The 72,089-nt window shown below is 38.3% G+C and overlaps 2 protein-coding genes across 3 annotated transcripts; one reads left to right on the plus strand and one right to left on the minus strand.

The window, feature by feature from the left end:
- Positions 1–14,090: 14,090 nt before the first annotated feature.
- Positions 14,091–39,616, plus strand: CLNK (cytokine dependent hematopoietic cell linker). The gene is made up of 15 exons (XM_053940971.1): positions 14,091–14,162; positions 16,622–16,784; positions 18,547–18,623; positions 18,924–18,969; positions 21,144–21,172; positions 21,516–21,535; positions 22,977–23,105; positions 25,998–26,025; positions 28,837–28,855; positions 29,888–29,951; positions 31,082–31,122; positions 33,005–33,138; positions 33,477–33,554; positions 33,686–33,841; positions 39,133–39,616. The coding sequence occupies exons 1-15, from the start codon at positions 14,091–14,093 to the stop codon at positions 39,259–39,261; spliced, it is 1,185 nt and encodes a 394-aa protein (XP_053796946.1). The 3' UTR covers positions 39,262–39,616.
- A 757-nt stretch (positions 39,617–40,373) lies between these two features.
- ZNF518B (zinc finger protein 518B) lies at positions 40,374–53,950 on the minus strand. Of its 2 annotated transcripts, none has more exons than XM_053940969.1 (2): positions 53,770–53,950; positions 40,374–46,400 (listed from the first exon to the last, which is right to left on the minus strand). In XM_053940969.1, the coding sequence occupies exon 2, from the start codon at positions 46,196–46,198 to the stop codon at positions 42,977–42,979; it is 3,222 nt and encodes a 1,073-aa protein (XP_053796944.1). In that variant the 5' UTR covers positions 46,199–46,400; positions 53,770–53,950; the 3' UTR covers positions 40,374–42,976. The 2 variants fall into 2 exon arrangements, with proteins under 2 accessions (XP_053796944.1, XP_053796945.1); XM_053940970.1 differs by lacking the exon at positions 53,770–53,950 and adding an exon at positions 53,377–53,457.
- Positions 53,951–72,089: the final 18,139 nt, after the last annotated feature.

The following is a 72,089-nucleotide window of genomic DNA, read 5'->3' on the forward strand; positions in this document are numbered from 1 at the left end:
GCAAACCATCAACATAATGGAAATAAGGAGGGAGTTTTGATGCAGGCACTTAACTCTAAGTCAAATGTCTGCTGAAACAGTACATTTGCCTGGGGCTATGGGGCAGATTGCCAGACTCTGGCCTCTGTTATGTGCTAGGAAGAGCAACACATGTAATGACAGCACCCTTGAGGTTCTCTGGCACCCATCCGCTGGGGCACGAGATCGTCTGCCTGACTTCTTGTTTGCTCCCAGGTGTTGCTTATCCACGGAAGAGGGAGATAATAAACTCCTCTGACTACTGAGGCTGGGATTCCTAGGTATTCTCTAGGTGAGTGGAAGTAGTGGAAAACTAGAAGGCTTTAACTTCCATTTTCACATGAAGCAGTCCCCAAAATGCATGGCAGGATTTCAAGGACTAGTGAGAGATTTAAGAAGTTAAATATTTTTCCCTCTGACTTCCCCAGGTGAATAGGGATTTGCACCCTTCATTACAAGATGTAGGGACAGAGATCAGTGATATATTCTGCTGTACAAACTTCAGGAGTAAAAATAACTTGGTAGGTACCAACACAGAAAAAGTCTGAAAACTTAACTGCTTATGAAAGGGAAAAAAACAGAAAATAATTTAATATATATATATGAACATTCAGAAAGATACATACTGTAGGTAGAATTATCTTTAGATGGCATGTTTTCAAATTTTATGTCTTCTGAGAGTTTTTTGTTACAAGGATCTTCATGAAAATTAAAAGACATTTGTTGTCCATTCACACCTTTTCTCTTCATTCCAGAAGAAATCCTCTATGATTTAGATGTGAAATATCTCAAGGGTTTGCACAGAAACCAGAGAATGCAAAAATTAGTGTAGTCATAGTGATGCAACACTAAACCTCTACAAAGTGTTAATATCATCCCAGGAACAAATTCAGATGAAGCATTTTAATTCAGTGACTTCCATTTCTATGATCACAAACCACCAGTTCTTCAAAAGCACCTTTTTTACTGTTATTATGTTACTATAAACCACTTTACATGCATAAAGAATTCCCTCAGTCATGTCCACTCAGTTTAGTATTTACGTGCTTGGACTAGAAAATGTGAAAACCCTGTCCACATGATAGATTTGATTCTTTTGTAGTCTTACTCATCTTCTCATAGAATACATGATTTTTGGTGAGTTTAGCAAAACTTACTGAGGAGAATTTTTATTCATTCTTAATAAGCACTTCTATTTCAATCCACTGTTTACCTAATCTCTTTGCTCTATACTGTGCCATGACAGAGCTGTTATTTTAGATAAGAAAGTGCTTGGCATAAGCAAGCAGAGTAGTATGAACAGTAATTACAGGTAGCCAGGCATCCCAGCAGCATTCTTCCAAGTGCCAAATATCTGTGGTTACCTTTCAGGTACCCACAGCCCCTGTCTTGCCTGACAACATCACTTCAGCCAGTCAGTCACTGCCTGACAACTTACCAGTAGTTCAGACTGTTGCAATAAAGCAGATGGGGCTCAGTTTCTTCTTGCAGAAAAATCCCCTTTATTCACAAAGCTCTTATTTATAGGAAATATCAGAAAGCACTGTTAGACCTAACTGGCTAACAATACACTGACACTCAGTTCATTGGCTGGTAAATGGCCAGGGTGTATGTCTGTCAAATCTCTCTATATTTGGTTAATTTACATATTTTGTTCACTGATTCCCATGGAATAGATTTCTTGTTTATTACAAGTGCAAATGGTTTTCTTACCAGAACAGCTTGTTGTATTAACTGCTTTCATTTTTATGATTTTTCACATGGGATGTTAGCTAGCTGCACTTAGAAGAAGTAACAGGCCAACTGGTAATTTAGCAGAGCAAGGCCTGATTTTACAAGACCTTTCTTTTATAATGTCTCTATTTGTATGCAACATCAGACTATAGGAACCTGAGTAAATTTGGGTTGTCCTGTGGTCCAGGAGTTTAACTGGATCATTCTTGTAAGTCCCTTCCAATATATTGTGGATTCTTTAAAAGCAGGTTGGCCTCAAATGTATGGACTTGAGGTGAGAGATGCTATGCTTAAGCAAGCATATATTACTAATTAAGAAATGATACTGCCTTGTGCAACACATACCATTAGGGAAACACACAGGAAGGGTAATACAAGGGGGGGGCAGGATCACTGTTCTTACACTTTATTCAGAGGCAAAGTTTTCATGACACACCTTCCCAAGAAATGTTTGCCATGTGGTTCAGATTATATTGCAGCATTTGGCTTGAAATGACCCATATTACTCTGTTGCTGTGTGAATATGTTTTATCTGATTCAGTGCAAGTTGTGGGAAGAAAACCATGCCAAACACTGAATCTTTTCCTGGCATTTCTTTGCAAGGCTTGGTGTCATAGACAACAACAAAGACCAAATATCAGTTTCAGAAGAGCAATGGCTTAAAAGGAGAAGTCTCTGTCAGTATTTGAATTGAGACTGAATGAAATATTTTCCCCTCCTGAAAGATTGCAAGCTTTGGGCTTGAAATATACCTTAGTAGAGTGTTAACCTTTACTTCAGCCACAGTGGCTTACCATTTGTTCTCTTTTTCTCTCATCCAGTGCAAAGTCACCTGGCTATGATTCATTACAACATTTCCACATGAGATGATGCTGTAATACAAAAAAAAAAGTGTATTCTGTGTATCCTAGTTGTCAGCCTGAAGTAACCAGTACTGGAGAAGTGGCATTCATAACATTCACCAGGGACTTGATTCCCTGATAAAGCTAGTCTCAATATCTTCTACAATTTTGTATGTGGAACTAGAGTACTGCAGCCAGTTCTGGAGTGCCCAGCACAGGAAGGACATTGAGCTGCTGGAGCGAGCCCAGGGGAGGCCACCCAGATGATCAGAGGGATGGAGCACCTCTCCCATAAAGAAAGGCTGAGAGGACTGGGATTGTTCAGCCTGGAGAAGAGAAGGCTTTGGGGTAGCCTAATTGCAGCTGTCCAGTACCTGATGGGAGCCTACAAGGAAAGTGGAGAGAGACTCCTTTACAAGGGCATGAGGGGAAATGGCTTCAAACTGAAGAGAGCAGGCTTAGATTCAATATTAGGAAGAAATTTTTTAGTGTGAGTGTAGTGAGGCACTGAAATACATTAAGTATTTGTGGATGCCCAGTCCTGGAAGTGTTCAAGGTCAGGTTGGACGGGTCCTGGGCATCTGGTCTAGGGGAAGCTGCCCCCGCCCACAGCAGGTTGGCTGGAACTAGATAATCTTTAAGGTCCCTTCCAATCCAAGTGATTCCATGATTATAAGATTCTTGCAAGGAGTTGTCACTTTGCAGCTTGTTACTGCAGTTTGGTACTACAGTGTCTTGTTTCTGTTTGACATTTCTAAAATCTGAATTTAACCAGTACAATAATTAATTGCTGTTCAAAATGCTTGTGTTTCTGTGGGGTCATCTGAACTGATAGCATGTGGATTGGTTTCTGTATTTACACATAGAATTTTACAGGTTGCTAGGGAAACCGAGAGCACTCTTTTAGGAAGCAGAGAATCCAAATTAATTGTGCCAATCATAAATTCTAATTCGTTTTGCAAGTGGTCAGTTACATAATTTTGCTAACATAATAGACCCTTTAATATTTATTATTACATTCCTAGCATTTACTTTAGGTAAAAAGAACAGAACACATATCCTCCAACGTGGCACACTTGGAGGACTATAGTAGTCTAAGTGTGGTAATCAGAAGAGCATCTGTTTTATGGAGTATTTATTGTAAGTCACAATAGTGAGTACAATGTTGCCATGGATGATCTTATTACTGATTCATAAAGCTGACCTTTAAAAATTAAAAGAACAAAAAAGCTCCATTTTAGGGCAGTAGTTGGGATTATATAAAAGTGGATAAAAGTGGTCATGCTTTTGCCTTGGACCTGGATGATATTTATATGCCAGTGTCAAAACTGTGATCCTGAACCCCTTGTGATCAGCTGAAAGGTCAAATGGCTCTTCTCTCCTTTCCTGAAATTCCTACCTGCTGCTGTGTCTGCAGCAGGCTACCCTTGGCTGGGAAAAGATAGAAAGCAAGTAAGGAAACTAGTGGGTTGAGATAGACACAGTTTAGTAAGTGAAGGAAAGAAAAAGAAAAAAAAAACTGAAACAAAACAAGTGGTGTGAAGGCAATCACTGAGAAGTGGCTATTTTCCTAAAAGAAAAAAACCCTCAGTTGGGGTTTTTGGGGGAGGGTGTTTTTTTTTTCTTTCTTTCTTTCTTTCTTTCTTTCTTTCTTTCTTTCTTTCTTTCTTTCTTTCTTTCTTTCTTTCTTTCTTTCTTTCTTTCTTTCTTTCTTTCTTTCTTTCTTTCTTTCTTTCTTTCTTTCTCTCTTTCTCTCTTTCTCTCTTTCTCTCTTTCTCTCTTTCTCTCTTTCTCTCTTTCTCTCTTTCTCTCTTTCTCTCTTTCTCTCTTTCTCTCTTTCTCTCTTTCCTTCCTTCTTTCCTTCTTTCCTTCTTTCCTTCTTTCTTTCCTTCTTTCTTTCCTTCTTTCTTTCCTTCTTTCTTTCCTTCTTTCTTTCCTTCTTTCCTTCTTTCCTTCTTTCTTTCTTTCCTTCTTTCCTTCTTTCTTTCCTTCTTTCCTTCTTTTTCTTTCTTTCTTTCTTTCTTTCTTTCTTTCTTTCTTTCTTTTCTTTCTTTCTTTCTTTCTTTCTTTCTTTCTTTCTTTCTTTCTTTCTTTCTTTGTGTTTTTTTTGTTTGTTTTTTTTTTTTTTTTTCTCAGCACATGCTGTGCAGTGTGGGATATCCCTGGGGTTAGCTGGGGTCAGCTGTGCCAGCTTTGTCCACTTCCAGCCTCTGCCCAACTACAGCCTTCTCACTAGGAGGGCAGAACAGGAAAAAGAGAAAACCTTGGTGCTGTGCAAGCACTCCTAACAGCCAAAATACAGTCTGTTGTCAACACAGACCCACAGTACAGCACCCAAAGACTGCTCTCAGCACAATTAACTCCATCCCAGCCAGAGCCTTTACAGCAAAAATATCTGACATACCTAGGGAGGTAACTGTGCCTCTCCAAAACTCTCATATTGTCCTTCTGTGTGTAGTTACAGAGTTCAGGAACAGGAATATTTGGGCTCACCTTTTGGGAGATCCAAGCCCTCTTTGTGGATGGCATCCACAGGGTACAGGGTATTCTTGTGAGAAGCCTTCATCACCTGCCCAGACACCATGGAGAAAACCTCCCCTCCTTCTTCAGCACATAAGCAAACTGTAAGGGAAGATCCAAGGGGTGCAGGTGCCCAGCTGGGGCACAGGAGCCCACACTGGGTTCCTGCAACTCTTTTCTTTTCAATGGAGAACAATTATCTAAGCAAGACAGTTATGGTCACAGTACAAAGTACAAAGCTACGTACCTTCTCTGAATATTAGATTATTTCATACAAAAGATGGTGGATAGCTATCCCTCACTTTTCACCAGAGGAAAGTGTCCTCCCAATGCTCCCAGCTGTGTCCTGCAAGCACTGGCTGCACCTCCTCTGCAGCCTGAGCAGCCACCAAGACTCATTTCAAGCCGCTGCTCTCTGCTAACTCAAGGCAACTCCCTGATCAGCAAGCTCAAAATTTCAGACCCTCCTTTGAGGTGTCTAAACTCACAGGCACCAGACAAAGAAATTCAGTCCAAGATCTGAAAAAGATCTAATGCCCTCTTGAGCAGCATCTCAGGCCAGGCAGGATATACCAGGCATCCAAAACAGAAAGGCACATGTGTGTTCAGCCAACTCTGAAATCCAAGCTTATTTTCAAGAGTGACCTTGCCCAATCAAGCCAGGCTCATCATCTCTCTTGCTTGCAGGTATCATTTTCAAAAGTGAACTCTCTTCTATGCACTTCCTTAACTCTTGTTAGATTTAAACTATTTCAAAGTTACTTCTTCCCTCCTGACTGCAGTTTTGCTTAATCTGGTCCACAGCAGAGGTGGCTAAACCTCCTCCCAACCCACACCCTGCTATTAAATAAAAGCCTCTAGAGGCATAGAAGCGACCAGAAGACAAAATGAACAGTACAATGCACTTTCAAACAACCATGTAATTGAAGGACCTTGTGATTGCCAAGTGCCCCAAAGTCCAATCACACTGACATGTGTGGTGCACATACCACCTTTGGTAGCTGTTTCTGGAAACAGGATGGTTTCTGAATGAGAGCATCCCTTAATAGGCACCCTGGCAACAATTTATTTAGAAAATAGCTTTGATTGATATAATCAGAGTGCTAAATCGTATGATTCTTTTGTTGTATTAAGTAGCCCATAAAATATAATATTAACCTGATTCAATAGTAGTAATTGAAATGCAAATATGAAATACAATTAAGGTTTTCTCTCTCCACCTGAGAGGTGCCTGTTTTTCAAACTGGGGACTGACCCTCTTTAGATGTCTACAGTCATGGAGCACAGAGATGCATGCTCCATGTTTTATCCTTTCCTTCTAGAAAAACTCCTTTTACCTTCAGCTTGTTGTTTTATCTCCATTTTTCAGTTGCATCCACCTATTTTCCTTTGTTTTATGCATCCTTTGGACAGGGACTAATTTTACAATTGTGACTCATCTGTCACAGGAGGATTGTTCTATGATAGGAGCTCTCAAATATATCTGCAAAACCAAATAAATATGCAAATAACTGTAAAAATAAGTAACAATAAAACCAAATAACCAAAATTATGTTTAAACAATTCTGGATATTTTGGGCCAGATTAGGCAATTTACAGTCTGTCATGAAGAAGGATTTGACATGAATACAGCAGAGCCTTTGCAATGTAGCAACTGATTGAACAAAACATCAGGAAATATTTCAGTGTTACATGCAAAGTATTGCAGTCAGAGGAGAGCTAGTAAATATGATCACTACTTTTCTTCTTGTTTCACTGTTGAAACAGAAGAAAAGAGAGACAAACAAAATAAGAGGAAATGGACTTTTGTCTCTTTTAATCATCTGTTCTTAGCTAACTTTTATCCCTACCAAGTAAAATTTACTCTGGTAACAATCCCCTTAAATGTTGCAAAATAAACTTTCAAATGGAGTGTCTTAAAATTTACCTAATAATTTCACAGTTCTTGGAAATTTTAAGATCTTTGAGACAGACACCTTCATACAACCAATTAATCATAAATTAATCATAACATTGCAACAGAACAATCAAGATTTCAGTTGACTTTAATGTAAATGTAATTTCTATTTCTGTAGGTACTCCATTACAATTGGTCTGCATTTAAATATGAGTCAATCATCACCTAAAATGAAGTCTATCCTCACTTTTTCTCCCCAGTATATCTTCTGGCCTTATATAATGTAACTTGAATCTTGAGAGGAATGGGTATTGCTGCTCTGTCTGTGCCACTAGTCTGCACTATCATAAACACACAATTTAGGATTTTGTATCTGGTCAGTCTGGTATGAGTATCATAAATGGAAAAACTTACAGAACACACCCAGCTAAATGAAATTCTACATTTTGTTTAAGTAAAAAGAGGTGAAAGTGTCCTAAATTGCATTAAAAGAAACCCCACATTTTTGCAGGAGGAAACAATGTTGCTGTAGTGTTGACCAGAGAATGAGGAAAATTCTGTGAAGAAAAGATGCTTTGGCCACATAATTAGACATGGGGATTTAAAAAAAAAAAAGCATACCAATATTTTAAAGCAAAAATAGTTTTGTAATGTGTATGTAGTTCTGATGGACTCACAGAGATGCCAGTAAAACCTCGGTGCTGCATCTCACATGGAGACAAAAACTACCAAAGAGACTAAAGTAGTTCCCTGCTGCAGGCAAAGGACAACCTGCAGAAGGTCATGTTGGGAAATTTGCCATAGGAAGGGGCAGGGAGGAATGAAGTAAATTCAAACACACAAAAATTATGTTCACTGTATGTATAATACTCATGCAACAGCCCTTTGCATTTGTAATACAGACTGCCTTGGGGGAGCTGGAGGAAGAGTTTTGCAAGGCATGAAACTGTTCTTTTAAAAGACAAAAAATTATACATGAATGATAAAGAGCATTGAGATGACAGAAATCAGTTACCTGTTCATATTCCACATGCTCCAGAGACATATCACTGCAGTACAGATTTAACCACTTATCCAAAATCCTCTATAGCTATAGCAACTACTCAAGCATGCCTCTCCTGCTAAATCCACAGCTGAAAATAAACAAATCTTGTCTTTCTTCTAAAAGTTGCATCTTTGCATTTATGGCCTTTAGTATTTCCATAATAAACTGTCTAACATGACAGAAAAATTCATTAGCAATGTGTACATTTAAATATTGATTTAAATGTGTATGTGTGGGTGTTTTTTGTTTGGTTGTTTGTTTGATTTTGGTTGTTTCAAATCGATTTTAGAGCATGTTTGTAAAGAAAAACTGAAACCTGGTTTGACAACACTGAGTATAAGATCTATGAATTTTAATGAGTTTGGGTAAGTCCAAAAGGACATGACCACCTTTTCATTGATGTCGGAGTCCAGGACATCCCTCTGGCTGCCCTGGCTGTCTTGAGACCCTGGCAGGGGGCTGGGAGACCCTGGCATGAAGTCAAAAACACTTGTGACTTCGATTTTAGCCTTTGGAAAACTGTCAATTTTATATGAGGAATTACAAGTCACAAGGGTTTTAGTCGTGTGATATTTGAATTGGCACAGGGTGAAAAATAGAATTTTGGGATTTTTAAGATAAGGGGTTCAGGGGACAAGATGGAGGAATTTGGGCGTGTCCTAGCCTTCTTCTTCTTTGCCTTGTCCTCCATGTCTTGCTGCGATGGTGGCACTTTTCTATTGGTTTAAAGTAGAGATTCACTGTCTAACATAGGTGATGGGAATTGGTGAAGAAATTGTAAACATACACACATAGTTTTGAGTATATAATGTGGGAGCCGCCCAGGACTCAAGGCCAGACTGCTATGGCTTCTGTACTAGGCAGACCACGGCAGGTCAGAGAAAGAACATATATATAAGAAGAAATAAACAACCTTGAAAGCACAATTGGAAGCATTCCAGACCTCTTCACTGGCTGCTTCGGGCTAGGGAAGCAAAGACTCTTTACGATCTCTCTTGGGGTCACCCTGACCTATAGGAACCCCAAGAGAAATCTGCAATTTGTAGGAATTATTTGTGAGATAATCCTGACTCTTTTTGCTGAAAACACTAAAACATCCAGTAGTCAAAAGGTAAAATTAGAAATCATCTCAGTTTTCATTTCAATGATTTATAAATCAGTGTTATTTCACCTGAGTAAAATAAGGAGTTCTGTTTCTAAGAGAGGCCCAAGGGTAATCAGAAGTAGAGAGGCCAAGAGAAGTGAGTTCTGTTGTTTTGGTATCTACACCACTGGTGTTTAGCAACTATTTTACCAGCAATAGAGATCTTGGATAAGTGCCCCTGGGTTTTAATTCCTATTCAGTTGAATGCAAAAAGTACCCTATTCTAATGTAACCAAAACAGTGGACGCAGGAATTCAGTTTCCAGCTTTTCATTCCCTCGGCAGGAAATCATTGTTCTTTTTTCCAAATAGCTGAAAACAAAACAAAAAAAAAATCAGGAAAATATTCAGAGAATAAAAATGTTTGAGGTAGAGAAGAAGGTAATAATTTACATATGTGCATTGAAAAATTTTGAAACTTAGTTTTGGAGCTCTGCTGGCACTTGCATTTCTTCCCCACTTATTGTTGCTCTCTAACAGTAAACTTTGTTCAATTCTGTCAGAGCCAACAGAAAAACAGTAGAATATCATCCAGCAGATTCAAACAGTAGGAAAACAGCTTTGCCAAAAAATAAGTAAGTAAATAAATTGCTTTTTAAATCACTGATAAGTAATATAAATAAAAGTTTTGTTATTGATGTGTCCATGCTATTATCACACACTCTACTCTAGTACACTCCTGTGTGGTTTGCAGCTTGCTCACTGAACAGGAAAGCATTCAGCTTCACCCTGTGCTCAAAAGCTGCTGCTAATCTAAATTATTTTGTAATTGTAAGAGTGGTCTAGTTGAAACTCTGAGATTTGTGGTGGTATTTCCCAAACTTTAGGCAATTCCAAGGGTGGATACTTAGATATAGATAAAATGAGTATGCATTAACACAGTCTTAATGTGATCCCTGGCCAAATCTTCATTGCAAAATAGCTTTTGATGTTGCTTCTGAATACTAAGTACTGCTACTGCAATGATCCATGAATGTTGCTGGACAGGCTGATACAGAGCTACAGTCCAGTGGGTAAAGAGGGTCATGGTGAGAGAACCAACACCAGAGTAAGGTTTATGTGGTTCTTCTACACCCAATATATCTCATATATTCTCCATGGCAGAGGAATAGCAGGATGGAAGAATACCACATCAGGTCTAGGGAAAGTGTTATATTTATTTGGCAGAATGGGAAGGGAGCCATGTGGAGTAGCACAGCTGCATGTGGAAAGAGAGTTTTAGATCCTATCTCTCTAAGGAAATTCATCCCTCCAATAATACACTGAATATGTAAAGCATCAATAAGGCTGTTACAATATTTATGTCTAAAATGAATGTTTGCAAAATGAGTAGAGCTCTCTGCAACAAACTTGGAGCTGTAAGTGAACAAAAATGTAAGGTTTGACCCAAGACTGTTGAATTTCCAAATCTGCAAAGTCATTTCTCAAATGCACTTATTATCCTTGCAACTTTCACTCATTAATTTAAACTGGACTCTTTGAGAAGTTTCACAGAACAAGGGAAATTTCTAAAAATTAATTAAGTGGATTTTTTCTTTTTTTCTGTATTTAGATCTTGCCCAAACATACATGAAGTAATGAATCCAAATATACATCTGAAAGGTAAAATTCTTTCACTGCTGAAAAAGGAAGTACTGTAGCATGTCTATGTAGCCTACTTCTTATTCAGAGCCAGTAAAAGTCTGTGACAGATCTGAATATTTTAATATCATAAAAATTAAAATGAATTAGTAAAAAAATTAAAAGTAATGGATACCCACTAAGGGGATACCCACTAAGGCAGACAACAAAAAGGTATTTATTTCCACTGTGCCCCAAAAAATGTTTGACTTCATGATGGTATACACTGCAAAAAGCCAGGAATAAGTTATTCTCTTGATGCAAACTGAAAACATTAGCTTGGCTGATGACTTTTAGAAAGCAACTGAGGGAACTTTCTTTTTCCCTCTGCTGCTACCTTTGAAGGTCTCTCCTCTTTTTGCTGTTTACTGTTCCAAAACAACAAGGCAATGACTTAGGATCTCTAAATCTGTTTCCATGACAGATTATAGTCAGTAGCAAGCATGTGTTTAAACTACATTAATTTCAAAAGAAAATCACTGCATTTACTTAAATTCCTTGTAAACAACACTGCAGTTCAGAACTGTAGCTGAGCTGAGACATTTAATATAAAGCATATACAATTATCTAACTAAAAAGTGGCACAACTAGCCAGATAAATTTATTTGATGTACCATATGTTTATAGCGTTATGTGAAGTTTGCTTAAATGCATTCAATATGCATATAATATAGAAGACTTAGATTTAGGGCTGGAAAAAGCAGTTCTGGGAAAAACAAAACCCAGCAAATCTATCATCTAACTGCAAATCTTTTATTGTTGTGGCCTTTTATTATTGTTGGCCTTAGCCCAAATTCCCACCATAACTGGTATTTATTCACATGCCTTTTTCATGTTTCTGAAGTGAAGCCTGTCTAATCTTTTACTTGGTACTCTAATTAAAACTATATTATTCAGGAAGCTTGTTTGTCTAGCCCCTCTATATGCTTTAGGAAGATGCCTCTATACCTGAACAGGACAAGGCTTTGCATCATAATTTTGGGCAAGACAGTAAAAATGTGACTCTGAAAATGTCTACAGAGCTCTTCCTTGCAGCATTTCCAGCTTCAGGCTTTTTTCTACTGAAGTGGTTAGGACACACACTTACAGGATCACAGGGTTTATTAAATCACAACCCACGATTCTTTATCACTTTCTGCCACTGGCTGAAACACAACAGTGACTAAAAAAATCACTGTGCATTCATAGATTCAGTAAAGCCAATGGGAACAGATTTACCTTCTGTTTTCCCAATTATAGGGCTATGTTTCTGATGTTGGATTTTTGTGTACAAATTCCTAACCTTCACCCTTTTAAGCAAAACTTTTTTAGGTCACCATGAAAAGTCAAAGTTGCCACAAAATGTACACACTGTTTTATTCCATCGCAAATTAAAGAGAAGATAATTTTTTCCATTTTGTCCTTTAACATCAGGCATTCTCTGTCAACTGGCAGAAACACACCCACATGTATGCCACAGAAATATAACACTATTAATATAAGTGATAGTCTCTATTTATCAATTTCACAGGCAATGCAGCAAAGCAATGAAAAATTTTCAGACTGAATAAAACATGATGAGTCCCTATAGCTTGAGGAGACTCTAGCCTGTGCCAGTTTTAAATCTTTAGCTTGCAGTGAAAAAAATTATGCCAGAGGGTCCAGCTGATTGCAGCTACCATCTTCATTATGAAAATTATATTCTTAAATAACAGGAAGAGTGGTTACTCACTGGTTTGCACTCTTCAGCTAGCACAGAGCAAATATTTGGGCTGTTATCTTACTTAGAGGGCAGACCCACGGAAAAGCAGCGCCAGTGCTGCTCCCTTCACTGGTCCAGTGCAAAGGAGACCTAAGAAGAAAGAAGGCAGATGGAGTTCATCCCAACTGCAGCGAGTCATGCATAACAGAAGAGATGATAAACTGACCTGCACATCAAATTGTAAACTGATATTGGATAGCAATACATCACCCCAAAGGCTTGTGTCAAACAGTCCCTTTTTAGCATTAAGCCATGAAATGCATGGGCAGTAGCATTGATGTTTACCACTGTTACTAATTTTTTATTGCTGAGGATAAATCAACCACACTCTTTTTATGAACAAAAGCACAAAATCTACTAATTAAGACACTGCCTTTTTTATTATTATCTTGGTTCCACCTTTAACTGGGCTTACTTCTGATTAGCACCAGTATAACTAAATAGAAAATCAGATAAGTAGCTTGCATGAATGTATCTCTTTCCCTGTCACTCAGGAATGATCCTCCAAGCAGAGATTAAAGTACTACATATATTGAATAAATGAACATTCAATGCCATCTGCTGGGGTATACGAAAATATGCAATACCAGGCTCACAGGACAAGAGCATCAAATGCACAGAGGGTGTTTAGGCAGAAACTTGCTTCTTCCAAACACAGCTGTAAGGGAGTGTTGTAGGATGCTTGCTGTTCTTAATACCATTCAGCCACGGGGTAGAACCCCTGGAAAAGAAGTAGTTCTGGTTTTAACTCTTCTCTTAGCATAAAAGTATTTCAGTGCTCAATTATCCTTTTTTTTCTAAGCATTACATCATGTGATAATTATTTGTTATTGGTTGGTCTTGATAGAAGGACTTTCATGCTCTACTTTTGAAATCAGGCCATTACGTAGCCAGAGATGCAAGATTTGTGAGGTTATAGGCAGCCTAAGAAAGGATTGAAACAGTCCAGAATGAGAGCACATACTGGGCAAGGTCATACCATGGCTGTTTTGTATTAAAGAGTCACTGGGTTAAACGTGTAAATCAGGTTAAGTGCAGAAGTTAGGAGTCTCTGTTCACCAGCTCTTTGGCCCTGCAGCTCATGCTCTCCTGGCTGTACCATGGCACAGCTCATGGGCAGACAAACACCACCAAGAACAGTTTATAGCCTGATAGCTGGAGTGTTCTCAGATTTGGGATTTTCTTCTGTTACGGAGAGAACAAAACACAGAGGGATTTCCAGACCAGGAGTCCCACAGATCTCAAAGTTCTGCACCAAGAAGCAAAACTCAGGAGAGCAAGAGGAGCTCAAGCACATCCTTCTTTGGGTGTTTTTGGTGGGCGGGCTTAGACACGCTCATGATTGTGAATCCCACTTCCACACAGCTACTTCCTCATGCATTGTGTAGATCCACAAACTCCTGGGTGGACCTGCTTCATGTCCTTTTTTCCATATCTCTAAAGTACTGTAAATAAATACTCTCAAATCTGCAGTTGGCAGACTTTTATTCCTTTATATAAGTTACTAGCTACTGTAAAATTTACAACAGAATGGGACCTGCTGACAGCTTTTCTCCATTTCATACAGAAAAGAGAACTATTCCTGCTAACACCTATCATTCTGTAAGTACCACATGTTGTTCCTAAAATTTTACCTTTTTTTCACTTCCTGATGTATGTTAATATCATCTCAGCTATAATACTAACAAAAAAAATGCAATCATCACTGGTTTTTAATGCAAAATAAGGCATAAGAATTGTGAAATATAGATGAGAATGTTTACTTTTTTTCTAGTGGGATCTAGACTGGAGAAGTGACTCACTCGCCAATTCTCCATTTATGGGCTGAATCTAAAATACACCTTTATCATAAGATCAGGTAAAAATAACAGGAGTCAAGCTAAACAAGGATATAAGTCATAAACCTCAAGATTAAATATGTAAGCAATACAAATGAAAGCTGAAAAGCAAACAACACATTTCAATGTCTTTCCATTTGTATTTGAAATATGGGTTTGAGTTTCAGTTCAGGCATGTAAGAAAAGAGTGTAAATACCTTTTAAATCACAAAAAGATGAAAATAAAGCATGGGTCTATGTTTTTATAAGCAAGTTGGACAAATGAAGGATGACTTAAGAAATTTGATGCAATCAGCACTTTGACAGCTTCATATTTCACAGAATGATTAATAACAATCAGATCCTATATGGGATTAATACCAAATAGAAGGCAAAAACAGCACAGAGTAGAATGGGGAAGGAATGGTCGGGAAATAATTTACTTATGCTAAGACTCTTAAAGAATTATTTAAGAAATTTCTGGGATATTAATTTATTCTCTTTGGGAATTCTCCAGAGTCCTGAGTTTCTAAAATTATGGAAAAGAACAGTGGTAACCACAATTTCTTCCAAGAAAGAAAGCAAATCCTGAGGACTTATTTGGTACCTGGAGAGATTATTAAACAAAGATTATTACAAACATCTTTTGGAAATAATAAGTTTGATTATGTAAAGAATTGTTAATGTGACACAAAGAGCATCTCATCAATTCCTCAAACTAAAAGTAATTTCCTTTTCAGCAGAAATATGACTACAATAATGAGAAAGAAAACCGTAAATATGTTATATATTGCTTTTTATTAGGCCTCTGGTATTTCCCAGAAGACAGTCTCACAAATACATGCCTGGTCTAGATGAAAATTATTTCATCTAGGTGAAAGTGCTTGCACAACTGATTGACAAAACAGCCACTCTCAGCCTAGCTGACAATATTGCTATTAAACTGGAAAGAATGGTGCAGAGAAGAGCCTGAAAACCCAGGTACCCTGCAGGGTCTGTCTAGGGTGTGGTGATTTTATGTACTGTCATGAGGACAAACCTCACCCTGCAATGTACTGTAAAGAACATCTCTTGGAGGTCTGCCTCATGTTGTAACAAAGAGCTGTACAACCTGGAGTGTGCTCACAGGAAAGTAACACTGGGGATATGAGATTCAAAGTCTTTTAAGTTGCTTGACAATCCAGGAAAGATTTAATGAAGCATATTTATTTCTTAGAAAAATATATATATATATAATTATAGGCATTAGCATAATAAAGTTTGAAATAAAGTGGATAGTGTGGATAGTTATCAATTTATTTAGTGTCCTTGGACAGTAAAACAAATTGGATTAAATTTTAGCACTCAAGAGAAAAAGCATGAACTGAAAGGGCAGTTAACTGGTAAAAGAAGATATGTCAGGAAGCTATTGGTTCCCCATTAGTAATGAGAATAAAACAAATATCAGGGAATAAATTTGAGAATAAAATAAATTTAAGAATAGACAAAACATCACAGAAGACCCAAGTGCATGGATGCACCTACACTGTTGGTAACAAAATATGACTTCTAGAGGCATGGGGTATGCTCAGTCGAGTTTGCTCAGCAGCAATATTGGCTCTGTGCTGAAGGAAGCCAGCAGTTATGTTTCAGTGAGTAAATAGTGAAGATGAAGGCTGGAGCAGCACTCTAGAACACAACCTTGAACAAACCTATACAAGCGTAAAGACACATCCAGAGACATCCTGAGTCACTCTCAGCACCGTATTTCCATGGATTCCACTGTTCAATGCATACTCACTATCACAGTCACTTGGACTGCACATTTGTTAGCACAAATTCCCTGAAACACCGTATGTTTTTATTTTGAAGCGTGACATTTGTGATGAGCTAGTTAATATATTCTTGCAAGTGACATATGTAAACAGTCAGTACAATACAAATACCACATGGATAATATTATAATAAAAGATACAGTTTCAAATGTAATGATCATAAATTAAACACTCACATTATTTTTCCAGAGCAGAGAGGCAAAATTCAGAGAGACATTTAAGCTGTCTCCCAAATGGCTATTTCATGAACCTAAATTAAAAATTTAGGCACTCAAACCACTTCCTCAACTACTTTCCAACCCTTCAGTTTTCATCAGAAAATTTCCCATGCACCAAAATGTTTGGTTATGGCAATCATATATTTCCATGCTGAAATCAATCTTGAGCTTAAATTTATTTGTATTATCTGTATATCTCCTCTTCTATCCAGAGCGAATACTTGACCATGAAGGGCAAGAGTGATGTACAGTTTTCCTCCGAGCTATCTGAGGAGGAAGACAATATGTACGAGACTGTAAGTTCTTCAGTGCTGGAGGCCATGCATTCTTTGAGAATCCTGCCTGCCAAACCTCTACAAGAATCTGAATATGCAGGTAATGAACAAAACCTAGAGTTATAGAGGAACAGTACAGACTTGGAGTTTTCTGTCCAGATATATATATTTTTTTAATTAAATGGTTCAACTGGAAAATAACATGGGTAGGCAGAAACATGACAAGAGCTTTTTCTGCTTCTTCATATTCAACAATTACCCTGATTTTCATTAGATTATGCTAAATTAATAATTACACACTGATTTTTCATTTTAATATTACCTTCATGGGATAAATTCTGTTATCCCATTCCCCATGGAATATGTAAAAAGCTGGCTGATCAAACCCACAGGCATTTCAGGAAATCTCGCTGCTATTTAAGCCTAGAATTCTTTAAGATGGAAAATGTACTAAAGAACACCCTAAACTTTCCTCCAGACGATAATGTAGTATTCTTTCTAAAGGAGTTCTCTGATGCTTTAAAAAGCAGTAATAAGCAATTATTTTAAGTGTATTTCTCAAACATTCTTAACTTTGTAAGGTAGCTGCATAATCATTTTTGGTTTATTAAAGCTATTCTAAGTCACATTTAATGCCTAAACATACAGAGCCAATTAATATCCTATTTATGGAAGTGAAATGTCATCCTAGCTGTGCATTGCTCCAATCCAATATAAACACTCCAGAGGTTTTAAATAGTTAAAAAAATGGAGGGGAGTCCTAGATAGCAAAGACTGGAAACCATAAACCCGATAGCTTGCTTCAGTTCACATCAAAGTCAGCAAAGACATTTTCTACTCATTTTTTGTGGGAGATTGTTTGATGTCTAAACAAATAGATGGCTTTTAAAGTGAGTTAATTCATCAGTGTGTGAAAGGATCACAATCAGTCTGAACAAGCAGATATTCTACATTATGTTCCAAGACTAATTTGTCCATTTTATTTGGAAACCTGAAGTGAATTCCAAGTACAGTTTTTATCTTGGTTAGTAGTAAAAACTTTCATTTAGCAGTCAGCATCTTTTGCTGTTTGTGTAAGATTGTCCTGAATTAGCCAAAAGACATAGTTTTAGTTTTGTGATTTAAGGTAAAACACATTAAACAAAAAGCTGGTTTTTGCCTGTGTATTATGCCCAGTAACTACAACGTGGCAAGATACAAGAGTGAAGAAAGGACTGAAAATGTATTTCAAAAGGGTAAAATTCAATGCTAACATTTTTTCCATCTTTTCTAGATAAATATCAGTGCCCTCGAGATGTAAAATTAATGACTGAAAAACACATGTTAGCATACAACCTGAGCATTTCTTTTTGATGGTCAGGGATGCAGTTTTTATTAAAAGCTAAAGTAAAAATTAAAATACTACCTAGAGAATAGAACCCCTACAACCCTCACAAAACCAGAACAACATGACGTCATTGCCAAGAGCAAAGGTTCAAATGAAAAACAAATTCAGTAATCTAACCACAGTTAAGGTCAAATGTCTGCCTTAACTGTTTACCAGCTTATGAATGCTTTTATTTATAACCACAGTGGGGACATTAACCATCAAGCTCTTACCAGGGTCATGCTTATATTCTCAATACAGCTGCTAAAATGGTTGTTAAGTTCTGGGAAAAAAAAAAAAAAAAAAAAAAAAAAAACAAACAAACAAACAAAAAAAAACCAAACAAAAAAAAAAACAAACAAACACAAAAAATTAAAATGCTATATAAATGATGAGACCTGACCTGAAAAACACATTTTGAACATTAAAACCCCCTCCTTCTGCACACATTATATTACTGAATTACTCAAGCTTGATTTTTCTTCCTCTTTTGCAGACACACGTTGCTTAAGGCCTTCAGGTACCACTTCCCCAACGAGCGAGAACCCATGTCAGCCCCTTCAATACTCAGCCGTAAGTGAAGATACTAATCCTTATTCATAAACAGATTTCCCCTTTTCTGTAATATGCCCCAAAGTGCAGTCTATTTAAAGTCTTAGCCACATCACATTCATCTGCACCAGGCAGCCCAAGTTCCTGTGAGCCGTTCCTGTTTCACTTTGCACAGATGCCCTCGCCTCTTGCTTTCACTCCTTGGCTGCTGGGCTTCTGCTAAGACTTAGAGGCATCCCAGCCAGGAGCAGCACCCTTTCTACTGGCCATAACTTCAAGAATGATGGCTAACATCACATCTTTCTTTTGGTTTATTAACAGATTCACACATTTGATCCGGCGTTGAGAACAGTGCCAAATATAAGAGGTATAATTTTTTTAAAAATCTACCCATTTCTGCCAACAGAAATAGTAATTTCTACTTCCATATTTATCTTTTGTACATAGGCAGAGATTACACATAATAGAATATACACAGTTTCCAGAACAGCAGCTGCTTTCCAAAACAATCATCCTGCAAATTTTGCAATACTCTTTCAACTATCTAACACTGAAGTAATTATTTACAGAAGGAGATATATTTTATCTCAGGAGTTCCCTGCTCCTACTGTGGGGGGAGGAAAAAAAGCCCTTCAGTTTAAAAATCAGATTTTCTTTTTTGCTGTATTGTAAGGACATAGGGGCAGGGAGAAGCCGGTGTCTCCTGAACTTTTTCACCAAAAGGCTGCAAGATCCCCATTGTGCTTTACTTCTAATAACATAATTATTTTTCACTCCCTATCCTTCTCAGGCTTTTCCCATGAATATATTGTAAAACATAATCTAATAACTATTTTAACTAGTAATACCAACTTTAGCAATTCCCACTAGGGATTTACATCCTAGGGTGACCATTTACAAAGGCTTTTAGACAATGTTCTGACCTACTCAGAATATGCTAATGGTGTGGTACATCACCTAGCATACCTTTTTCTCTGCTGCTTTAAGCCTAAATTTGCTTCAAAACCCTTTAATTTTGAGTCAAAAATGTACCTTTAATTTTTGTTCCATTTCTTGTGGTGAAATCAGAGACAGGCAATCTTATTCTTCAAGAACCTAATGCAACGTCCAAATATAAAATCCTCTGATTGACAGAGGATTCACTCAATTGTAGGATTGTTTTAAAAGTAGTTTTCTATACACTTTTTTATATTTCATTTACTTTGGATGTAACAGTACCTCATGAAGTCAGCTGCTGAAGGATTAAATATCTAATTATCTTTGAAAAGAAATGGTATTTTTTATCTTACCATTTTCAAATCTTTGAACCACAAGGTAATATGGTCAAAAAAACTGCAATTGCCAAGCCAAGAAAATGTGACCCTTTTGTTTGCTGTAACAGCTGATTTTTAGAAAATATTATAATTTGATCAGCCAGAAAAATAACTCAAAGAATTCCATGTAAAACAGCATTTGCTTTTTTTCCCCCTTATTTCACACTGTAATGCAAAATGTAGAGAGAAGTAATTCCTACAGATGATGAGAAAGTAAGCACTATATATGTTGAAAATGAAAGGTTAGATCGATTCTTGTGAGCAAATCCCCATGTAGCCCAGAAAAAACCTGAATTGAGATAAATTCAAGTAAGCCAGCTTCAAAATCTGCAGAAATCAGTAGGCAAGGAGAGTTTGCCAGTTTATTTAAAGCTTTGAATTCCACCAGGATTTAGTAGGTTGGATTTACATATCTCCACGTCATGTGTGCTGATGTTAAGATGAACCAAGGCCAGTACAGGAAGGTAAATCAAATTCTGGTGTTTGAAAATGCAACTGATAGTCATTTTTAGTATTTCTTGAATGAATAGTGCTTGTAGAGAGCACTATTATTTTTACATAATAGCTACACTGTTTTTAAATATTTCCTAAAATTTTTCTCATGCCCAGTGCTATTAAGTGGCCTTGCCACAAGATGGCATAAATAGCATAGAAGATTTTTTTCAGCAGTATTTTCTAGACATGTTAAACATATAAGTTGCCATTATTTTATTCAGAGCAATTTGTTATGATTTATTTGAAGGAGAACTTGAGATATGTTGCATGTCCTTTGCATTAGTTAGGATTTCAGCATGTAGAACTTAGGAAAATAATTTCAACATAGCAAAAATAAAGATTCTTTTTAGTAGTAAGATATTAATTTAAATAATCAGTCATATTTTGGTATGTTTGAAAAAAATAGAATTTATTTCATTGGTTTCCAGTATTTTAATAAATTTCTATACAAAAATAAGACCAGACAAAAAAATGCATCCCTAACTCAATAAGCATATAGATACGTATATAAAGTCTCTGATAAATATTTAAATTTATAATACGTGAATAAATATCACTCTCAAATGTTTCATTCTGAAATCAAGAGCAGAGTTCTATAGGTAGAGCCAGGAGAGGGCAAGGAATGGGGTTGGACTGCCCATAATAATAACAACAACAACAGAATAAAGCTGTAACTTCATTTGTGAATTATATGGGTAGCTCTCTACTAAGAATTATTTGTAATTATTCTTAGGAGGAAGAATGAAAGTACATGGGTACCAGGTAAGCAGAATCTTTCATAAATTAAAATTTTTACTGGTTATTTTGCCATTTAATAGATTTTTAAAAGCAGGCTGCCATTTTGCTAGCACTAGCTAAAGGAAAAGAGAACTCCTAGCTGCACTCCTACATTACCTCACTCACTAGCATTCACATGAGGATGTCTTTTATTCCTCAGTGATTTTAAAATGCCATGTTATAGAATGACGTTTTGTGCTGTAGAGCACATAAACCCTTTGACTCTTGACACAGGCATGTCTACTTAATCTAAATTCTTCACATTTCTCTCTAGTTAACTCAGGGAGGGGGAAAGCTTACAGAGATTTTTGTTTCCTCTCTTTTCCAGGAGCCTACACCTCCCCCACGGTAAGATCACATCAGAGATCACTTACCTGTGCTCCCCGGGGAACCCAGTGCTAATGAATGCTCACATCCATCTGTGCTGCTCATGGTAATGAGGTGACTGGAAGTGAGCCAGCATCCTTTTGCTGCTGCCTCTCTTTGGACTTAGCAGGTTCTGATATGGAATTAGGGAGAACAAAACACGAGCTCTAAGCATTCGTAGCAGGAACTCAGGCCTGCATCTTCAAAACCAACTTGGCTGTGCCTGCAGACAAGTCAAAAGCCTAGAAATATCGAATCTGGTTCAACCCAGATATAAATTGCTGGGGGAAAAAAATATTCCATCAATTCTATTGGTGCCTTAGGCTCTGTTCACTGTGATAATATTGACTTCATTCTCACGTAAATCAATTTGCCAGTGCTTTTTGATACACATTTAAATCATGTATGGAAATCAACTGGAATATTTCCACTTACTCCCACAGAAGATAGACCAAGCTCTATTCCACAAATATATTTTTGTATGATATGCCCACAAATAAAAAAATTAATCACTTCTTGATTTGTCAAACTCAAATTGCTATAATTTAAAAAATCCTTTCAAAAGGTCATCTAGGAATGGCAAGTTTATTTCTCCATGCCTACACTGACTGCTCTAAAAGATAAAAAGAATTTTGAAATATGATTAACATTACATATTTAGATTTGACTCTAAAAAATATGAAATAGCATAAAAGGGCAGTAAAACTTCAAAAATTCAAAACCAGGAATAAGTGCAGGAATAAGAACATTCTCAATCCACTATTCTGCAAAATTTCAAAAATTTGTTTCTGTTTGTATTATAGTGGCCAGAATGGCTCTTAATTCTCTCACTTGACTTAAATTGGGTATATATTGTGCAAACACACAAGGCTCCCACCACTGAAAGCAGTTCTGCCAGGCACCGTGGATGCACCTCCAGTTTTGTCCAGCCAACCTCTCCATGGAGCTGGAGCTGGGCTGTGACTGCCTGGTCTCAGAGCACAGACAGGGTGTGCCCACATCCCTCAGAAAACACCAGGCCCATGTTACCTGTGAGTTTCCTGGGATAAAGAACATTTTCCTCTGTGTCTGAAACTGGATTGTGTTCACTGGACCATATATACAGCCATACCCACCTGGAAATATCCACACTGCAGAGCTGTACTGGTGTGCAGTGTGCCACTGGTGAGGCACACAAAATCAGTATTTAGTAGCACAAAACACAGTGCAGCAATGTCTTGCAAATGTAGAATATTATCCAACATTACCGTTCCTGTTGAAGGGCCCTGAAGAGTTCCTGGATCTGAGCTTGGCTTAGCACAAATACATTGAAATACTCTCAGAAAATTGTGGTCTCTTACTTCTAGAACTTGCACTTAAAACACAGTCCCTGCACCTCCTTTATTCCCTAATAGCTCTTCAAGGTCTCTTTTGACTTCTCTAGGCCTCTGAAGATGCTGCCAAAGCAGTATCAGCCCCTTCCTGCAGAGCCAAGAATAAGCAGCCAGGTCTTTCACAAGAGGAACATGCTCAGTCGAGATCCCACATTTCCAATATCAGCAAATGTCACAAGGTACAGTGCATTCCTCATCTTTGTTTCCTGAGAATCAAAACACTCTGTCTGCTCAAACCACAAAATTTTACCTCTGTCACACCTCTGCTTTTGCTTAAGAAAGTTATTCTTTAGACAGCTGTGAATAATTGAGAGAAGTGGTATTTAGTGTAATGTAACACTAGCATTTAAAAAAAAAATAACTGACAAAATAATGGTAAAGGAGTAGAAAAGCAGACAGAACTTTCATGACTTTCATGAACATTTTGTTTAATATTTTTTTTCCTTAATAATATTTAGAGGTCTTGCAACCACTTTTAAGTACAAAAAAATGCTATTTACTTATCACAGTTAGTGAATCAAATGATGGGGAAACACACTGACTGCACCAGAGATACAGAAACTCACTCCACATCCCAAAGACATTACATTCAGCAAAAGAAATGACTCATCTGTAGGCAGAAATCTGGCTTCAGCCCATGAGACCAATGAATCCAAGCTACAAATCACTTCTTGCCCTTTTCATTTTGCACTCCTCAGCCACACAACACCCGTGGTCATTCAGCATTCTGACATGGCAGTGAGGATGAGCCACCTGAAGCCCACGTGTGCCCAGCTGGATGACCCAGCACATGCTTATGCCAGGTAAGGAGTCTGGTTGCTTTTTCCACACAACACATACCTGGCCAGATGAGCACTCTGCTCACTGCCACATCAGCAGATGTGCATGTCTGCCTGCTGTGTGACCAAAATGCACATTCATAACGGGGGACAGTGCTGGACACATTCTGGGAACAGGAATCCAGGGGCCATGGGGTATAATGCTCAAATGACTCTTGACAAAAACCTATAGCAGCCAGAAGCTGTGTCAATCTTGTGCATCCTTCCTTAAATTATTTCAATTTCAGCTCATCAGGATGGAATTTTGCTTCATTTTACAGAGGTCACTTCAAATCCTTTGGGGGGAAAATAAGCTTACAAATCAAGCAAATAATCTTTGGCTTAAAGTATATATTTGTTGAGTGAACTCTAATTATGGGTTATTGGCATGGTGTTTTTTTCCTGAATGATGCTTAAATTTTTTCATGGCTTAGGTTCCAAAATATGTTGGATGCTAAGACATTTTATTAATATGAAGTAGTTTCATATTCAGATGCAAGACCTGACATAGAGTTACAAAGTTCCAATTCCCATGACTGATCACCTCCCTTGGTAAGGCAGCACAGAGTAAAAGCTTTGTGAGAAATGTTATAATCCACATTGCCAGCTGATATTAGTATGCAGAGCACTTGGATTTAAAAGGTCCTATTATAAAGCCAAATTCTGTCATATAAATACATGTCATGTCTATTGTACTAGGGGGTTTTATCACATAAGTAAAACAGAAGTGGAACAGAATAAGACAACACAATATCTGGGGGAGGCATTGACAAATTTCTCACAAGCGCTTCACTCAAAATATTTCTCACCCATCTTCAGTCCAGTTACAGTTTTGTAAGAAGAAAACATATGAGCTGCAGAGGGAAGGAGTATGGCACCACAGCTTATAGTCCTCTGCTAGACTGTAAGCAAAGCTGTCCAACCATAGATGTGATTTAGGAGTGCAAGTCTTGTTTTCCAACAAAATTTGGAAGACTTATAAAATTTAACACATCATTATTTATACAATCTAAAAAATAGCTTTATAAAAAAATAGGCAAGTGCAGGGTCCTGGAATGTGTATTAGAAGCTCTGATGTGATTGAAACTTTTATATGCCTGTGGTAAACGAGGGCCATGTCCCTTGAAGGTGGAGGCCAGCCCTGCAAGCACATCTTTAATGTCATGGAACTTTACCACACACCCAGTGTCCTGAATATGGCTTTCACACATTAAGTAATGGCCCTGGGGACCAAGCTAACAAATTGAAGAAACTAACACAAAAACAACTATCCAAACCAAAACAGTTCCTCTCCTTTCTCCTAGCCTTCTTGAATAATACAGATAATTTTCAAATTTCTTGCCTCAGACCTCCATGCTGATGGATGTTTTCAACACAGACATGAGGACAAGAGCCCTTGACACTGTTGAAAAATAGGTCCCAGGGTTTCCTATATGAGATCTTCCTTTTGTCTTCTGACTGATTTAGCAAAATATCTCACTGTCATATTTTTTTCAGTCCAGGAGATAGGCTAAACAGAGATTAAATCTCAGAGCCTTCCAAAAACTACAAGATGCTTATTCACAGCTTATGTTGCTAAATAGCTTGTAAAATCTGGTACCCTGTCTCTTTTATTAGGAGATACACACTGCTAAAAAGTGTAAGCTTTCATCACAATCAAAACATCTAATAAAAGATGCCAGACTCAATACCTCGTCCACTTTTTTGGAAGGAGAATATTTCCTTCCCAGGAAAGGATGATATTCCTATTGATCAGTCATATCAAAAGGCAGAAAAATACCTTAACACCTACTTAATGAGGGCCAGGAGGAACATTCTCCACTCATCTTTCCCTGTTTTGCACTTCCTTTCCTCTACACATTCCATTTCAGCTCTGTGAGTGTTTCATTTTTTTAATTCTTCAGTCTTCAAGGAACTTACTTCCATTTATAGCTGATTCTGAAATGTGTAATGAGGCCTTTTGGCATGAAATGAAAAGTGCTGAAGTTGATACTCCTCTTTTTCCCCCTCCTCCCAGTATAAATCCTTAACACAGTTGTATTTTACCATAATGAATTCAGTAGACGCTATTTTTTTAAGGAAGTCCTAGATACTTCTCCAGAAAATAATTCATGTAAAAAATAACCAGCCTCTGAACTCCTCTAGCAGTAGCAAAATCCTTCCCTTGTCAAGATGTAATCAGTGATGATGTACTCAAAGTGATTTTTATTTTATCATAATTAAATGTTTTGCATATTATTCTTTCTTTTCCAGACAGTCATCTGTTAAGGAATCAAATAAAGTAAGTATTCATCTTTGTATGTATTAGGACCATAAAAGCCACATTCCACAGCTACACAGTATGTAATAGTATTTTTGCCTATTAGGTTAAAAAAACCCTGTAAGTCATATTAGCTTTGTGCCATAAAAGCATCCATCTTTAATGTGTGTTGCAATTTCAATACTGCTACTTCCTGAAGGGGTCAGTTTCTGAATTTATTTGCAGAAATAAAAACATAGGTACAGTGCAAAGCTACCTGTCCAACTATGCACATAAAGCATCTCTCGTAACTGCCTGATGTGGATGCCTGTGAAGAGGGAGCAGCAGGAGACACTCTCCTTCAGATAGAGATTCCACATACATTTTACAAGCAGAAAACTGAAATTATAAAGTCAACAGAGTGTAATAGCATTAATATAATATAAATACTTCAAATATAAGATGACCCATTTCAATATGAAACAAAAATGGACAAATTTTAAATCCAGTTTTAACTGCTATTCCCCAGCTCCCTTTTGCCTCTCCTTCCCCATTCACTTTCTACTCAGACCAATGAAATAAAGCAGAGGAAACGGTTTTACCAATAAGGGAGTTCAGTTATGACAAGTGCTTTCCTATAAAACTTATTAAGAGATACAGTCCCTACAATCATGCAGTGATAAAGGATGTTTGTAAAATTTGGAAAGAGGTTATCATTTATAGCATTTTGTGCTTCTTACTGAATGTTTTAGTTCCTGCACTAATGTGTTCCTACTGAATTGGTTTTAATGTTTTTTTTTCTCATTAAAGGGAACAGAAGAAAGGAATCTATAGTAGTTAATCCCAACCATTTCCTTCCACAGCAGGTTGAAGCACAAATCTACAGATTTGTCTAACTTTTAAATCCATTGCGTTTTCCTTCACAGTTCTGACTGGGAGGCTGCCCCAAACCTCACTCCTCTTGGTTAGAAGCTTTAGTTTGAAAGATGATGACAAAAACATGGTTTGATAGCAATATTGTAATCAACACTTACTGCTTAAAAAAAATGATATATTGGCAAGAAAGATAATATTTAAGAAAAAAAAAAAAAAAGCTTTCTCTTGTCCTGGATACTGACTCATTACAAACCAAATGTGAAAACGCTCCCAAGAAAAATAAATATCTTACAGCTGTAATTAATATTTCTGGCTGGATACCGTACAGCTGCACAAATACCTCAGTTCTTAACAGACTCCTAGTTTGGCTACATCCTAAGGAGAAATATTGTGTGTCTCGTGACATGGAAAAGATAAAATTTAATTTTGATCACTTCCCTTTCCTATAGATATGAAGGCCTAAACAGTTTCAGTGTGACCTGGAGAAGACAAAGTTGCCTTGTCAGGGTTTCAAATACCAAAGAGCAGGTCAATAGGTTTGAGAGAAGGACTGCCCTTCACCAGAAGCCAGACAGGAAAGGGTACTGAGGAGCCTCTTGAAATTGGAAAGGATAAAGGCAAAATGCTACCTAAGAATGAACTAAGCCCTCTGCTCAGCTCAGAAGGACCTGGGGACCAAAGGCTGAACATGAGCCACTGGTGTATCCATGACAGCCATGAAGGCCAAGAGCATATCAAGCTGTGTCAACAGAAGCATTGCCAAGAGAACAAGGGAACTATTCCCTTTTACTCATCACTCATTAGACAACACCTGGAGTACTGCTCAAGGCTGAAGCTGACAGAGCAGAGAGGGTCAGCACAGGGTCAGCAGGACATGCAGTACCTGCCCTGTGAAATGAGTCTGGTGGGACTGGGCTCCCTTTGCCTGGAGACGGGACAGCCCTGGGGGAGCCCAGCAGCTGCCAGTCAGTGTCTGAGAGATGTTTGTCAAAAAGGCAGAGAGCATGGTGCTTTACAGAGTGCACAGTGGTAGTACCAAAGGCAACAATCTTGAAATTATGAAGGTTTCAATCATAAATAGGGAAGAAAAATTAATTATGAGGGTATTGAAAGAGCTTTCCCAGATAGGCTGTGAAATCTGCACTCTGGGAGCTTGGCAAGACCCAGCTGGTTAAAGCTCTGAGAACCCAGGTCTCATCTCCCAGTTCTCCATGCTTTAAGCAGGAGCAAAGTCTAGGACCTGCCCAGGTCTTGTCCAGCCTGAATAAGACTTGAAATTACTAAGTAATAGGTAAACATTATTGGGGAAGTAACTTATAAGGAAGGTTCAAAATGCAATATCTACCAAAAAAAACACCCTATTTTTATCTTTAATATTTATGTATTATAGTCTTAGGTGCATCAAACTAACAAACAAAATAATTTATATTCCCATCATTTTGATCTGTGAATCAAAATAATAAAGAAATAAAGTGAAAGTTTAGGAGCTGAACTCCAATATTTAGAAAGCTGCCATTCTTATTTTTAACATAATATGCTGGATTAAGACTCTCCACACAGTGATTTTGAATGAAATATCTGCCATGACAGTAAAATAATTGTACTGTCAGTTAAGGAGCCTGAAAAGAAGTGACTGATTTTAATCTTTGTGTCTCTCCAGTCAACCATAATCAATCTCAATTTAATACAAGATCAGGGAAGGAAAACCATATTGTAAGTTAAATTGATCATTAACAATCATCATGAAATGGTGATCTTCGCAGTAAACCACGTTCACTTTCACCCCTAAAAAGTTCAATTCTCATTTTTGCTAGCAGACTGAGATCAGTATTCATTATTTGTTTTTGACAAAGTGATCAGGTATTAATGATTGAATGTCTACAAATTATTTTAAACTGGTGGACAGTTGGGCCTGTTGGGGTAAATTCAAGTTACAAATCCAAAGAAAAATATTAACTATGTTATCATTTTATATAGGCACCTGGAAGAGAACAAGGTCAGTATTCAATAATATGATAATAACTTCTTGTCTTTGCTTTATATTCCAAAACTAAAGTGTTCTATCATTAAAATTCTAACTGAAACAAGAGATATCCCCCAGGTATACATCTGCTGAGAATGGAGAGTTAGAGAGACCTCAACAGTTGCTGATGATCAGCAGAATAAAGGAAACTTAACTTGGCCTTAGCTACAGCTATTTGGGAAGCCAGGGTAACACATTTGTCCTAAGCAAATGTCTGAAAGTTTTGGGGAAAGTAAGAGTGTTGGTGCCTAAAAAAAACAAGAGAAGGATATCCAAAAGAGATCTGCACAGAGTACATCATCCTTCTGTCAATCTTGCTGCTCTACCACTATTCGAGGGTGAGAATTTAGAAATAAAGTTTTTTAAAAGCTTTAGGCTTTCAAAGCTAAAAAAAAAAATTAAAAATTGAAACCTCCAATGTCCTAAAAACATGTCAATTCTTTAGATGTACATACAGCTTTGAAAAAATGGCTTAAACCACTCACTGAGTCCAGGTGCACAAAGGTCCATGACAACGTTACTCCGAAATACTTTGAAGATAGGTACAAGTTACACGGCTTTCATGCTGTTTACACTTTGTGTTAATAAGTTCATAGTTTCCTCTGGCTTTTCCTTTTGTGGATTAAGGCACCATTTCCTGATTTTCAGCAAGAAATAGAATCGACTGCATTAATAAATTCAATGTCTATCCTGTCCTATAAAAAGGATTTATGAATTCTCCATATACTTCTAGTGCAACATTCTACATTATTTACTATTATGTGAAGCCATATTTGGCATCAGCAAACCCTGTAACATCCCCCATGTAACATTCAGTACTAGTCCAAATGTTTCCCACTGAAATCATTACCTGACTCATTCAAGCCAGACTGATTACAGCCCTTTAAGGTTTCTATTGAACTGCCTCACCCTCATGTATGAACTTACTTAATTTACTTCACAGTAGTTCCTAGATGCTGTCATACAAAAGAGGAAATACTAAGTTCTTATCCTTTTTACTAACAGTTACAAGTTTGAGGAAGAAACCTGAAGTACCTTTTCAAGCACAACAGCATCCTCCTGAAGCCAGGTAGGAAGAGAAGAATTTCAGGAGTTTGTACTGGATGCTTCAAGGACTAAACATTCTGCCCTAGAAAATTGTACTTCACTATGCAATAACAGGAAAATGCTACCACTTCCTGATGCCATGCAGTGATATGTTTTGCCCTGATGTATGACATGAACATCTTTGGGAATTGCTTTCAAGCTATTGTAATTGCACAGCCAATTTTTATCTTTAAAAGCATGCTCCTGTATTACATTTCTGCCGCTATTTCTGTGATAGGGTATTAAATATATTGTATAAAGAAGTTCTGCTATCTCCAGCCTCAGCATTTCCTCTCCCCCTCATTTTCTATTTTTATTTACAAAGGATACACACCTGGCTTTCCAAAGGCCCATTATTCTTCCACAGAGATCTTCCATAGTTAGACCTACATTGTTTTTCTGACCTATACAAATCGTTCCTTTCTAAATGTTTGTAATCTCTTTTCTACTGAAATATGCAAAAAAAACCCAAAAATATAAGAGACAGCACAGGAAGTATGTGAATGATTTAACATCCGTCCTAGACAAATACAGAATCTCTCATGTAGCATTGTTTACAATAACGGCATTTCTCTGGGATAATATTATTGTGTGGAGTAAATATGGCCATATTTGTGACCCCTAGTATTCTCTTTCTTCTTATGCTTCTGTTATGTCAAGTTATTTGGTCAATATTCCTCCCACTATAACACAACAAAATACTAACTGGCCAGCCACTAAGCAGCGGTCTTGAAAATCAGAAAAGGCAGGGAAGAACTGCTCCCTGGATCTTCCTATAGCGGCACTGGGAACATCAGCTGAAATTAGCAGTGAACAAAAGCAAACTGTGCTTCACTACACATGCACTTAAAATATGGAACTCTTATGGAGAGTAAAAATACCCAAAACTCAATGCAACTTGAAAAAGTGGCTTGTGAAAATAAGGGAAATTTGTCAAGAGACACTAAATACACAATTACCACCCAAAACCTGAGAAGGCCCAAAGCTGCCATCAGTAGGAGAAAGGGATACTCTGGGGAAACAGAGCTATGCATTGCTCTCTAATTTGACTCTTACACTGCCACTAAAAGAAATATTTTTCTGACATTACTTCTATTCATTGCTTTTTCCTAGCCCTCAGTGTACACGGAGATCTAAAAACATTTGTAGATCAGGTAAGAACTAAAGATTGCTTTGAAAGCCAAACTTAACATGGAAAAATAAGAGTAAGAAACAGCCTTTAGGCTCTCTGGGACAGCAGAGTATCCTTTTTCCTCTGTCAATTCCTTGCCCTCCTGAAGCAACAGGGAGAGAACAAATAAGTAGCGTTTCCCCTGCTACCCTATAATTGCCTTTGAAGTCTATATTTGGCTTAGAAATATTGTAAGAACAAATATTAATGTTATTAAACCTTATTTCTTGACAAGGTGTTGTTAGCTCCGTCTCAGCCAGATTTGGTACATAAGCATTGCAAGAGAATTTTAATTTTACCCTTCTTGTCCCACACCTTAAGACACACCAGAAAAAAAAAATCTGCAAAAAATATACAGCACTATGGTCCTAGCAGTGGGGTCTCTTCAAAAAAAAATCTGAGGATGGCAGCCACTAAAAATGCAATGCAAACAAAAATGGTACAATCATGATCCAATAAGCTGAACAGTAAGAATATTTCACATTTTGACAAGTCAAAGTGATTGCAGAAACAAAAGGCTGATGTCTGGTGCCAGGCCTTTGAACAGTGATTTCAATACTGAACAGACTGACTGCCTGCTGAAGATCATGGCTCTTTGTCTACTGCTATCAGTGGATCTTGTTTTAAAAACAAAAGTAATGCAGTTATAAATCAGAACACTGTACAAATATGAATGGAACAGTGAAAGGCCATGAAAACCGCTTCCCCTCTGTAAAAGAAAGTCTTCCTAGTAAAATTTAATATTGTCAAATGCTACACTGGCATAACAGTAATAAACTGATAAAGCATGAACAGATAAAGCACAATGAAATACCACCTGACAAACAGCACTGTCTCTGGTGACAGTAACCAGAAGGAAAAGAGGGAGGCCATTGAAAAACACATTTTTCTCATTTACTTTCAAAATGGAAACTGGATCATTTCTCCCACCAGCATTGCATGAAAAACACAAAACTGTTTTCTGTTACACAGCAGAATATGGTGGGGTTTATGTTCAATTAACAATTTTTCCCCATGTCACATACCTGAAAATTTACATTGGAAGGAAGCCCTTGCTTTTCTCAGGCTGTTTCTGCATCCTCAGTCAGCCTAAGCCTCCTGTATTACATGACTTCTTGTGTTCCTGACCCAACCCCTGCATTTCCTTAGCTCCACAGAGACCTGGGCAGCTGAGTCTAGCCAGTAGAGACAGCAAATCACATTTGCTTTGGGAGAGATTTCAGCTCCACCAGGCCCCTGCACAGCAGCACTGCAAGGAGCAGGCACACACAGCCAAAGACCAACGCCTCCTCCTTAACGCAAGAGCAACCTTACCCCTTGGTCCTGAATTTGTTAAATGAAACAAGTCACAGAGAAAACTGAAATTCATCAGCATGGCAGAACTTCTGAATCATCTGAGGTTTCAACAGCTTGGTAGAAAAAATGCTAGCTGGCAATGGAATAATGAGGGGCTTTAATATGATCCAATATAACAGTAACTGGGATCCAACACAAATAAAAGGGATTCAAAAGGTGAAAGTAGAACAGAATGAACCATTATCCTTGTCCCATATTTAGTATTTTATTTAGCATTTGCTGTTTTATTAATAGTTTATTATTTTGCTGTGTGCACAATAGCCTGTCAGATTGAAGTCAAAATCAATCAGGAATCTTATGTGTTAAATCTCTGGGGACATGAATCTGAAATCATTGATGCTGCATTAGCACAAGACCACTCTTCACAGAAAGCTCTAAATTTTTAAGGTTAATATCACAATACCCTAAATTAAAAGTACTATTCTCAAAATTACTAAGTAAAACATAGTATAAAATTAAATTACAGCTTTTAAGAATGCAACCTTTTCCTTCTGAATTTACTTTTACAGGTTCCACATTAAGTGAAGATCATTTGACAGTGAAGAAGCCACCACCTCCTACATCATATGCAACATGCAAAAATAAATCAAAACATTTGCTTGTAGAACAGGAAATGCAATCTCTTCCCAAACCCACTGAAAAGGTAAAGACCAGCTTTGCAACAAAAAAATTACAGGTTTTTGGGGAACTGGATTAACAGTATATGGCACCATCCCTGACCCCCCCCCATGAAAGCTGTGGGTGTTCAGCACCATTGAGAAAGTCCAATGTGAGCTCTTGAAACCATGGATAAGAATTTAAATGTCTAATTTGATTAACAATTCCTATCTGGATTTCTCCATATAGATGCATTACCATTGTATACTGTGCTGCATGTGCTTTAAATGCAGATTAGATACAATCTGATACAATTAGATACAATTTTTCTTCTGCCAGTTTTTGTTAATTTCTACACACTGATTATGCTATCTTAAAATTAAGGATTTAAACAAATGTGAGTGGTATGTTGGAGAATATGATCGTCATAAAGCAGAGAAGATACTGTTACAGAAAAACACTGTAAGTACCATTTATCTCAAAACATGGGAGGTAAACTCTTGGGGGAAAACTTCTGTAAACTGTCCACAATGGCTTACAAGTTTTGTTGTGAACTAACCACACCATCCATAATTTAAATCTGTATCATTCAGGATGAGACATTCTTGGTTAGAGATTGTTCAAAGAAATCAAAGGCTGAACCATACGTTTTGGTTGTTTATTATGGAAGAAGAGTATACAACATTAAAGTACGATTCCTGGAAGAAAGCCAACAATATGCCTTGGGAACAGGGCTCAGAGGAGAGTGTGTAAGTAAAATGCCATCTGCTGTTACAGCCTATAGCTTTTATGTTACACTTCACAAGTTTTTAATACTAAATACTAGTTACAAACTCTCCCACATAAGAAACTTGCTGTTTCATAAAAGTTTCTTTTACAATACCTTCATTTTAAGTGTCTCAAATTTCAAGCAGCTTCAACATAACTTAATACCAAATTTGCATACCATGGTCAAATTCAGATTTTGATCAATTAAAAAAATCTCCTAAGTACTTACAATACTTCTATCTACTGAAAGTAACACCTGCAAAGTAAAAAGGAAAGAGAAGTTCTACCTTTTCTGGTATATCTATTATTTTAGCATATTTTTAAACTTGTGATAATTTAAGCAGGTGTTTTCAAATATATACAGCTCCGCATATCTGACAGCAGGACTTGGTGCTATGAAACAATAGGAAAACAGTTGTCATGGATATTCAGAAGCAATTAAATCATGTGGGTCCCTAGCAATCAGTCTTTCAGATATGGTAAATTTCAATTAGAAAATCCCTTTAGACGAGCAATGCTTCTTTACATAATTAAATTCAATTATAGTCATGATAAGAGTCTAATTCTTATTCTACATATATGGTTAAATAAACACTGTATCTGCAAGTTTTCTTGTGTTTAACACAAGGAAAAAAAACATTAACATGAAAGTCAACTCTATAAAAATGTGATACTTGCAAAACAAAACAAACAAAAAACCAAAACTAAAACAAAAGAACCAACAAAAAAAATTTTAAAAAGACAAACACAACAAGAATGCTCAGCTGCAGAGCAAAAAAGCAAAGCAACAACTTCCTATGGGTTATTAGCTATGGAAATCACTGACACAAATCCAACTCATCTGAAGCAGCAAAAACTCTGTAGCTGAATCTTCAATTATATCCTTTTCATGCATGTCAATACTTTTCAGAACTTACCTTTTGTATAGATAGACTTTAAAAAGCCTGAAATCACAAATGACCCAAGCTGATTTAAGGCATTTGATAGGTCCAAAATTTATATTACAGTTTTTATTAGAAAATATGGGATAGGATTCATGAGCTTTCAAAAGAGGAACAAGGTTTACTGGCAAGTTGTTCTTCAGGGATATTTGTTTAATGATAAAGGGGGGGAAAAACCTTCATTATGCAAGCACAGTGAAACAGTTTGGAAGCTGAATGGTTGCAAAAATCAAGAACTGTACTGCATCATCCTGGTGCTGCTGTAGTGACCATCAGTATTCTATAAAGCACTGGCTGCATTTCTGAACTGAAACTCCCAGATGATTTCCTGGAATTTTAGTGTGACTTAGGAGAAAGCAAGTTTAGTTTAGTTTAGTTTTCCACGGTTCTGACATTGTTTAGTCTTCCTGTAATGGCTCTAATACAAACAGGCTCAGAACAGAAACAATGACAGAAATAAGGCACGCTACAGCATAATGTAGTATATGTGTATTCTCACTAGAGAATAAAGACATAGAACTAAATTTTCATTAGTTTCATTCATTTCATTCACTTTAACAATTAAGGTAACTGGAAAATTACTTGAACAGTACATCAACAATTTTTACTGAACTAAAAGGAAGGAGAACACAATCCCTCCCGTCTCAGGAAATACCAAAATATGTGACTGTTGTTTGTTCCAACTTCTGAACAGACAGTACATATCTTAAACAGTGGGTCTGGACTGATTAGTCAAATTGCAAAGTACAACTCCAAAATAAGGATTCCAAGCATCTAGTTAACAACACACAGTGCATCCAAGACGTGGCTCTACCAGGCCAAATGTGTAATCATAACTGCCTAACTTATGCCTTCTTCTTTGAGGATTCCTTCTCTTTAACTCAAATCTTCCCCTGGATCAAGCACAACAGAAAAAAAATCGTAATTGCTTTGCTGGTCAACTAAGTGTTGTGCCAGGGAATCACAAACGTGGCAAAGTTCCACTCCTATGTATTATTCTCAGCAGTAGACACGAAAATAGAACCAGGAACAAAGCACATAAGCAGTAATGAACAATCAGTGGCACCAACATTGCTCAGAAGAGCTTCTTCCATCTCAGGCAATCTCATAGGGTTCCCCAAAAGGGCTCTTTCTTGAAAACTCTCACCTCAATTTTTGCAGCGCATCTAAGGTTTTTTTCCCAAAGAGAGTGAAAACACTTTGTAAGGCTGTGAATTACAGAAAACTGCTGCCTGTAATTTTTAGTACCTGTTAAAAAGCTTTCCAGAGCACTCTGCTTTGCCCCTCTGCAGGGATACCATTTGTTACACCACATTTTGCAGTGCAGCCAGACCTAGCTGTTCTATCTAGATTAGCTGAGTATTCCCTCTTCACCAGCCAATGAGAAAGAAAACTAAACACCAACAAACATGTGCAGACCTATTACATTTTTCCACAGTTGGTGATTTTATTCAGAGGTTTGGTCTTAATAGATTTTCTGCAGTGTGTTTTCACTTTTAAATTAGTCTGTTTTCATCCATTAAAAACACGTTTTTTTTCCTCACACATAAATAATAATAATTATTCAAAGTTTTCCCTATCTTATTGCAACTTTCAATTTTTACTATACAGCCTACAAGTTGTTAACATATTGTATCTATCACCAACATTTTAAATTAACAGTTATTTTTTAAAATGTATTTCATTTAACTCTCGTGAGTGCTTTTATCATTAGTTCCCATAAGGAGGGAAAAAAGGGGTTGATCATCAGATTTTTATGGTAAAAGTAGCTGAAGTTCCATGAAGCTAAATTAGTATCAAACTCTAATATAATAAATAGAAGGGTAAAAAAATCACTTACTCTCTTAGGGGAGCTACATCTTTTGCTAGCTATTTAGCCACAGATGTTCACACCTACGTACATCTTTAATATGCTATATTGAGCTTTCTAAAGGCCAAATTACATAAAGCTATAAAGAGCAGATCCCCAAAATGATGTATACATGGAATTTAGGAATTTACATTCGAAACAGAGCACCCTTTACTTGGCTGTTGCCTTCCTCTACTCCAGACAATTTCACTATTAAAGATCCAGAGATCCCTGTAACACTGGCTTTTTTCATCTGCGTAGTTCTTTTGGAAATGATGAAATACAAACCTTGCTCACATTTAAAGCTGATCATGACATGAAATTTACATATTTTTCTTATCTCCTTTTCAAAACTAGATCTGCCACACACAAAATACATGGTTTTAGCATGTCTGTAGCATCAGTCTCAATTCCCAATGCAGTTAAAAATGCATCAAAATGAAAGGCAGATGTAGGCTTCTCTTCCGCTTGGTGCCTGCTTTACGAAGAAGTTTAGAGCAGAGCCTGACGTGTATCTCTGGATCTCTCTGTTCCATCCACAAACACTTTCTCCATCCTCACCACTGCATTTGCAGATACCTTTTTCAAACTGTTAAGTCATAGCAGTCACAACATTTCACTCAATTCATTTCTATGTGAGCCAAAAGTATTAGCTGCACCCACCTTCAGCAGCCACCAAACTGGCCTGGCCCATCCAAGCAGATTAGAGAGCACTTCCACATTGCTTCCCACTGACAGTGTTATGTCAACAGTTACTGCCAGGAAAAGAGGCACAACAAACAGCCAGCACCTTCAACTGAGAGAGGTTTACAAGATAAGCATCTTGTCCACAGCTCAGTGATGAAAGGTCTCACTGAGGACGTGCAACATATCCCAGAGTTTCACCACCTTCCCAACACAATTCAGAGTACACCTTTCAGGAGCAATCCTTGACTCCCTATTTCCACCTCCCCAGAACAGGCTGTAGACCTGCAGATAGGAAATTCCTACGACAGCAGAGATGGGCTGAGTCTCTTCAACAGTGAAAGGAAACAAATCAAATACTGAATTTTCTTCATCTTTATGTCTTTAGGTGTCTTTACACCTAACAAAACGTGGAGTTCCATTAAAAGAGCTGGGGACATAAAATTCTGAGACATTTTTTACCCATTACTAAACAACTAGAAATATGAACAATGTGGCATTAACCTACCTAAGCCTAATTAAATTTCCAAAGCAGATGAACAATCACAGTAGACTTTTTGACTTCCCAACCAGAAAAAAAACATTCCAAAACAGGAAAAGAACTGGTGCTGGAAGAGTTAATTTAGAATAAAAAAAGGATTACTTTCATAAGGCATGAAATACAGACCACAGTTTTGCCTCAGTTTTCAGTAGCAACAGTGACTTTGAACATAAGCAAAGAGGAAACAGCAAAGTAAAACAAATGCATATGAGTAAAAATTATCATAAGAAAACTTGAATTACCATACTGGCTTTGAGATCAAAACATTTTCCTCTTAATACAGCAACAGTTTCACCAAATCACATCCTTGATCAGATTCTGTTATAAACTTGGTGTGAATCAGGTGGGGGTGAGAGACAGTACCACGAGACACCACCAAGTGTAGAATGAAGAGCCATGCTTACAGGAAATGTTATATAAGTAGGTGGTAAGTATTAGTGTCAAAGTAAGGTTGCATTACTGTGTGCAGTTCTGGTGGTTTAATACCAATGAGTACAAAAACTAGCTCAAGAGGAAAACACTGATATGATGTTTGTGGTGTGATGAGAGCTTGGAAGGTACACACAAGGAAGAGAACCACTTAAACTGAAGGACTGCTAATCATTGGAAGGGGATTCTTCCACTCGGGCAGATGAGAATTAACACCTTGTGTAGCTTTCTCTTGCTGTTTGATCAGGTCAGCAACCTTGAACCAGACCTTTATCACTTTAGGAGTTGCCTGGAGAATGTCAGTTTTTTGGGTGTGAGAGAACAAGATGCTTCTTGTTCCATACTTCAAAGGGATTCTATAGCAACTGTCTCAATAATCTGAATGGGAAAACAAAGCATATATTTCATAAGGTACACTGAAACTTGCAGTGTAAAATATCATGTACTGCTAATTAAGTGTAACTTGTGGCAGGAAAAAAACTAGTAACAATTTATAGTTGCTTCATCATTTCAATATCTATCATCACATCTGGCATCACAACCTTTTATAGGTGATACTTCATTTTCAGGGTTTAGACATGCTCCCTTTTTGCCCTAAGGAGCTAGTTGCTTTGTCCTACACATGACAGAGACACAAAAAAGAAATGTAAGGATCAAAATATGGTGCTTTTCATTTTAGAATTGTTTTCATTCTAATCATAATTCCATGGAAAATGTTACCTATTTTTAATATTGTCATTTGCAAGTCTTTTAATGTTATAGATTAAATTATAGATTAGTTATAGCAATTTCACTTTCAGTCACTGATTACTATCTTTTTCCCCCCAGAAATTTAATTCAGTGGAAGAGATCATTGACTTCTACAAATCCGTTCCCATAACGCTCATTGATGGAAAGGATCAGTCAGGAAACCAGAGAGAACAATGCTACCTCACACATCCATTCAAATCATGCTGACGTTTTCTGCCTTATTGTCACTGATTCATCCGTACAGATATAAATAGAACACTTACTGAAATGTCTCAAAAGTCAGATTTGCCTTTTGAGCAAGGAGTTCCCCATAATATAATGAAGCATTACAGATCTACTCCATTTTTTGACTGTTGCATTTTCACTTTGAGGATACAAGTAAAGAATACGTCAACATATTAATTCACAGGAAGGTGTTGAGACCAACTCCTGACACCTTGACAATGACTGACCAATTTGCTTATCTTGCACCCTATCTTCTAACTTCAGATGAAAATGAAACTTGCCTTTGCTTACTTAAATGTCACTGAAACTCCGCTAAGTAGCAAAACCTAATAAAGTATACCACAGTCATTAAATAAATAATCTTGCTTTTAAAAATACGCATGAAAGAGTGTGTGTCAGAGTTCTCACTGTCTAACAATTTCATGTGGTGTGCATATGTTTGCTCAACAACAAGCTGTGCTCAGCTGCCACTGAAGTTAGTGTCAGTTCATGCTTATAGGCACTGGAGATTTTAAAACTAGCTGTAATTATGTAAATTCTATTATTCAATGAGCATTTACTCTTCAGCTTAAGTAGCAGATACTTGTATGCCATACCTGAGCCTTCAAACACTTACATAGAAGGACCATTATGCAAACAGTCACTTTGAATTCATACCATATGCAAATGTAGAGATAAAAATCTTAAGTAGAAAGAGTAAATGTACTTCAAAACCAGCAAGAAAACATGCTCCAATGTGTATGAGCAAAGAACATGAGAATGTGATTATTTTTCCAGAAAAAAAATACAGAAATATTTATTTATACAGTTTGAGTTTTGGAAGCCTAGCTAAATTCTGTATGTATGTGAAGGCAAACTACAATTCCATATGTACATGAAGGGATTTTTCTGCACAGCATCGATAATCTTCCTAAACACACTCAGAAGTTTGACTAGGTTATTGTAATACACCTTTTTTGGTATATTGTAGGTTATAGGTTATTGTAATACACCTTTTTTGGTATATTACAATAACCTAGTTACTTTAGAACCTTAGTTACTTTATCCTTATAGAATAGGAACAAGAAGAACAAAACCACTCAAGCCCAAAACCACAACATTCCAACCCAATTTATGACGTACTATGTAGTGGTACAAACTATCTCTAAAAAAATTTAGCAGTTGGTTGTTATTTTCTTTCAACCTTTTTATTTCTCAATGCTGAGTCAGAAGGGAAGAAAACATCCAATGTAAATTATTTCTCTCAAACTGATGACACTGTTAAACCTGAAGGAAATTATTCTGACATAATTTTATCTGATAAAAGTAACAAAACAGAAGCTGCTAAAAGAGTTTAGCAGAGTTCATAACAAAAAGTATGACATAATCTGCTTTAAGAATTTCATAACTGCAATACAATTTAACTTACAAAAGGTTTTCATGTTGAAACAAAAAAAATCTAAATTAAAAACCATAAAAACCCCAAGGCTTAACAATTTAGATAACAGATTATGGCAGTGACGTACAGAGCTTTGCAGATGTTTACTGAAGTAAACTTGCTTACAGAAGACAAGCATTACTAGTATACTTAAACCACCCAGAATCCACAAAGCTGAGCAGCAACACTTTCTCCATTCCCCCCAGTACAGCTTTCGTGAGCAATGTTCTGATTTTGCCAGTGACAACTCTTACAAAGCAAATTCAAAACTATTTATTTGGTAGCTTCTACAGAAACAAAATTAATTCAACCAGCAACCTGGATTGAAGGAGTTAAAACAAAGGAGGAATGCTAACCATGGGGATTTTTGTGTTAACCATTTCAGTATTCTTTTTTTATCTTATGCTGTAATTTTAAAATGGAGACTATTTTAATCATTGAAAATGCAAATAGCACTGTTAGGTTTGGCATCAAAGCATATGAAGTGGGGGAAAAAAACCCTCTACTGTACCCATCTAAAAAAATATAATTCCATTTGAATACAAAATGAGAACTGTCATTTCCTTATTATTGACAAAACAGGAAAAACAAAGTTTGTTCTGTGGAATAGTTTAGTCTGATACAAATGATACAAAAATTTTCCATGTGTACACGATGAAAAGATCTGACTTAAAGCACCAGCTATTGGAAGGATTTTAACACTGTATTGCAAAATTATGGGAAAGCAGTAAGTGGTTTTGAAAGTAAACCTCAGTCAGATGTAGTTTTAAAATATTTACATTCTAATGTAGATATGATAAATATTTTATCAAAACAATGTATAATCTGCTGGAGTATATAAAAAAATATTTCCAGCTAAACTGTTTACAAAAATGCACCATCAGTTAAAAGAGTTAGGGACTACCAGTTTACCAGAGAAGTCCCAGTTCAAACATAGAACACACATCCAGCATTAGAGTCAGTATTGATTTTCATACTTCTAAAATTGTAACACATTATTTTAATTTTAAGTATGTGCTTCAATATACTTCATTCTATATGATTCTAAAATTATGTAAAATTGACAAGATGAAGAGAAACATCCACATTACAGAAACAGTAACTTCAGTGTCATCCATACCTCTTTTTTACTAAAAAGCTGTAATTTGGCCCTGATTTAAAGAAGTGTTTAAGCAACTGAGCAATGTTTACACTGCACTGAAGTCAGTACGTATCAGACATAATCTGTAACTAGGCACATGCTTGTATGAATTTGAGGCCTACAAAAAATAAATTGTAACAACATCTAAATTCTTAAGTATGATGAAAGATTGCACTGAAAATCTAGTTCAACACTGTCAATGTAAAATCTGTGCAATGTGGCTTTTCAGTTTGAAAAGTCTTCAACAAGCTTCCTAGTAAATAAGCTCATCAACTAGAGTTCTGACCAAATACCGAGTCTGTAAATGTTTCTATCACACACAAGGTGGTACAGTTTATGTTTGGCTAATACTATTTTAAAACAGCCTTAAGGTCATATAGAGAAGTGCTTTTCACTATCAGCCCAAGCCTGAAAGTATCTCTGGCTTGATGGCACAGAATCCTGACATTGTTCTGCTCCCTCGTATCTACACAATACAGTCTAGGTAGAGACTCAGTACTAAACAAAATTAATTTTTTTACTGCTATCTGACCTAGCAGGAGTAACTGATTCCATAGATTTTTCATTTACACCCTTGTACCTCCTCTGAAGTTAGCAGAAGTGTTTTCATTTCACTGAAACACAGCACTTGCATTTAAATTTTACTTTTTATGCGTAGCGCTTAATTTGCCACTAAAACCTATGACATACACTTGCTGTCCATGGAGGACCAAAGGTGCATTTCCATACAGATGTGCTCGATCTCTGAAACACCAGGCTGTAACAAAGCAAACTAAATCCTGTTAAATTTACAAAGATCTCATCATCTAAGATTTTAATCCATACAGACCTAGCACTAACCACATACAGCACAGTATCCTAAGGTAACTAGAAAGATGTTTGCATAGCAAATCTTCTTCAGATTTTTCCTATGGAGCAGATGAAGCTGACCTCCAATACAAATTTCAATCACAAGAGTGCAAAATGGTGCTTAATCCTCACTATCAGCTTCTCTAGCTCTCTGTACCTCTACCCTCTTCTTCACTTTACTAACAGCAGAGGACTTTTGGCAAAATAAAGCAGTTATTTCCATCCTCCATTCCAAGCAAGTTAGTGTCACTCATTAAAAGCAAGAGGGGAAACCTCCCCTAGGCTCTCACTTAACGTTTTTTTGCTTGAAGAGAAAGAACATCCCAACCCTTGGTTGCCTCTATTAAGTGTCTCTGTCCATGGCTAATCCATTCTTCTTGGTCCATATATACTCTCCCACAAAACCAACACTTAAACAGACATCGAAGTGCTTCAGCTGGTGACGTTTCCACCACTTGGTAGTTGTTTTTGTGGGTCTTTTTTAGCTTCATTTTTAGCATACTCTGCTTTTTTGCTTGGTTTCCTGTCTCAGCATTTTGAAGAGTAAGACGCTTTCGATAACGTTTGACACCAAGACAACTACTTGTCCTTTCTGACAGAACCACTTTCAGGACTTGACCTTTATACTTGTTGATAGTCTTCATGACATTAATTATCTCTGGTGAATCAACATCAGGATGGTTTAGTACCACAACTGGCTGATTACGACGAGGGCATTTTATCAACTGATTTGTTTTCAGAGGAAGAAGTCGAAGACGTCTTGCTGTCAACAGGTATGACATATCAGAACTTGAAGTGGTTTCCGACTGAGCTCTTGTTTTCCTCTTAGGAAGTTCTCTGAAGCTTGTTTGTTTTGCCTTATTTTTGGGACTTTTTGAATAAGGCTTGCTTTGCTTGCTCACATCACTGCTTTTCTGAAATGGTACACCAGTTTGCTTGCTGTTATTTTTAGTACTTGCCTCTCGCTTTGGTCTTTGCCTGAGTGATATAGTTTGGGACTCGGCACTTGGTTCGCTCTGATTAGGCAAACATGGGAAATTACTGCTGAGTGTCTCAGAAACACTGACAGGGACTGGGCGAGGCAGAAACATTTCATTGTGATGCACAGGAGCTGATGTTTCACTCCTGTTTTCTATTCCATAAGAGCTTTGACTGTTAGTAGCATTCAGCACTCTCAGCATTGTCCCTTTGGGGATAAACACTGGGGTAGCAACGTGGGAATTTTTAGTTACCCTGTTTTTAGAAGTTCTTGCAAATGTAAAGAGCTGATCTTCACTGTGTTCTTCACTACTAATCACACTTCTTCCACCATGTGCTTCAGACAAATTTGCAGCTTGTTCCACTTCAGTGGCACAAACAGCTCCCTCACAGCTTGCTGAACTTTCCTGAGGCAAGAGCAACTTTTTACTAGAAGCCTGACACCTCAAGGGCATGGATTTCATGTTAGGTTCAGCAGCAGACATGAGTTGAGCAATCTTTCTACACAGCAATGTTGCTGATTTCTTCCTGCGTGTTGTGTCATCCCATCTGACATCCTCTGGAACATTTTCAGTCCCAGAGCTAAGAGAAAATACAGATGAAATAACAGGTCCTTCAAAAGGACTGCCTTTATTTTCCATCTTCTGTAGTTCAAGTGATTTCAGAAGATGATTACTCTTTTGGCTTATGGTTTCAGTTCTCTTTACTCTGCTCAAGCCAAAAGTTATATCCTCAAAAGCTGGAGTTTTAGTAACACGAAAGTTTTTTCCTGCTTCAGAAGATGTAATAGATTTTTCATCAAAACCCTTTCCAGCTAAATGTGCTTCGGTAGAGCTGACTGGTAGACTCCTACGTTCTTTGTCAACCCTCTTCACAGACAATGTATCCTTTTCTTTATGGACAGCAGAAAAATTTTTGCCCTCCTGAGCAGCTTCTACTGAAACATTCTTGGAATTTTTACCTTCGGAAACGGAAGCGTATTTTGGACGGTATGTATCTTCACCTTCTTCTTTACAATACAGATCACTATGCAAGCTATTTTTTCCATCTACTTTCCCCCTTGAGGATTTAAAATCACTTTTTTTTTCAGCACTGTTCATCACCAGAGATGGAGAACAAAGTTCTATAACACCTGAACGGACATCACTACCTTTCACCAAATGAAAGCATAATTTTGATGTATCTTCCCTCTGTATAGATACAGAGCTATAGCCTGAGAGCTGAGAATCTGAACAAAAACATTCAGAATTCTTGTCATACGCACTATCCAAATTAAGCTGGTTACTAACAGTGGATAATTTGTTTACATTCACTTCCATAGCTAGTAACTCATTTTGACACACAGATGTTTTATTTACTTCTGCAGATTGTTCTATACCTTGATTCTCAAGTTCCTCTTCTGCAGAGTTCACAGGTTTGTAAGTTGCTTCTTTCATAGGAATTAGTTTAAGAACCAGCTGTTGTGCTCCATTCACTATTTTAAGCTCTACTATCTGAGCTAAACAGTTGGCAGGAACTACAAGTTCAGATGGTGCAATTACTGTTAAAGGCATCCCAGGTTGTAAAGGCTCTGTTTTTGGAGAATAAACCTCAACCTCCACACTTTGATTCTCACATACACTCATTTCAGATGGCTCCAATATTGTCTTATCCTGGACTGATGACATGTTTATGCTACATTCTACATTTTGAGACAAGCAGACTGTTTTAGTTGCCTTACTTGGAATCTCACAAACCATATTTGATGACAAATTTGAAAGTTCATTTTGGAAAGAAATTTTATTGTATTTCTGCTTTTTATATAAAGTGCTTTGACTCTGCTTCTTTTGCTTGTGGTTCATGAGAGTATTTGACAGCTGTTTTCTGGGTGTTTCATGCACTCTTCTCGTATGTTTAACTATATAGTCATGTCTAACAGCACCATATTCACAGTACTCACACTGATATGGAAAGGTTCCAGTGTGTTTCACCAAATGTCTCTGGAATTCTCCTTTGGTGTAGGATACATAACTACAGTGGGAACAAAGAAACTTAATTTCTTCATGTTGCCCTACATGCTTTTTATACTGTAGAGGATCCTTTGTTGAAAATCTGCATTTATCACAGTAGTATTTGCCTGGCAGAAAATTTTTTACTTTAAACATTTTCTGGGTTTTACTTGAAGTTTTTCTTTCACGCTTTTCATAGTCTGCAGCATTGGCACCCTCAGGAACAAAATCAAAAGCTGGTGGTTTAATATGACTGCACTTCTTGCAGATGAAATTTTTGTCTTCAGTCCACCCAAGCTTCTTATGCTTCTCTATATCTTGCATTGAAATTTTCTGAACATTTCTGCACTTTATACAGCTTATCAGTGACAACTTATTGTTCTCAGCCTCAGTTCCTTGGTAACAGCAGTTTTGATCATCTGCCCCTTTTGACAGATTTGTTTTATCATCAGATTGCTTTGGGGATGTAGTTAAAGAATTATTTTTATCATTAATTTGGCCAGGGTACAATCTTGGTAAAATTTCCCTCATTTTTTTCAACTGCATTTCAGATGAAGCAACTCTGCACCATTTTGATTAAACACAACAGCAACAGACAGAATGTTTTCTTGGTATCAGTCCTGTGTATGTTTCTTGTCAATCAATCATTCAGGCTACCAATCTGCAGAATATAAACTTTGGAAGAAATGATGTTCAAGCAACTGCATCCATATTATATTCCATGTTCTTAGTTGATCAGCTTGCAGCACTACAGAATAAAAGCAGAACATGAAGTCAATTAAGATTCAATGATCAACGAAATACAATGAACTAATAACTGAACTATTAGTGGACTACAGCTGAATAACAGAGTGCAAGTCTACTGTTAATATACCATTGATTGTATTCTGTATATACAACCAATAAGTCTAAAACATACCAAATGAAATAATCCTTTAACATTTGCTCTCATTCAAAACATTCCCATATTTGTATAATTACCTGCTATGCATCAAAACCTGAAGAGTTTATGGTATTTCTCCCATGTCATGAAAAATTTTGCACTTAAGAAGCATATTCATAAGCCAAACAAGATACCTGATAACAGAACTGAGCAGCAGAGTATGATTTCAGTTCATATATAGCCCTCAACTAAGGACAAGATATCATGAAACATGCAAGTTCCATTCAACATAAATAGCAGGGAAACAGAATGTGACTACAATGGTTACTAGAAACACAGAACTATTAGTTTGTTTTTAAATAAAATAATTTTTAAGTTAGCATGGATATTTCTGATATACAGAAGGAAGTTCTTTTCTAATCAGTGCCGATGTTTCAGATCCAAACAGTCTTGAACACTAATTCATAACAAAATGTGATTTATGCTTCACATGTTCTCAAAGTAATGAAGTCAAAACAATCTGTGGCTGCAAAATTAATTAATTTTTCTTCTATTAATATTACAGTATAATCACTTCTATATATGTGGACAAGCATATAAATATTCACTTCATCCTAATAAAACAGAATGTCAATCAAGGAAAATAAACAATGCAACATAAGCCATAGGGAGATCAGTAATATCACTGTAAAACATCAAATTAACACATGCAATATGTTTGGCCCACAGGTTCTAGCACTCTGTCTCTCTACTATATTTGACAGGAAGAAGATCTCAGCCTTTAAGCTTTTGGCAAGGCAATGAGACCACTATTATGTGGAAAATAAACAATCAAATTAGGCTTTTGAGGCATACATGAAGTCCAATCAACACCTTTCTTATTCTAACATCATTAGTTGTAGACATACCGTTGCACACACTTGCAATCACAACAGACTCAATTGCGTGAGGTTACTTCTGCTTCCCAATACACCTTACAAAAGGCTTCTGTTTCTGAAGTCCAGATCCTCACCAAGTCTACCTACAGAGATCAGGGTCTGATTTGGACTCCAAAACCACAGTGCTGAGTTCACTTAAGCAGCTTCCCATAACAATAATCATATGGTAATTGAGAAATTAAACTATGGTACTGGAAAGACATTGAGTGAGTCCAGAGAAGGGCAACAGAGCTGGTGAAAGGTCTAGAGAGTAAATCTTACAAGGAGTGGTTGAGGGAGCTGGGGGTGTTGAAAAGGAGGCTCAGGGGAGACCTTATTGCTCTCTGTAACTACCTGGAAGGGGGCTGTAGCCAGGTGAGTGTCAGCCTCTTCTCCCAGGTAACAAGTGACAGGAAGAGAGGAAATTGCCTCAAGTTGCACCAGAGCATGTTTAGATTGAATATTAAGAAAAAATTTTCATTGAAAGGGTTGTCAATAATTGGAACAGGTTACCTATGGAAGTGGTCTGGGGATGGAGGTAACACCTCTGGGGATATTAAAGACATGTAAACTGGGTACTCAAGGATATGGTAGCTTGGCAGTGCTGGCTTACAGGTTGGACTTGATGATCTTGTAGGTCTTTTCTAGCCTAAATAATTCTGTGATCTCCCCAGTGGCTTGACAGGACTAAATATCTGATCCAAGAAGGTTTTCCTGCATCTTATGTGCTCACAACCCAGAAAGCAACCATACTACTGCATCAAAAGCATCGTAGCCAGCACATTGACAGAGGCAATTCTCCCACTCTGCTCTCATGAGACCCCACCTGGACTGCAGCTGCAACCAGTTTTGGGGCCCCCAACACAAGTAAGATGTTCAGTGCCTCTCCTCTGGACCCATTCAAAGCTTATCACAGGGCTGAAGCACTTCTCCCATGAGGACAGGCTGAGAGAGTTGGGGTTGTTCAGCATAATGAGGTGGCTTCACAGAGACCTTATAGCACCTTCAAGTTCTGAAGGGGGCTTTCAAGAAGGCTAGAGAGGGACTTTTCACAAGGGCATGCAGTGGTAGGACAAGGGGGAATGGCTTCAAGCTGAAGAAAGGTAGATTTAAATTAGATATTAGGAAGAAATTCATTACTGTGAGGACAGTGAGGCACTGGAACAGGCTGTGCAGAGAAGCTGTGGATGCCCCATCCCTGGCAGTGTTCAAGGCCAGGCTGGATGGAACCCTGAGCAATCTGGTCTAGTGGAAAGCATTCTTTCTCATGGCAGGAGGTTGAACTAGGTCTCTTCCAACACAAACCACTCAGTGATTCCACCATCTTCCTTGTACTCCATCAATATCCATGACTGCTATATCAATGCTGCCCTAAAGATAGGGCTCTTCAAAGTGTTCTGATGTAATCACAATCATCAGTAAAAGTTAGAAAACTGGTTAGGGACAACATAACAAGCTTCTTAAGCAGATGGATGGGTGTACACTTAAAACTCCTTAGTGGGTAGTTCTAGAACTGTAGCAATCTCATCTCATTGCAATGCAGACAGCTGTGAAAATATACACAATTTGAAAAACAAATCAGTGGCAGCATTGAAGGAAAGAAGAAAGTATACATGACTGCTGTATCATGATCTGGAGAATTTTCTTCAAGCAATTCTAATGTGGACGACGTTATGTGCTCTATCACCTGGATTCTAAAGAAGACTGAAAAACAAAACATTTGCAGTAGATCAGATGGAACATCCTTCCCTGGATACTACCACTTTCTAGACTTAAGACTAACCCGCTGACATGCAAGTGTGGTGGTAGGCCTATGTTCAGGACATCCACTGTTTTGTTTCAGGAGAAAGATGGTAAGAGATTTTGATAAGCTCAAGATCCAGACCAAAGATGCTTTATGCATTTCTATACAGCTTTAAGAAAGAAGTAACATTGCATCTGAAAGGAAATGGGGAAGCTGTATCAGTATTTGCCTTTTTCTGCTGTTAACATCTATCCATTAATACTGAAACTGCTCTCCATGTGAAGTAACTGAAAGCTAAGTATAGAGAATTTATGCCATCAATATCCTTGACCACAAAAAAAAAGTATAAACCCAGAGAATTTTCTTGTGTTTTTTAAACTCTGTAGATTTCACTTTCTAGGAGAACATGAAAAATAATCCATGACCTTTAAAGGGCAAGAAAGTACAAGAAACACAGTCCAACATTTTCAGAACACTTCAATTTAACAGTTCTGGGCTTCTCAGTCCAAGACTATGCCAGAAAAATTTAACAGAGGTAATTTGAAGAACAGGCTAGTAATCCTTCCAAATTTTTCTAATTCAAGCAGCCATATGTAGGAAAGTCTGCCATGGTTTCAGCCCAAAACCATGTTTTCATGCAGACCTGTGACAAATACTGTGTTGCCAGAATGCAGGTTTCAAGCGTTGGTGTGCCTGCATTCCATATGTGGCCAGGTTGATCCCAGGCAGCAGCCAAGCAGCCACAGAGCCGCTTCCTGCTGTCCCACCCTCCCCTCCCTCAGCAGCAAGGAGAGTAAAGGAGAGAAGAAGCACAGGAAAGTTTATGGGTCAGGACAAAGATAGTTTAACAGAAGGAAAGAAACAGGGAGGTGACATAAGGGAAATCACTCACCACCTTCCACAAGCAAACCAGTGCCCAGCCAGTCTCTGAGCAGCAGGCACCCTGGAACGCAACCTCCCCTCTGCGCTTCTCCCTCTGCTCCAGTTTTCGTGGCTGAGCACAACACTGCGTGATGTGGACTATCCCCAGACCAATTCTGGGCATCTGTCCCAGCTTTGTGCCCTCCCAATCTCTTGCCCACCCCATGTCTACTCAATAGAGTAGGGGGGAAAGAAAGCCTTGACGTTGTGCAAACATTATTCAGCAACAACCAAAACATCAGTGTGTTATCAAGACTGTTTTAGCCACAGATCCAAAACACAGCACTATACAGGCTGCTTTCAAGAAATTTAACTCCATCCCAGCTAGACCCAGTAAGAGGTAAAAAAAAGAACTGAATGACCAGCTGATGTCGAAGTAACATCTCTGCTGTCTTCCTGGCTAGTTTTTCAGCATGTACCCTGAACACTGACCAGTTAACAACAAAGGTTTTGATACAAACAGCTCCAATTTACACTTATTTTGGATAAAACAAGCCCAAAATTATATTGTAATTTCATGCCTGTATTAAAAAAATATATATTTTTCTTGTTATTTCAGAAAGCCAAGATCATCAATGTACACAGGGAGGTGAACATTACATACATTCACTCCATACCACTGGGAAAGGTGGGAAGGGGGAGGAATTCCCCTAAAGATTTGTTTTGGTATTTGAAGGATTGGCAGAAACATGCTTCAGAAGATTTAATTAAAAGATAGAGTTGATTTTCGAGTTATAATCATATGCAGTGCACACAGACCAAACCAAAGATATCATTAAAGGAAGATGTCAAAGTCTACAAAGAGTCTCAATGGCAAACACAGGAATGGGATGGATGAAAAATGAAATAAGAGACACTAAAAGTGACAAAGTCAATTCCAGTTACGGTCTTCACAGGAATTAATTCAGAAAAAAATATAAAAATATTAAGAAATACAACAAAGTACCCAAATTAGGAAACATTAAAAAAAAATTAGAGACCCTAGTTTGGAGAGTAAAAAAAAACACATGGAAAAAAGACATCACAAGAAAGATAAACCAAGTTTTCCCATTCACTCCTACCAAACACCTGCAATTCAGTGACATTAAAAGGTCAGGCATTCAACAAAACAAACATTTTCACCTTTCACAGAACAGTATCATATCTTGAACTTTGCTGCTCAAGACACAAGAGATTAAAAGATTCACAGAAATTAAAAGGCATTCCAAACTCTGGATATCCCAGGTACATAAAGGTTAAAAAAAACAAAGATCCATCAAAACAAAGGAAAATAGGATGAAACATCCTCTGCAGCCTGACTATGTCAAATTTGAGCAGTACAAGGGTTTTTGCAGTAGGTTACAAACCACTGATGTGGCCACTGTCAGACTGGAATTTCTATTTACTTCAAATACATTGAAAATTTCTTCATCATTTCAAAGAAGAATATGTACATTCCAGGGCTTCAGTTGCCTTTAGTTCAAACTACATGCTGCTATCAATGCAAAGGGTGTGATGAGCAGGATGCATTTAGCCTATGTGATCAAATAAATGAGCCCTTACTTCAGCAAAGCACACACGCACAAAGATCACAGACTGCAGCCAATAATCAGGGTGTGCTTTGGTACTGAAAAGCCCATATAAGTCATCCCTAAGAAAAAGAAGTTTAAGCAGAATTGGAAGACATTGTGCAACACAGCATCAGGAGGATGCAGTATATAAAATTTGAGCCATTGTGAAAAATTTCAATCTCCATGCATGCTTAAAATTACCTTGCCTTTCTTTTGCAATTATATACATATATATATATATTTATATATATATAAAATGACTGTTTAACATCAACTATCTCTGTTCAGCACAGTTAACTGTTCTACTGACCCAACTACACAGCTGCCAATTACCAGTCACTAATTTTAGGCCTAATGACTGGGAGAGAGCCAAAGTGCTTCACTCAAGTATTACATATTGCATTAATTAAAATACTTAATTTTGTATTAAAAACAAACAATTCAAATGCACCAAAGAAATTTCGTGTACAAGTATTTCTTCTTAAAAAGCCATTTTGTCTCACAATAACAGCTAATCACACAGTCATAACAGTTCTTGGTTTTTAGCTGAAATTCACATGAGGTTTTTCAAAGCAAAATGAATGAGGAATGACAATGCAGACAATTAAGAAGAGCAAGGACCATGCACCAAGTTGTTAGAGCTCATTTTTATTAAAAAATATACAGTTCTTTCACTCTATAGAAAAAAATCAATTACACTTAAAATGTTTATTACTTACAAAGTCATGCAAAACACCGATTGAAAAGAAATCACTATTTTCTGAATGCATAAGTGAGAATTGTCCAATCTACTAACGTTTTTTGGCATTGCATGGAAACAGGTACATGTATGTACCATGAAATGGAGGTCTGCTTCCCTGCGGCTCTAGGAACAAGGCCTGGCTTTATTTGTATCTGAAAGATACTCAATTCTGTCATATCATTCAACTGCTTGGTGGTCTTCCTGCAATAAGCTAAACAAGGCATTACCAAATAACTACTGTATCAAAAGCAGTATTCTAGACTGCTCAGAGACGTTTATAGAGTTATCATTATATGTATGATCAATTTTTTTTAATCTTGGTGTTCATTTCATCATTTCACACAATTTACAACGATTTTCAAAGTCTTTCTGCATAACCAGAGCATACTGACTAGTACAAAGCATTACCCTACTCTTGAGTTCTAAGGCCTGTAGGAAATACAGCAAGTATGGCACTGGAGAAAATGGGAGAAAAGGGGGAAGAGTCCCATTAAAAGCACATATCCCTCCATGCTCAGATTTCAAAGCACTCATGTAGATGTTAAAATTGATTTCCACAGATTTCATTGCTGCTAAAATTAGCCACATACTGTTTGTACGTGCAAGAAAAGAGCCTTGACTGTAACCACCTACTGCAGTAACAATGCACAACAGACTGCTAGAAAAATCCTGTAAACCACCATTAGTCTTCTTAAATATAAAGCAGACTTTTTAAATTAAATGTACATTGCAGGACATTTTGGCTACATCCATGTTGACACTGGATTATTTATTTAGAAGAAAATCGGTTTATCTGTCTAAATTACTTTAAGTGTCCAATGTAACACTTTTCAATGATAGACTGTCTTGCAACAAAATTCAACATGGGGATTCAATTAAGCCAATCTTATGCCCAAACACTCAAAAGAACCTTATTTGCACACAAAACACAGGATGTTCTATTTGGCTCATGAATACATTTACTAACCCGACAGCTCCTTTTCTTCGGGATGACCAAGACGACAAACCTAGACAACAGCTTTAGTCCAGACGAGTCCAAAGCGGCCTGATGGCGTCCACGAGACAGCAAGCACCAAAAACCTCCTTTTCTTGGGCATCCAGCCCACCCACGCATCAGTGCTGCCGCCTCTCCGCGGAAGGGCGGCCTCCCTCGGCCGCTCGCTGCCCGTGCGCGGGCCCGAGCGCGGCGCCGCGGGGGATGCGGTGCGGGGCGGGCGCTGCGCGGGCCGCGCAACCTCCGCCCGCCGCCGCCGCGCACTGCCGCCGCCGGCCCGCAGGGGGCAGCACCGCGCGCCGCGCCCGCTCCGGCCCCGCGCGGGCGCCCGGGGAGGGCAGCGGGAGCCGCGGGCCCGGGACTTACCTGGCTCGGAGCGGGACGAGGGGGATGAAGGAAGGGGCAGCGTCCCTCCGCGCTGACCCCGCCAGCCGCCGCCGCTCCCGTTGTCTCCGGACACGGGAGGAACGCAGCGCCGCCCCGCGTCCTGCGCGGCAGCTGCCGCCCCGCCCTGCGGCGCTCATTCCGGCAGGGAGGGCGAGCGAGCCCCCCGCCGCCGGCCCGGCCCGGCCCCCGGCCGCGCGGCGGCGGAACTGACCTCAGCGCGCCCCGCCCGCCGCGCGTAGAGCTCTACCGAGCCCCGGCACCTGCCCGCGGCCCGGCGCCCCGCGGCACCGGCGCTGCCCCGCGCCGCGGGCCGCGGAGAACGGAGCGAGGGCAGCCCCGGGCTGCGCCGGATGAGGAGCTGCGAAGCCGGGTTGGCGCCCGCTGGCCGTCCCTCCACGCTGACACCACAGGCCAAAGGATGCGCTGTTGTTCCCAGTAACCTCTACATCCCTTCCCATTCCATTGTGTTTTGCTGGGGTATGGTGTGGGCATACGTTTCACGGGCACCACTCGATAAAGTACTACAATGATGTAGTTGTGTGTTGCTTTCAATGAAATCCAGATGTCTTTTGAAATGAAGTGTTTTTAACAAAATTTGAAGGGAGAAAAAGAGGATTTTACTGACTGCATATTGCCCTATAAAGTACCTTTGATGCCACTGCATTATCAAATCTCTCCACTTTAAAAACAAACCATATCCAACACAGGGTCCGAAGTCTTGTCAGATGAGGTCTTTGAAATGAAGTTTTCTCATACATGTCTTCAAAGTTGAGCTCTGTTGCCGTGACACATTTTCCGATCTGTTCTCTACTGAAATTATTTGAGAGTGCTTGATCTTGTCTAGGCATGGACATACATCCTCAGGGATGTTGGATTTTGGGATAGGCTCTTCAGGTCACAAAAATAGAAAAGGGAAAGCTATATACTGGGAAGTCTGGGGGGAAAGAATCCTCTCAATTATAATTTTTTAGTTCCAAAATGAGATCTTGCCTTCAAGAGTCTTGTTACATCATTTGATTAGCAGTGTAAGAAATCATTCTCAATGGCAGTTTGGAACACTGTAGTTTACTGAATATCTTTAAACTTCTGAAGAAAGTTTTCTGGCTGATAGAGCTTATTGGGATTTCTAGAAGGTTTTTGACAACGACTGTCAAAGAAAGAAAACTGTAATGGCGTAAAACCAAGTGTCTTGGCATGAATAGCTGGTTAAAGGTGGAGCGAGTGTGTGTTCCTTGTAGCACAGAGATGACAGGTGCACTGCTGGATCAGTGTCTGCTTGGACCTGCTCAATATATAAGTGACATGAAAAGAGAGCTGGGCGCTCAGGTGACAGCCTTCTGGTCATACCAAGCTATTGAGGGACCTGAGGACAAAAATCCCCTAAAGCTCTAGGAAGGACATTATGCAGCTGAATAACTAGACAGTAAAATGGCAGATTAGATTTTGGATAGATAAAGGTGATGCACAGTGAAGAAAAACATCCTGATTTCAAATAAAAAATCAACTCTAAGCTGACTACTACTATACAGGAGCAAAATCTTGGCCTTCGAAGAAGCCTTAGAAATCTCACTACAGTGCTTAATTGAGTTGATAAAAATAAGCCTTATGCTGAGATTTGGAAAAAAGCAGAGAATAAAGCAGTTTAATGCTGCCGTGTAAATTCACACATTTTAAAAGCTCTTTGAGTTTTTAAGTTCCCTCAGCTTATGAAAGACAGAATAGTAGAGGAAAAGATTCAATGAAAGGTAAAAAGGATGATCAAAGATACTTTACCCTCAACTTCACAAAAGGAACAACTAAGGAAGCTTCTATCTGAAGAAAAAAAAAAGAAAAAAAGATGACTAGTGATAAAACAAAGGGCTAAAAATCATAAGCGATCATTGTAATTTTGAGCAGTTACAGTTGGAAGTTGTGTGTGTGGATCCCATGAAAGCCACCAGGGAAAATTTGCAAATGCTGACTGGTGTCAGCTATTCTGCAAAGGTGATTATGTAGGGTTATGAAAGTTTACTTCTATAACTGTTAAATCAGTCTTTATAATATGTGCATGTATTCACTTTGTTACCATGTATTAGTTCACATAATCCAGTGAAATGGAATGAGATAGTGGAATTTTACTGGAGACTTTGAGTTTGTTCATACTCAAGTAAAAAAAACTAAAGGACAGCCCAGCCCTGGACATAAGGACTTTGCTTCTTGGAAGCATAGAACTGTCCACGAAAGATAAAGGACACCCATGGGCAACTGAGATAAAGCCAGAATTCTAGTCACTCTAATATGTCTTTGAACCCCTTCCAGTGTTATCTGGCAAAACTGACCCCAGGGACATCTGGATCAATAGACAAGCTGCAAGAGTGCTGCAGAAATACAGTTGCCTGGCAAAATTTTACAATGATAAAAAATCAGTAGTGTGGGTCTTAGTTATTAGTCAAATCATGTTCTGCTGGAGTGATTGAAGGTTATAAGAACCCTGTGTAAAACCACATTCAGGGTGACCCGGTTTGGCTGGGACACCATGCACATGAATAAATATTTACTCTTGTAATTCTATACTTTGTTTCCTGGCCTCTCTTGGTCAGCACCAATTTTTGCAAATTTTCATAAAAGTGAACTACACTTAGCAGATTGGTTTTTTCAAAAACAGAAAAATTAGGAACATTATAATACAAGATTATAATATTTTACACAATAATTCAAGAAATAAATTGCTAGCCAACAGGTTTTCTCACCTCATCTATCTGTATCTGGGAAGGTCCAGACTGCAATAAATATATTTCATATCAGTAAAAATGGAATTAGTTATCTGATTCTCAACACTGATTAAGCACTTCTACCTCGCTTTCTTAGATATGTGTAGCTTGCCAGCTCTGAGGTTAGAATGACAATTTCCTCTAACAAATGCAAATAGAGTATTCAGTATTTAAATAAGGCCAAACAATGTCATCCAGAAAAAGCCTTGTTATGGAATGCTTGAGAGACAATTTGCATCTTCCTCAGTGTTTTACAGCTACATAAATTCAGTCCCTCCCCTGCATTTTCTAACCTCTCGTTCAAAGTGACTCGATTTCCTATCCGTGTCGCATTAACGCTCTCTTCTTTGCAGTCGGACCTGATCAGATCAGATCCGATCATAGCTCCTCTTTCTCACTTAGGCTCCAGCCCTGAACCGACTTAGAACACCAAACAGGGAATAATTCCCTCCAGTTTCTGCCTTATCTGTCCTCTTTGGTCTGCCATATGCAGGCCATCTTTGGTGACCTCCGAATTCCCAGTTCTTGCCTGGTCTTTTGTTCCTTCTCAGTTTGTCCTGTGATTCAGCCACCCGCAGTGCTGGTTAGGCATTCGTTCGTGATCTTTAGTGCTGAGGCTCCCAAAGGGAGGGCCGGCACTTGGTAATGCCAAGGCTTGTTACCCAAGTACGAAACGCTGGTAGCAGTGCTGCTAATTGGCAAACAGAAGCAGCATCCAAGCAAGAAGCCTCTTTAACTTCCTGCATCCTTTGCAGCATTGCTGTCCATGAAATTGGTCCTGTCACCAGGAATTTACCACAGCTCCTCAGCTGCCTCTACTTGTCCTGTTGCCATCCTGCATTCCTTTCCATCCCCTAACAAAATTATCTGATATGAAATGCTGATTATTGCTTGTGGATCCATGAGAACCACAGGTAGACAGAATCACATAATCACAGAATGGGTGAGATTGGCAGGTACCACACTGGGTCATCTGGTCCAACCTCTGTGCTCAAGCAGGGCCATCCCAGAGCACATGGCACAGGGTCATGTCCAGTTGGTTCTTGAAGATCTCCAATGAGAGAGACTCCACAACCTCTCTGTTCCAGAATCTGTTCCAGTGCTCAGTCATCTGCACAGTAAAGAAGTTCTCCCTCAATATTCAGGTGCAATTTCCTGTGCATCAGTTTTTCTCCATTGCCTCTTGGCCTGTTGCTTGGCACCACTGGGAAGAGCCTGCTTCCATCCTCTTCATGAAGCCTCCCTTCAGATACTTACAGATATTGGTGAGGTCTCTTGTCAGTTGTCTCTTCTTGAGACTGAACAAGCCCAACTCCTTCAGCTTTGAAGCTCAACTACAAAACTATAAAACAGCTGTGTTTAGAGAAGGTTCACAAAAAAAAAAAGAAAATAAAGAGGATGAGTAAATGAGCTACAAGATGAGTCAGGTGCTCTAGGTGCTTCTCTTGGAACAGTTTTGCTTTGTGTGGTATTAAATTCACAAGCCCTTCTGTCACTAAAAATGTTGGCATAAATCAAACCCTCTAACACTATTTTTAGTATTAGATTGTAGGCATTACTTTATTAAAGCTCTGGATGCATGCCAGCTCTTTCCCTGAACATGCATAAGCACTTTCAAGTCTTTTCACTATTTGTACATTTTAGCAAACAAAGAAATTAATGTTCATTGGCTGTAATATATATAATTCTCTTCACTAATTATTATTCTGTCTTCTATTAGTTGTTGATTGATTTGTTTCTTCTCATGATAATTAGCCCATATTTTCATTTTTTTAATTATCTTTTTTCCAGGTAGAGACAGTTTCAGTACAATTGCTGAATTGCCTTTGTTAGTTTCATCTTTATCTCAGGGTTCTGCAAAATGTCCTTGTGGTTCATCAATTCTGCATTCCTAGTGTCCTCCAGTTTCAGCAATATATCTCTTGCCCAGGTCTGAGATCACTGAAGCATATCAAGGTTGATTACAGTAGTTTTAATGAAACTTAAGGTTTCGGTAATTTTTCCAAACCATGTTCCCACTAGAGCAGCTAGTGGCAAACCTTGTTGTGTGAATCATTGCATAGAGATAACCAGGGTGCTCACTAAGCCCCAAGCTTAAGTGCAGAGAGAAGATTTATTTCATTACCTCACTAGCAACACCGGGTGGTAGAGACATAGGCTCTGTCAGGCTTAGTTCATCCTAGGAAATGGAGGCACATGGGGACAGGGGCTCTGCCAGGCTTAGTTCAGCCTAGGAAATGGAGGCACATGGGGACAGGGGCTCTGTCAGGCTTAGTTCAGCCTAGGAAATGGAGGCACATGGGGACAGGGGCTCTGTCAGGCTTAGTTCATCCTAGGAAATGGAGGCACATGGGGACAGGGGCTCTGTCAGGCTTAGTTCATCCTAGGAAATGGAAGCACATGGGGACAGGGGCTCTGTCAGGCTTAGTTCAGCCTAGGAAAGAGAGGTACATGAGGACACAGGCTCTGTCAGGCTTAGTTCAGCCTAGCAGGCCATGAGGATGGGCAGGGGCTCACTGCCTGCTCCGGGGCATCAAAGGGCTTCACGCATGCACAGTTTATCCCAAGGCTGTGCTTCCATGATCTCTCCGTCTTCCAGCAGGAGGCTCAAGTATGTGTATGAGTGTGTTATCCCTACACAGCACCCCTGCTTCCTCAAAACAGGTAAATAACACTAGGCATAATAAATGGAGTTTTCTCACACTGACATCCTGAGCAGAACTACTCCCTCCTCACCAAATCTTCCAGTTTTAACCCCTTCCTCCCAGCACTTGCTAAATGCTGGCTACAGTGGCATATGACATAGTGGAAAATGAGACTTCTTATGATTCATTGAAACAATTAATTATAAAAATGAATTAAAACAATTGGAAAAATTATAAGGAAAGTTACATAATTTCCAACACTCGCCCCAGAAAAGTAAAAAAAACATCAGTGCTGGAAAACTAGCAGTGATAATTCAAGCTGAAAATAAGGAAGGGCACTTTTTTGAGACAAACAGGATTTCTCTCTGATCTATTGCAGTACCTTCACATAACAACTTCTCCTGTCCCCTTCCAGGACACTGATAAAACTATAGCCAAGTGGATATGGTTTTTTTTTTCACTCTATATGTTGCAATAATGCAATAGTACAGTCTACTAAACTCAGGGAATATGCTTTGTACAGCTAAACTTTGTTGAGTGGAACATTTTGGCTTCCAGGGTAAAAATATACTACTTTGTAAGGATTCAGAGCACTTAAAAAAAGAGAAATACCATCTTTGTTTTCCAAAACGTGCACACAATGACAGCAGTCAGGATGTCAAACACCAAGAGCAGAAGTTTCAGTTCTGAGTTTCCCAGCCCTGTATATTGCAAGCTTGGACTTTGAAGGAACCAGCTGAGTTGTTGCTTTGCATTTCTGTGGCTGTTCTTGGTGCTATTTGCTACGTTCCCTCTTCAAGTGGCTGAGCAAAGTGCGTACAACATATGACGCATTCTAGAGGTTTCTTTAGTCGCAGATTGCTGTTGGTGAGCAGATCTCTTCCTCCTGCCGCTGTGCTGGATCGGAGGGCATGTGGGCCATGGCGGAGGGTCCCGAGGAGGTTTCGCACGGCGATGTTCGTTCTTTTGTGCTGACAAATGTATTTGCGATATTCGGCGATGCTCGTTCTTTTGTGCTGACAAATGCATTTGCGATATTCGGCGATGCTCGTTCTTTTGTGCTGACAAATGCATTTGCGATATTCGGCGATGCTCGTTCTTTTGTGCTGACAAATGCATTTGCGATATTCGGCGATGCTCGTTCTTTTGTGCTGACGAATGCATTTGCGATATTCGGCGATGCTCGTTCTTTTGTGCTGACGAATGCATTTGCGATATTCGGCGATGCTCGTTCTTTTGTGCTGACGAATGCATTTGCGATATTCGGCGATGCTCGTTGGCGCAGCCCGGCCGTGCGGGCTCGGCTCGCGGGTCTCTGCTGCCCTCCAGCGGCCGCCGCCCCGCTCCGCAGCCGAGTCCGCTGCGGGCCCGTCGGTCGCTCCCGCCCGAGGGAGCCACACGAGTCCCGCGGAGCAGAAAGCGCACTTCTCTCGCGTTTTCCGGTCCTCTCTTGCCGCGACATTTCTAGTATTTCCACCTACGTCTCCGTTTGTCGGTGACCGCACAGACGGGATCTCCTCTCCCCGGCAAAGCGCGCGCTCCGGCGCAGCCTCGGCCCCGTGTCCCTGAGCTACGTGGCAGCGGCGCTGCTGCCTCGGCCAGGCAGAACACGTTCGGGTGGGATGGGCTGCTAAGCAAGCCCTGCGCTGCGGCTGCTTGGATTAAGTTAGTGGCTGCTCCAGCAAGCAGCCTGGTTTTACAGTCTCACAGGAAACACTCTCGTGTAGACCTCAGATCATTTATCAAATTGTTTGATTTGGGAAACAGATATAAGCATAGGGGTGGAGGCTGCGAGCTGTGCAATCACATAAGCCTTGATACTTTGGGAACTCAGCAGATGAAAGTCAAGCTGAAGAAGAGAAGAGCCAGCTGAGACTGTGGTCAGGGCAGAAACTGGAACGAGGTTCTGAACTACTGGAGACTGGAACTCTTGCAATGGCTTTTTAGCAGACAGCCTGTGAGCAGTCATTAATTTGGGGATAGCTTGGGCACTTTTTTGAAGGGCAGCAAGCAATGCTTACCTGCAAGAAAGAGATCCAAGGTGAGGTAAAGGCCTGGGGACTGCAACCATCAGCCAGCACATCTCCAATAGCAGCCCCCAGGAAGGACAACAATGGGCAGTGGTGAGCATTCCTTACAGCTGCCTAAAAGAGAATGGGGAGGAAATATGGAGTGAGCAAAAGCAAAAATTAATATTCAGTCAGTTAGATTAAAAACACACCCAGTTACAAGTCAACAGTTCTCCCTCATCATTTATTTTTGTGGTTCACAGCTATTCCTTAAAAAATATTTGAAACTACCTAGGAATAGAATAACAGTCTTCAGCAGGCAGTAAAATCTATTCATGGTATGATGTGTCCTGTATAAATTGGTTTTATTTCAGAATAAAACCAATACCGCAGGAGAAATCTGAAATAGAGTCTTGCATTTTACAAAGAAATTAGAAAAATAATGTTTAGCCAAATATCATTGATTAGTCATAATACTCTTTTCAGGCCTTTCGGATTTCAAGTTTCATTGCCTTGTATTTCTCTAGGCATTGCAACTATTATAAGAGTTTTTTCAGATAACTACCCATTCTGTGACATTTTGTTTTGCCATCTATGATAAAATTAGAGACAGGCATAAATCTATTATAAATTAAATCTATACATAGTTAAACCCTGTTAAAGCTATAGAGGTCTTAAATCACATTCCTTTACTTAAAAGAATTTTATTATGTGATTTTTTCTAAAATGATCTTATTTTGATATTAAAAAGAAAAACAGTAATTATGCAAATCCAGACTGCTCAATGAGTGCCTTTTTCTTTAGAATAATGAGGAAGAGCAAAATAGGAGTTGGGGGCCTTTTTTGGTTTTGCTTTTCTCCAGTAACTCACAAATCCAAGACATCATTATTGCTTGTGCTTTACTTTAGTATCTATGGATTTTAATTCCTGAAGAAGTAAAGGTGAAGAATTAGTAGAAGAAAATGTTTTTTGTCAAAGTTCTAAAATTAGTTTCTAAACTGTTTAGGTTCTAAAATATGTTTCAGTCAAGCCTGAGGACAGCATTTTCTTTTGGCTGCTCAACATCCCCAAAGCACTGGAGCTGCTCTGTCAGCACAAAGCACCATGAATAGCATGAGACGTGCTTTATGAAATATGAGCCGTCAATACAACCCTGCATCATGATGTGGTATCAAAATTGCTTCATTTTGAATCAAAATCGCATTTAAGGGGCATCTTTTAATTTTTAATTAATTTTCTTCAATTTGTCTAAAAAGAGATGAGAAGATTAACATTTTTTTATAGCTTCAGGCTTACATTTTTTCTTGTACCTGTAGATGCTGTGAAGTGTTTCTGACATTCTGACATCTGATAGTTAAGGGTGCCAATGCTGTACCTGTGCAATATAAGAGAATGTAGTTTTAGGACATTGTATGTAGTTTTTAGGACAGTCTTACAGCAAGTCTGTTACTATAGAAGTTATTTCCCAGTTTATCATTTGAAGCAAAAGAACCTGAATTTTAGAAAATGCTGCAGAGTCACAAATTTTCTATACTTAAGATATCTAGTTTTTAAGTTTCCTGCTGCTATGGCAGCTTTAGCAGTAAATGCATTTTAAATATCCCTTTGATGAGTCACAAGTGTCAATTTAACTCTTTTTGTAGTAAACTACCATTTCATTTCTGTTCAAAGAGTCCCGTTGCTTTTTTACATCAATCGTTCCCTCTCCGATCTAATATTAAGGAAGAAAGAGGTAATGTTTCATATTTGTACGATCACAAAAGAAATCTTACCAAATTCCTTGATCTTTTCATAAGCATAATGAGAGGAAACATTTTATCACATTACAAATCAGCTCCAAAACAAAGCCTTAAAAACCTTTCACATATCTGAAAAACAATTTTGTAAGCATCAGGTACAGCACACTGAATACTATAAACTCACGATTATAATCTCTGCTGTTTATCAGAAATAAGATCTAATAAAAAGTCACACTTGCTCTCTATACACAACATCTGTAGATATTTCTATTTTACATGTACCCAGAAGAGAAGGATGACAATAAATAACTTGAGATGAGGCTTTAAAATAAGCCTCTTTACTATAACCACTTTCAACCCCATACCTAAAATTAGTCTCTTCCTTTGGGAGCTTTAAACCACTTTAGTTCTATACACAAAAGGCCAGAGATACCTGGTGATCTGTGGGAGCTTACACGAGTAATTGGGGAGGTCTCTTAGGCTTCACCATTTAGCTGCCTGTGGCTGGTTTGATGGCACCAGTCTGGACAGTTCAGAGAACAGCTCTGGAGAAGAACTGTGTTGGGAGAAGAACTGTGCTGGGAGAATATTAGACCTCTGGGGGCTTCTGTTGGAGGACTGATAGACCTCATTTCTTCTGCAGCTTTTACAAGCTACATTGGAAGGAAATAGATACAAACAGCTTATGGTGGGAAAGACATATATATGTATTCCGATTTTTTTTTACACATGTTCAGTCTCTTAAACACCACTGAAAAAATGTGCACTGTTGTAGAAAGGATTTCTATTTTTAAATAAAAGTCAGTTTACTTTGAACAGATAGTGGATGCAGGTAATCTTTTGAATACACCTAATGAGCTTATTTGGCTTTTTGAAGTCAATTTTCTGTCTCAACAGGCATCCTTAGAGATATTTTTAGTTGCAGTAAATAATTTCATAAAATAATGAGGTTTTCAACAGGGAATTTAGTCAAGTTAGAATTCCAAGACTAGAATACATTTCCTAGCATTCTTCATCTCCATTTCCGGAAACTATTCCATGTAAAGGGAACCAGCATAGTAAAATTCCAATGGAGACACTCCTTAGGCTGTTAATTTACTGTAGTGCATTTTAATTTGCATTATTATTGCTAAAACATGGCCTGGAGTTAAAATTGATTAAATTTATTAAGTCCTTAAAATGAACTATTTTTCTGCATAAGATCTTGAGTTTAGACTTGTAGCTTTAAACAGCCATTTTATTCTAGAAGCAAATTAATAGTTTGTTTTCATGTTATTAATGAGAGTTTCTGAGAGTCCTGCTTAAGAAAATGGCCCCAAGACCCCATCTACCTCTTCAAAAGAACTTTAAAGCACTTGCCCAACCCACACTGACCTATTAAATAACATAGAATGCTGCATGGATTGCTAGTGCCTTTAACAGTATTTCAGCAGAACTAAAATTATGAAGTGCAAGTGGCTCCATTTTTCCACTGTGTTGCATCCTGACAAAAGTAAACACTGCACACTGTAATGCAATTTTACCAATATTAAATTTACTTAATTAATATTCCTAATTTTTTATAACAAATGTTTATCAAGACACTTCATAAAACAATTAGAAACATCATGAAGTCCGTGTTCAATTCTGTGTTTAAAAGTCAGTCATCAACTGACCAAAACAAAATATGGTTGTATGATCCATTCCTTTTATGCTCAGAAGTGTATTTGTTTCTCACTGTCATCTTTATTCCAAGTTTCTAAGGCAGGATTCAAAATCCACTGCAGCTGATGGAAGTATTTCCATTGATTTTCACTAGGCTTTGGTCAGGCCCCAGATGTCAATGAACAAACTGAAACTCACTGAATGTCCTTGTTTACAGAAGTGATGAAGCAGGTCAAAATCCTCATTTAATCTCACTGTGGGGGATAGGCCACTGATGAAAGAGCACTCTAGCAAAAAGGCAGATTTTGAAGAGACAGACCTGAAACAACCTGCTGTGCAAGTGCCATTTAATTACCTTCGTTCTCTTGATCTTAATTCCTCTTGATACAACCTGCTACAGACTGAACATTTCAGAATAAACATAAGGCTATTTCTGTTCCTGTCTTTGTTTTCAATTACCTTTGATGTTGGCATAATGGATGAATGTACACAATGTTGTAGAGTGCAGTGGGAAGCCCTGTAAGCTTGAAGAGTTTTACCCCACGGGTGAGACTATGTGGCCCTGCCAGACCACCCAGGGATATCCTTGACTCCAGCTGTTTCCCTCTGCCCAAAAGCCCAGTGTTTTCATGTTGCCCTTTCCTCTCATAGACATCCTTCTAGGTTTGAGGTCAGCAGCAATTGAACTGTCTCCAGTTTTTCTTACTACCCCAACATGTACAATTAACATCTTTCTTAAAAGTGCACAGTCAGGTGGATTATTACATAGATTGTGTAAAACTAGGTGACCTATAAAAGACATTACCGGTGTTGACTCTGCTAGTGGCCACATCAGTCATGGTTTAATGAATCTGTTCAGAGGTGAGTCTGAGCCTCCATGTACAGAGGAGGAGACCCCGAACTGCAGGATAAGCACAGCTGACAGTCAGCACATGAGCAAAGCGAAGCTGAATATGAAGCAGGCATTGCATGGCAGGCACACCAGTTCTGAAATGTGGAATAACAAAGGATGGATGAAAAGTCAAGCTATTACCTTTGCACACCATTTCTAAGAGCAACCATAATTCTCACAACTTCACAAACCCAGATGAGACTTCAGGTGAGAGACCTCCTGTGCGAAACCTGCACAGCTTTGTTGTCTCTAAATCAGTGACCATTTACATCAGCTGTCAGTCCAGGAAGGTAACCCAAAACTTGGGATAGTAAACTCTGAGGAATTTACTTCTGTACTAGGTGTCAGTATAGAAGCCTCATGTGGTTCTTGTTGACATTCATATCCAGGAATGTTATCATAACATTTGCAAGTAGAAAGTATGTTTGGTGGTATATTCATAATCCCAGCATGATCTTCAAATAACACTATCTTTCATGAGGAAAAGACCAAAAGTTCCCAAGGCCTCTTGTTCCTCCTAGCAGCACACACACATACAAATTCTTCTATTGCAAATATATCTGTCAGCACAAAAGAAGAAAGTATTCTTGTCACTGTCAGTTAACAAATGTGTTTCTGTGTTTAGAATTCATGATAATTTATTCTAATGATTTTCTTAAGAATCTATACAAACTGTTTAAATTTCTACTTGTCCTCATATCAGCTGTTATACCAGATAGGGTCTAGACATATACAAGATAGGGTCTGCTGATTTTAGCAACTGAGTGCTTGGATGCAAAATGAGCAGACTCACTGAAGCAGATGAATAAGCCTCTGCAGAACACCCACAACATTACAATATTTTCTCCATGCTACTGCAAGAACACAAAGAAGAAAAACAAACTCAAATTGCAAACAATATTAATTCTCTTGGGATTGCCTGAATCGGAATTTTAAGTGGTCTGAAAGCCTGAAAACAGTTAAATGGAAATATATACTTGTTTAATAGTGCTGTGCACCTCCACTGGAGTACTGCAAGTAGAGAAATTATATATGGCCATAAAAATTAAATAAATTCAAAAGCCTTTTTGCTACCTCTTTAGCATATAATTGCACATACAAATATTATGCCTGAATCAGGCATAATATTGTTTCAGTGTGTTGACTCTTATCCACAACCTCAGGACAGGAAATATCTGCCTTTTTCTTCTCTTCTCCCTCTTGAAATACTATGTGTTGTGCCTTCAAAATTGTTGATAGCCTTTTTCCCCAGAGCAGTTTCTTTAATGAATGTTTAGTACTATCACCAAGCAGTAAATGGTGAATTTTTGGTCAGAACAGAAGGTGCTTTTCATGGAAGAAGACAGGACAAAAAGGGAAAAACCCTTTATTGCAATTTCCAGTTCTGTGGCACTGACAGAAGAGTCTTTTGCACATCCATATGCTGAAGGCATTAATGCACAAGATAGGCAATGACAGCAGAATTAGTGTCAATATAGCATGTTATACATGTCAGTGAACCCTGAATTGCCTCAGATTCCTGAATCTAAAAGAAATATTGCATAAATGACCAAGTGCAGGTTGTCAGATGACAACATAAGTTTTGTAAAAAGTAAGAATCTAGAAAATAGGGAAATTTCATACCTAATGGATTCCACATGGAATATACATGCAACTGAAGGAAAAGTAGTTATGAAGCATTTTCAATGACAAAAGCAAAGTGCAAACAGAGTAAAAGATAATAGATCTAACTTTACCAAAAAAAAACCTATACTGATGGAAATCTCTTTGAGGAAAAAAGTATAAGGACATTTTATTTTTAAAAAAGAACTGCATATTGTCTAAGGTAAAAATCTTAGGACTGTCTTGTGTGATGAAAACGTAGTTGAATTAAAATACGTCTCTGCATAAAAAGAGGGGATATTAACCTTTCCTATTCAAATTAGGCATGCCTTTGAAGGAGAATTTAAATTGAGTAGTAGCCTGGAAGCTTTGATTTACATCAAATAATTGGATATGTACTTCCAACATGTAAAGCAGGCAGCAAATGAAAATGAACCAAAACAAGACTTTCAAAATCACCACTGAATTATTTGGAACAAAAGCCATGAGTATTGGGAACAAAACCAAGAGTGTGAAAAGTATTAAAGTGCAGATGATTCACATAGGAAAATCTTATATAAAATAATAGCCTCTCTGACTGCTACTGGAATTGAGAATTTTATTACAATGTCAACTAGGTAGTCAAGTGCTCAGGTCAGAAAAATAAATCAAATGCTAGAAATGACAAAGAAAGGAATGGAGAACACAACAGGAAACATTTTTTTTTTTCCCTATATGAACCCCATGTGCCTGCACCTTGGGTATTCTGGGATGTAACCCAGGAACTAAAATGGGTTCAGAAAAGGACAGAAGGGATGATAAAAGTCTGGACTAGCTCTGTGAGGAACAAGTGCCAGCATGAGAAAGAAACCGCTGAGAAGGGAATACAGTGGAGGCCTCTGCAGCCATTAGCAACACAGAGAATAAAGGGAGACCAATTGTGTTTTACAGTTCAAGAGACAGCAGTATTACTCTCAAATCAAGCAAGCAGGCAGCACATGCAGAAAAAAACAACAGGAGGTGATCTTCCACACAATGAGTAAATAAGCTATGAAAACTCAAGAGGTAGTGCTGTTCAATGCAGAAATGTATATGGATTCAGTAAGTGGTTGGGCAAATGCAAGAAGAAATATCCACAGGTAACTAAGTTAAGGTGCATCATTCTCTGAAAATGCCACTACACGATCACTGGATTTGTATTGTGCACCAGACATCTGCTTCTGTTTGCTACAGATTGGTGGGTCAGAAGGAGCATTGGCTTAATTTGTCATTTTTATATTCTTAGGCTGCTGTAGTTTTGTGCTTCTGTCTTAGCAAATTTAATTTGTGTTGTGCATTAGGTTGATGCACAGCGCAAATTATTTTCCACCTGTCAAAAGGGACAGGAGCATCAGAGAGCTGTTGCTAGGGATCTGTAAACTACAATTAAATAATAAGTTAATGATAGTGATTTTGCCATCAAAAACAGCAATAGGCATTTCTTACATAAAGGTAGGTTTGTTGCCACACAAGCAGAAGGAATAAAGTGATATAACAAGATTGCAACTTAGAAATCCAAAGGCATTTGTGGTGCTTTAGCATATGGGAATTTAAGTTACTCATTGATACTTGTCTGAGATTTCAGAAAACAGCATAACTACTTTATAAATGTTACATAATATGACTATTTATCATCTTTTTTTCATAATATCCCTTTTAAAATCAACTTATAGTCCATGATAACTGATCAAAAGCTTGGGATACGTTTGATGTTAGATAAGGTAGAAGCTTAGAGACAAGAAGTTCATTAACTAAGCACAGAAATGAGCAGCAGTACTCTAGGAAGGTAAGCTATGAATAAAGTGAGAAAAGCTCAGTGAGAAGGTCTGTCCAAAACAATCTTTCAGAAGTAGCATCAGAATGACCAATGACTGAAAACAGTTAATCCAAACCTCTCTGCCCTTTAAAGGCACTTCAAGAACCCCTACAAAGACTGTAGTGATACTGTAACATGACCAGCCCAGAAAACTCACTCCTTTGATTTTACTGGGATTAAAATGTGTCCTTCAAATATTAGTGTTTATCCATATCTTCAATAATTGAATGCAGTTTCTTGGCTGAACTAGTTTAGGGGAGAATTTACTGCTCATAGAGCCTGTCAGTGCTGCTCAGCAGTCCTGCAGTGATTGCTCCTCAGGACAATTACACTGCCTTTGCAAGGCTGTGGAGGCAGTAGGTGGGGGATGATGGATATGGGCTGTATATTCAAAGGCTGATATAACCTACTGAGACTCAACATCTTGAGCTTCTTCTAGTATTAACAGTCAGAGCTGGGGTCCTTCAGAAAGAGGTTCAGGACTGAAATTCCAATTTCAGCACTTTGAATTTCTCTCTGGAGTGCTTATCTCTCTGCACTGACTGTGCAGGGAGCTAAGGCACTGGGGCTTGCTATGCTAATACTGAGCTTTGGGACACTATTGCCCTTTGAAGATCTGTCACTGCATGCCAGAAGCCTGTTGGATTTCACAGTAACATCACAAAGCCCCCAAGAGTGCCAGGGAGGCCAAGAGCAGAGGCTCCAGCTCGGGTGGAAACACAAACCACAAAAGGTCAATGACTCATGGGTGCAGGAATGCAGCCTTGGGAGCAGGGAAGAGCTGGTTTGGGGAGCTGGGCAGGACTGGTTGGGGGAGCAGGGAATTGCAAGGAGAGCAGAGATATATCTTATGTATATAAACTATCCTGTACATAGTGAAAACACAAGATAACAGGGAAGTGTAGATAACAGACACAGTCCCTACTAGGGGACAAAGGAAGAGCAGAGATTGCTCCAGCACCCTCTCTTCCTGTCACAGACTGATGTCTGAGTAAAGCTCCACCATTGCTCCCTCATCTTCTGTAATGAAGGAATGCTTTCTGATTTGCCATCCCCTTCCTTTTGCTCCCATGATCCAACAGTTCAATGTAAAGATTCTTTCTTTATCAAATCCTTAGGTTAAGTAAGTAAGTGCATTGAAGAGCAGTTTGAATCTCTCTGCTTTATGCTTCTACTTTCCCACAGGACAGTGGGATTTATTACCCCAGTGATTTATTATCAAACTAATGTGAAATTGGGTGCAAGAGTTGTGATGATGTGCATGCATTGGAAACGTTTAACAGTTTAAAAGTGAAATTAAAATTATGAGATGGCAAAGTGAACTGTGAAAATACCTGTTTTATGAGAGAGATGAAGAACCAATGGCTCAATGAATGTCACTAGTTTTTCCACTGGTGTTTAAAAAATGGCACTTGTACACACACAAAAAGTTATTTCCAGAGTAGATACTTCTTCCTATTTAATGTACAATACTTAGCAATGACTGCTGACCTGCAGAACTGTCTCTTTATTCCTTCATAGACGGACTAGGACATCTCATTTCTAAGTGGACTAGATTTTGTTTGTCTCTCTAAAAGGCTTTATATGTTTCAGGAAAGTCTTCCAGATGAAGTAAAGTAAATCTTATTTCCTCCTATATGACTATTCTGACATTAGAGCAAAATATTAACTTTTTGAACTGTGACACACTTCAAGAGCTTTAGTAGCTAAAGTCACAGATATTCAGTGCACAACCTCCTTTGCAGCTGCCATCATAATTTTTCTAGTTACCTTCTTCATCAGGCACTCTGCCTGATTTACGCCTTTGAGCTTGCTGCATTTGAAATTATATTGTTATTGCCACACCTTTGAAAGATGGAATCTGGAGTTCAGTCATCACAATGCAAATATCACCCCAAAGTATGTGCCTCCCACACTGTTTGTTCTCAGCCAGGTGTCAGTGATGCACTGCACGTGTGAATCTCATTTGCATGTTTGTATTAAGGATGCCTGTCAAATACACAAACTTCATAGCTCACCAGGTACAGGTTGGGGAATGTTTACTTTTTAATTAATAACCAACATAATAGAACAATAAAGTGCAGGATGTATCTGGAAAAATGAGCTCTGTTGAAAGGGTGACAAAGTCCTTTGTTAGGGGAGAAGTGTCACACCAATCTCCAAGGATGTTAGAGATGGAGAACTTCCAGAAAGGGACCAATAAAGAAGATTTTTTCTGATAAATGTAACCTCTGACATGAAATCTGGATGAAGAGAGGAGTTTCTGATTGTGTGGGCTAGCCTAGAGCCTACAACAGGTTGTCTTGTTGTAGGCAGACTTAATGGGTTTTTTTGGTGTGGGTTTTTTTTGTTTGTTTGTTTGTTTTTAAAATTTTTTGTATGAAAATATAAAAGCACAGTTTTATTTCTTTTTTTTTCACTGATATAATTTATAAGACTACTCATAACTGTGTAGCTGTCCTGGCTGTTTGAGAAGTTGTACACAAATACTTTCCACACCAGTTATCTTAACCTAAATCAAGTGAAAGATGATATCAGCCTTTGGATAATATTACACAACTTTTTCCCTTAAAAGTAGGAAACTGAAATTTTCAATGAGGACATTTTGTCCCAGCAAGCTGTTTTGGGATATTCAGCTGGTAATATGTTTTTCCACAAAAACTGCTCAAATCAGTTTCAGATCTAGAGTCATATGAGCCAAGAAAGATGTAACACACTGAGGACTGTGCCTGACACACAGCAGTCCTCAGGGTATATCTAGCAGTTGTCACTTCTTCATACAGCTTAGCACACTTTTTTCATTAATTGTTAGAAAGCATTAGGAATTCCTCTCATGTCTTCTATCCAGTAATCATTATTACAGTCATTACCGAGTTAATTGCAGTGAGCAGTCATGATTTTAATACTTTTCCTGTCACCTGTTTAAAAGAAGTGCATATAAGCATTAAATAACACAGCTACTTAGTAACAGCATTGGAAATGGAATTCAGACATCTGATGGAATTATACTACTCTCTAAGCTCACAATGTTAAAATACAACAAAAACCAAAATAGACAATTGGAATGAAGGCAAAAAACGTGTTCTGTTTTAATTAAGGAACAGTTCTTACAGCTCAAGTTAGACTAAAGGCATATAAAAATATAAACCAAGATAAAACTTCCCATTGCCTCTTATTTCAGCT

Source organism: Vidua chalybeata, chromosome 4, assembly GCF_026979565.1.
Source record: "Vidua chalybeata isolate OUT-0048 chromosome 4, bVidCha1 merged haplotype, whole genome shotgun sequence".
Lineage (NCBI taxonomy): Eukaryota > Metazoa > Chordata > Aves > Passeriformes > Viduidae > Vidua > Vidua chalybeata.

Coding starts and splice junctions, on each gene's coding strand:
- CLNK (XM_053940971.1), top strand. CDS start 14,091: ATGGGACCTGCTGACAGCTTTTCTCCATTTCATACAGAAAAGAGAACT. Junction 16,785..18,546: donor ACAAGAATCTGAATATGCAG/GTAATGAACAAA, acceptor CCTCTTTTGCAG/ACACACGTTGCTTAAGGCCT. Junction 18,970..21,143: donor AACAGTGCCAAATATAAGAG/GTATAATTTTTT, acceptor AATTATTCTTAG/GAGGAAGAATGAAAGTACAT.
- ZNF518B (XM_053940969.1), bottom strand. CDS start 46,198: ATGCAGTTGAAAAAAATGAGGGAAATTTTACCAAGATTGTACCCTGGC.